This window comes from Bidens hawaiensis, unplaced genomic scaffold (assembly GCF_021521415.1).
Source record: "Bidens hawaiensis isolate Kalapana, Puna unplaced genomic scaffold, B.hawaiensis_p1.1 tig00041854_1, whole genome shotgun sequence".
In the NCBI taxonomy this organism is placed as follows: domain Eukaryota; kingdom Viridiplantae; phylum Streptophyta; class Magnoliopsida; order Asterales; family Asteraceae; genus Bidens; species Bidens hawaiensis.
This window is the reverse complement of record NW_027505748.1, coordinates 76,963-149,051: the sequence shown is the minus strand read 5'-3', so window position 1 is coordinate 149,051 and position 72,089 is coordinate 76,963.

Sequence of the window (72,089 nt, the reverse complement as noted above, 5' to 3'; positions counted from 1 at the left end):
CAAAGAATAGAGGTGAGGGTGTTGCTCAGTTGGAGTATTCAAGGATAATTGGCAGTCTTATGTATCTTATGTCTTTTACCCGGCCGGACTTAGCATATGCTGTAAACAGGCTAAGTAGATATACTAGTAATCCTAGCTCTGAACATTGGAAGAGTATGACAAGACTATTAAGATATTTAAGATACACAAGGAGTTATGGACTGCATTATTGCCAAGACCCAGCTGTTGTAGAAGGATACAGTGATGCTAACTGGATATCCGACATGAAAGATTCCAAATCCACTAGTGGTTATGTGTTTACCCTTGGAGGAGCTGCTATATCTTGGAAATCTTCCAAGAAAACGCTTATAGCTAGATCTACGATAGAATCTGAGTTCATTGCATTAGACAAAGCTGGTGAAGAGGCAGAGTGGTTACGCCAATTTTTGGAATATATTCCACGATGGCCAAAACCTGTTACGGCTATTTGCATACATTATGACTGCCAGTCGGCAATTGGAAGAGCTTAAAGTGCAATGTATAATGGCAAATCTAGACACATACGTCGTAGACATAATACTATACGACAACTTCTCTCAATGGGAGTTATCACTATTGACTACGCGAAGTCAAGGGATAACATTGCGGATCCACTTACAAAAGGCTTAAGCAGAGAGGTCGTATATAAGTCTTTGAGGGGAATGGGACTAAAGCCCATGGAGTAAGTTTCTACAAAGGAAAACCTATCCTAGAGGAGTGGAGATCCCATGATCTAGGTTCAATAGGACAACCTAACTGTACAAACTGAGGTCACTGTGGGGGAGTACCTCAACATATAAAAGGGAGTTGTATACTTCCTAGTCCATTCCAATAATGAATAGTGATATCAAAGGAGGTTAAGCATAATGCTTTTAATGATTGAGAAAAAAAAATCACCTATGTGAGAGAGAAGTGGGGTCGCTTCGAATGGATTTGTGGGGCGCGCAAATCCTAGAGCTCTCGCAGAACCAGGCTAGTGTTTCATGACCATAACGGACACGACAATGAGGGGTTAGCCAGACTAGGAAGAATGTTGTGTGAAATGTAATAACGTCTACGTCAAAAAGGGTTGGTTCAAGGACACCGCGTCCACTAATCGCTAGGAGACAAAGTATATTTCACAAAGGAAAGTTCAAAGGGAACACCTACTATTCCTGCAACACTCAACCGTTGTAATTATACTTGACACTAGAGTGTAAGGACCGATCTCCATTCATGTGGGGGATTGTTGGAAATTATGAAATAATAATTATATTTATCATTAATATAATTGTTATTTAATAATAAATTGTAGATGAATGAGAGATCAAATATTTAAGTTTGTGTGGTAAAACTTAAATGGTGTAGGAATAATCTAGAAGAGACTCTTGACTCTTAAGATTTCTACATGACAAAACCATTTACATGTTTGCAATTCAATTACATTAAATGAGAAATTCAATTATGTATTGAATTAGTCTAGACTCTTTACATGGCTTTGGAAACCTTATAAATAGAGGTTTGTGGTTTTGATAAACACAAGAAAAAAAAACCTTACGAACAATACACCACACACAACTCCAAAGGAATTTCTAGATTTCTCTGCTTTACGCACTCTTGTTTCAGGTGCTAGAATAATCCCAGCAGTACAATCTGCTTAGGCTGTTGTACCCTAGGAAACAGACGGGTTCACCTGGGTGACCCGAAAATCTGTTTTAAGGGAAACGTGTTTTACACGTGCCTCAGTCACCTTGTTGCTCGTTTTGCTATTTCTTTTTAGTCTTTTTGTAATCTAGTTTATGTATTGTATTTTTCTTTCGTGTGCTTGTATTGTAATTTGGATTATTGTTAATAAAGTTTCCTCTTTTAATTTATTTTTTTATGAACGGTTTCCTACATTAATTACATTTAATTGTTTAATTTATTTTAAATAAAAAAAACAATAATTTTTAGATTATTTATAGGTACATGATGCCAGTTCTTTTGTGACGTGTGGGTAACTAAAGATTAGAAAGAGGTGACTGTGCAGGATTAACCGGTTCAGGGTAGTACCCATGAGTCCCCCCTCCCTCCTCCCATTTTATAATGTACAAAGGGCTCTTATTGTACAAAGCGTGCGAGGCAACACATGTCCATGGGGAAAATGGTATCTCGGCTGCACCATAATTACGTACAAAGCTATACAATCACGCAACTCGCATGAAAATTGCACATGTATATAATTACGCACTGGCATAACTATATAACATATATAATAATTTACGCAACATATTTTCGTAGTTATGCATGTACATAATCATATAGGTTATATGCACAAACATCTGAGTTTTCGCAAAGTTGAATTTTTTTTAAGTATAAAAATAAGGTACTTAAATTAACTCAAAAAAATAAATATTTAATTTTACGGTGTAATTTAAAAAAATTGTTGTACAAAAACATTAAGAACATTTAAAGAAAATGAAGAACTTGAAAACAATTAAAAATGGTACTAAGCTATACCTATTTTACACGTCCAGCTCTTTTAACGTTTGAAAAAAATGCTGATGTGGCAATCTTTCACTTATCACTTGCATTATTGTTCAAAACAAGGTTTTTAACCCCGCCGTTGCTGGGACAGTCGATTTAAATAGTCAACAATAGTCAAAGACACCACAATTTCGATGGCGACCAAGGGTTTTCAAAGACTACTAATTGCTTGGGACTTGCATAGTGAAAATACAACTTACAATTAAAAGATGACATTTACATCAAGTTGGACCTCATTCAATAAGTCCTCTGAACAGTGAACAAACACATTACTGATAAAAAAATTATAAAATGTTCAGCAAATTAACAAAATGATTTGGCTCAGATCTTTACAATAGATCGAGATTTTTATAATAGACGATGATTGCTACAGCAGTGGGTTGCAAGTAAAGACCCTGCACTTGCCATCCACCAATCCTGACACGCCAACCAACGATCTTCAATTCAGTCATCACAGCCTCGTGTAATGTGAGCAATTTGTATATGTGAGTAATGCCAGCCAAAAACCTCCTACGGAATTGCATATGACCGTTTAACAAATGAAGTATGGTAGTTAGGAAATCTGTCACAATTTAAAAAGTTAACAAACCACCAATATTATAAAGTTTAGTTCTGTTGCATTTTATGAAGAATGTTTTAGTTTGAGAACTGAGTTGTGTCATTGTGCAGAATTATATAGTATAATTGAAAAAAATAATTTATAGGATAGACATATAATATTTGACATCTGCTTCATAATGCTTTCCAAACAACACTTTGTTCTCATATCTTAAAGGAGAGTCATTGATATCATTGTTGGCACTTGACAAACGATTCGATGATTGCATGAATAAAGAGTATAGTCCAACCAATAATTGCTTGTTTTGAAATCTCTGAATTCTACATAAAAGTCTCCATTTTTAATGGTGTCAGACGAGTTATAATAGCTCTCTCCTTTGATATGGTTTCTGCATTCTTAACATGTTAGAAATGTGGAGATTAACAATGAGACAAATAGTATATTACTAAAACGAATGTACCTGTCATTTTCCCGAAACACGGATGATTTACAGATAGAATTTTGAAGCTTCGTGGATACCAAACCGAACAAAATTTGGAAAAACATCGTAAGGGCCGGTCGAACTGAAAGAAAAGTTTGTAAAAGTTAATGTTGCGTACCAGTCACTTTTAATTTATTGGCTTGTACCGGAGAACTTTCAATTTGCAGGAAACTCAAAGCAACAAAATAGTGACAATTTATATAATATCAAAAGAAGATTTTGTGTTACTTAACAAAAACAATATTCATGAAATTGTGATTTCTTCGCATGACGCGTGTTTTTAACTTTCACTAAATTTGGCTAAGAGTAGTTTTATCATCAAAGCAGGAGGATTACACCACAACTGATGCAACGAAGGTTGCAAGTGGAGAAGTAAAGATACATCTCACATTTGCCGTCCTCCGATATTGCCTCATCAAGTTGTGGAGAATCGCATTCTTAACTCAATTCGCGTACAATCATCATAGCCTTCAATTCACGTTTTAAAAACATGAATAATCTCAAATCCAATTGTTAACATACATGAGGTTTCATATTTTTAAACCATAACACACCTTAATACTGCTAAAAAACACATATAATGAATCAAAATCATAAAATCAAACTTGTACATGTCCAAGAAAAAATCCAAACAAAACTAAGCATATAACAAATCAAAAATGAAACACACAAAAGCAGGATCTGGACAACCCCAATCAATTCATGTTTTTAAAAGCTCAATTACTAATTATCATATACCGCAACAACCGAATTAGGAGTTGTAATTTAAGAACCGTACCTAAAAAACAAGGGATTGATGCTCAACGTACCTGGTTCAGTGGTAGAGAGAGACTGCCACTGAACCACCAGACCACCACTGTCCAGCGCCACCAATTGAAACCTGGCAACCATAATAAGTTGATCTGATTTTGATATGTTACTAGAGAAACAAAGCATTTGTTCTTAAGAGACGAGATTTATGTCTTTGTTCAAAATAATCTTCTTCTTCCAACCTTCATGTTACACACGCACTTATATGTACGTACATATACATACACACACACACATATATATATGTATGTATATACATACATATATATATATATGTATATATATGTATGTATATACATACATACATATATATGCATACATATACATACATATATACATATTTACACACACAGATATATATATATATATGTGTGTGTGTGTGTGTGTGATATATGATGAAGAAATATTTAATGATTGATGAAGAACAAAATGCCCTATAAAATTATATGATATGGATGCACAAGGAAGGAAACACAAAAATCTCGTCTCCTAAGACCAAATGCCTCTGAAATGCGTCTCTCAAGACGAATTTTAAAAATCTATTTTTCCTAGAATTTGAAAATATGTATGGGCCAGGTAGGAAAAATAATAAAACAGTCCCGGGAGACTGTATTTTGAGAAGAAAAGTTTAGAAAAAATTTGAACTTTTCCTTCAATATTTCAAAATAATTTGGACTTTACCTTCAATAATATCCAAGATTTGGTTACCTCCCTACATTTCTTTAAATATTTGGCCTGCTCCCTCATAATATTTTATCTTTTCCAATGTGTCTCCCAAGTTCAAATTCTAGAAAATTATCAGGAAAAAATGGCTATTTTGAGACTTTTCTCTCAAAAAAGGGCTATTTTGGGAATTTTCCCTTTTAATATCTATCTATAATCTATAATATATATAAACGAAACATTTAAAAGCTCTCTGGTTGCTTCCCAAATTTTCTTAAGTCACTAGATTGCTTTATTTGTAAATGGGTGTTTCTCATACATTTGATCTGAATTCACGGATATGTGTCTCACCAAGCCCAGATAGCCTTTAAACGCGTTATATATCTCGTTAAATTAAAAATTAATTTTACCAAATATTTGATATGAAAATCCTATAAAATAGGATATACTAAAAATTAATATTCGAATTAAATAAAAAAGATATTATTTATAATCAATAAACAATTTTATAGTAAAAAAAATAAGTGGGTCATTGGTCTCACCAAATCCAGATAGTTTTAAACCGGGTTATAACATCATATTTATTTGTGTAACCCTTTCATCATCAACCTTAAGTATATTATTAACTTTCTTACAATACATAAAATTAAAATCCAAAAACATGTATAAATATTATAAACGAATAATTTATGATAACCCCCGTAATAGGGGAGATAAAAAGGGGTGAGATCAAATGAAAACTCCTCTTAAAAAGAAAACTTAAAAACTCTTAAAGAATTATTTTTAATTTTTTTTTAAAATATTATAGTTTCTTTTTTTTTTCATTTTTCTTATATGTTGTTATTGTTCCAAAAAAAAAATTTGTCAGTAACCTCGTCGGTGTAATGCACATGTTTAACAGTGTGCAATGCATATATACAAAAGTGTTGTATTGAATAGAATACAACACTATTGCATATATTTGATACACACTATTGTATGTATGTAATATAAGACTAATACGCACATCAAATACACATTAGTACGTATGTGTAATGATGGTTGGGCAAAAGTTAGTTACTATTATATATTAATTAGTTAGTTTTATATAAATAAACGAGTAAACATTGGTACTTCAAGCATTGTTATATGTTTTTAAGACATTGGAAGTTAAGGAGCTTATTAGGATGATTTACGTACTTGGAATGAAGGCTTAGAAGTGCGGGAATGGGAATGCATGCATTACAAGGCAGTTAAAGAAAAGAAAAATAATTTTGTTGAAATTTTTGTCCTCCGTGCGACGCGAAGGATTGAAGGGGAAACTTCACGCGACGCGAAGTTCTGAAAATCATGCCCGACTATTTTGTCCTTCGCGCGACACGAAGAATTGGCCAGAAAGGTTTCGCGCGATGCGAAACGCCTTAAAACCGAAAAATCTAGGAATCATTTTATAAACCCATTAACCTTACCATTCGTCATATCACGACTTACAGAGGCTGAAAAGGTTCCCAAGGACGACTTTTTGACCATCCTGAAGCTTCCGGTTCACCTTGGGATCACATGTTCATCAAGATAAGTACTTTAACAGATATGTCGATGCTCGGCTAAGTTCTCGTGTTCATTCTAGGCTAGGGTTTGTGTATTTTAACTTCTAATCAAATTCATTACGTTTTAAGGATTAAGAATTTGATTAAGTTTTGATCTTGCTTGATTATTGTTTTGATTATTCAAACAATTTGTGTTATTGATTATTAATTGTTGCATCACTTGTTTGGTTGTGTTCATCAACACTTAGGGTTAGGCTCTTGTGTCATTGAACTAGTATTCATCGGTTAGTGCTACTTAATTGGTTTTCATAACATAAATTGGTAATTGGGTAGCCTAAGTTCAGTTATGCCAACAATCCGGTTAAATTATCGTTTGTCATCATAATCAAACTAATAGGTCTAGCAATTATTGTGCAATCAAGATCACTTGAATCTGTGATTAAGTAGAATGTCACATTACCCGAACCTAGAGTGAATACTTTTCTTAAGTATTATTTACAAATCTTTAAAAGTAATCGTTTAGTTTTAATTAATCTTTTTCAAAAACTGCTTGACATTGTTTGTCCGCCTTTAGTTAAATAATTACTTTAGCAATATTAAATTAGCACTTTTCTTGAGTTCATGTGGAGACGACCTTACTTACTCGTACTTATTATAGGTATTTAAGTTTAATAAAATCAATTGTTTGAGTAGACCGCGACAACCTACGTCATGTAATACAACATTAACGCACATGTACACTACGTCGACTTTCATTTTATTATTATTATTATTTTATTTTTATTATTATTTTTTTTGCATATAATACCACACTACTACACATATACAATACACCAACACTGAATATATGCAATTAAACACTATTGAACATAAAAATACATAGGAATACACATGTGTAAAACAACGGTATCGTAGAGTAATACGTATGTGCATTACAACGTTTTTTTTTATTTATTTTATTTTTTTGAGTAAATGGTAACAAAATATAAGAATAATGGTAAAAATAGAAATTTAAAAATATTTTTTTTATTTTTAATTAAAAATAATTTTTTAGGGGTTTTTAAGTTTTCTCTCCAAATATAAATTTTCTCTTGATCCTTATATATATATATATATATATATATATATATATATATATATATATATATATATATATATAATGCATGAGTTAGGGACCTCTTAAATTTTAAGAGGTCCAAAATTTCATGCAAAAGATACAATCAACAATGCATACAATTTTGTAAATTTATGGGTAAAATGGTCTTTGAATCACATGTCTTAAACCATTTATTTCAAAAACATACTTACAATAAAGGTCCTTCAATTTCAATCATTTTTTGCTAATTTATACTATAGTTACACATTTGCCCCTTATTCTAAACCAACTACCCCCACGACTTTTTAACGGACAAAATTTTTTCACACAACAATATTTAAAAAAAAATTACACAGTAAAAACGAGCATTTTATTCTCTTTAATTTGAGTATGGTATTGCTATACTTTTTTAATTTGAAAAAACTAACATATTACGTGATTACAAGTTATGACTGACAACGAGTTGGATATAGTGGGCTCGGGTCATGCATAGGACTGGATTAGGTTCAGAGTGGATTGATACGAAAATAGTTAATTTGATTCAAGTCAGGTTGGTACGGGTTTATGGCAAAAGGGGTTGGGTAAGAACATATTCTTAGTTAGAACGGTGCCGGGTCAGAACGAGATTTGAGTTAAATTGGGTTTGATTTAAGAAAGTGATTTATTTAAAATTATTGTATATGTCAGTTTTGCTTCTTGATTTATGCCACCAGTTACATGATTTCAAGCATCAGTTATGCAGATGACATAGTGTGACGCACTTACTGACTCCGGTTACACGGTTACTGTTGCATTTGCGCTCGCACTCCACAGCATCGCAAGGACATCCACCAACTATATGTAACGCATGAGTGAAGTACCCCTTTAATTTTAAGAGGTACAATCACTATTACATAAATTACAATCACTAATGCATACAATTTTAAAATTTAAGGGGGAATATAGTATTTTGGACATCTTGAACGATTAAGAATATGTAGTTCAGAAAATAACTACAAATATGATCCTTTAACTTCAACAAGCTTTGTTAATTTATAAATTAACACATAAACCCATTACATTTACCCATTTATTTAACAGATTCATTTAAAAATTGTATTTCTTCTATACATTTTAATATATTATGTTTTAAAAAAAGATTGAACTTAACATTGCAACGTGCTTATTTTAGTCGACGTTTCAATGTAAATTTTATTTTTTTTTGAGGTGTTTATTACAATTTATACAAGTCAATTAAACATAAGAGTACAACTCAAATATGCAATTATAAACCTAAAATTTAATTACATGTTTAACACTTCAATTATACTCAACTTCTGTAAATTTAATTAATAATTATCCTTTCATCCACTTAAATTTACCCATGTATTCATCTATTTTCTTTTTTCTTTGTTTTTCTTTTATATCTATGAATATAATAAGTTTTAATAAATTTTAAACATATAATTACGACATGTTTATTTTGTCAATGTTGCGATGTAAATTTAATTTTTATCTGAGGTGTTTATTATAATGTACAGGTTAATTAAGCATAATAATGCAACTCAAATATGAATTATAAACCTAAAATATAATTACAACTTTAACCCTTCAATTACATTCAAATTTTGTAAATTTAATTAATAATTATCCTTCTATCCCCTTAAGTTTACCCATATATTTCATTTTTCTTTGTTTTTCTTTTATCTCTTTGTATTAAAAAAATTAAAACATAGAATCACGACATGTTTACTTTTGTCGACATTTCGATGATTATTTACTAAATACCGATTTACATGTTATAAGCAAAATGATTTCATGTCATTTAAAAAAGCATCAATTTTGATCCAAGTCAAAATTGCCAGCAAATGAGTTTAGATCATTTTTTTTCTAAAATATTTTGTTTTTTTGGGTCAACGATCGAGGACTTTGACATGTGAAAATGCGTTCGTGTTAAAACGGGCTGTCATCCAAATGGGTTTAGGTCATTATAAAAAAAAGTTTAAAATTTTGTTAAGGTAAAAATGGGTAATAAGTAAATCGAGTTCAGGTCATTTAAAAAAATTGATAATTTGGGTTCTTGTTAAAACATGCTCTGAGCATATCGAGTTCGATTCATCTTTAAAAAGAATTTGGTTTGTGCTTGCATCAAAATAGTTATATACAAAATGAATTCGAATCATTTAAAAAATCTCTCTTTTGTCTCTTGGTGGACATTAAATCTCTGGTCATTTATGAAAGTTTCAAAAGACTTCTCAAATAAGCGTGACTATCATAGTATTTTGTGTTATTGTGTATTTGATGTGGGCATTGAATCTTCATAAATAACCAAAGATTAGTGTAGCATAGGTATATGCACGTTATAGATAATATGTTTATTTTTAATATATTCTTTTTTACTAATTAGTAGCAAACATGCAGCTTTTATCAATCTCTGCATTGACTATGGTGCACATGCTAGACAATCTTTTTGTAAACACGAGTCTTGGGAAAGTTGATGCCAGGGGCGGATCTGGATCTACGGAGCACACGTTGGCTATGTTGTTTATTATATTATTGTATTTTATGCTCTCATTTAAAACGTTTGAGAGTTCAATATTTTATATTTATTGCCAGGGGCGGATCTAGATCTACGGTGCACATGTATTTTATGCTCTCATTTACAATGACTAAAGTCTCACTCAATTGGTATAGAAAACAATGTACATTTTGATTATATATTACAAAAAAAACATGTTTTTTTAATCAATTATTGATATTGGTTTGCTATTTGTCATCTTTTAATCTTATCATTACATTTGGTAACAGAACATGGTTTTGGAGTGCGATGACATCCAATTTTTCAAATCAATCGTATAACATTATCAACAAGAAATTTCTGGTTAAGAAAGGTAGATTTGTCATTATGGCATTAAACTACCGGGTCATGCGTATAAAACTAGGTTTTTAGGATTCGTATAATATTGTAACATATAAAAAGCAACATTCATTTATTTTGAAAAAATGTACGTACCGTATGTTTAAAAAGTTGTAAGCACTAAAAATATGTTTAAACATATTGTCGTCGTCGCAACATCGCGCGGGTTTACTACTAGTATATATATATAGGGGTGGGTTCTAGTGAAAACTCCTCTTAAAAATAAAACTTAAAAACTCCTAAAAACTTCTAAAAAACTATTTTTAACTTAAATTTTTTTTTGAAGTTTCTTTTTTTCCCCATTATTCTTATATGTTGTTATTGGTTCAAAAAAAAATAAAAAATAAAAAAACTGTCGATAATCTCGTCGGTATAGTGCGCATGTGTAATAGTGTGCATTACATATATGCAAAAGTGTTTGTATTGCATAGAATACAACACTATTGCACATATTTGATACACACTATTGTATATATGCAATATAAGACTAATACACACATCGAATACACATTAGTACGTATGTGTAATACAACAACATTAACGTACATGTGCACCACATCGACTTTTATTTTATTATTATTTTTTTCCATATAATACAACACCACTACACATATACAATACACAAATATTGAATATATGCAATAAAACACTATTAAACTCAAAAATACATAATAATATACATGTGTAATACAACGGTATCGCACAGTAAAGTAATTCTTTAGGAGTTTTTAGTTTTCTCTCTAAATGTGAATTTTCTTTTGATCCTCTCCCTATATATATATATATATATATATGAGCTTTCAAATGAGAACCTCTTTGAGTTTTAAGAACTCGAAAGAACTCAGTGTAACGATTTTTTTTACACATGCGTAATATATGTAAGTTACACACACGTAAAAAAATTACAGAATTTTTTACACACCGAGCCGACTTTTTACACATGTGTAACGGACGTAAAAGTTAGTGTAACCACTTACATCTTTATTTTCTCTCCTACTTTGACTTTTTTGCTAGATGTAATCTCAACCACATATTCCAATCCACCTAATTAAATATGTGGCCTAGAATAGAGTTCTTAAGTTCTTACAACTCAACATGGTTCTCAAAAGATTTCTCCCATATATATATATATAGGGTAAGTTTAAAATAAAAACCCACTTGAGTTGTGAAAACTCTGGAAACTCATTTTCAACAACATGTTTTTAATTAAAGTTTAAATTTTGTGGCCCACAACTAAAGTGAATAAAAAATGTAAATATAAATATAACATTTTATCTCTCCTGAAAACAGATATAAAAATTAGTAAAAAAATGTTAAAAAATAGCAAAACAATTTATTTTTTAGTTTCAATGTTCTGTATTAAATGTTATAACATATATTACATGTGTAACCAAAAAAAACAGTGTTACATAAGGTTTTTACAACTTAAGTGGGTTTATATTTAATACTTCCCTATATATATATATTAAAATACATATAGGAAGGATAAAAGAGTAATTTAACAAAAACTCTTAATTTTAAGAGTTTTACCGGTACAACTACACAATGTACAACCGTTGAAGCTGTTGGAGCATAAATCAATTTCAAATTTCAAAACTCAGTTTTCCGATCTTCGCAAAACCCTAAAATCCTCAGCCGCTCCTCACCCCAATTTCAAATTCTCTCTCTCTCTCTCTCTCTCTCTCTCTCCCCACCCCACCGCTTGCCTCTGTTCTATAATTCAGTTCTCGTTGGAACCACGACCACCGTCACCTGTTGAAAGCACTCGCTGCTGCAACCTTAATTGATCCGCCCGTGACCACCCTGCCAACGGAAACTGTCTTCGTCGAGTAATGGTATTGATACTGAAGCAAAAATTTGGTATTCATGTTTGGGTTAATCTATAAAATGATATAAAGCATAAACTTTACTCAAATTTACTTTCTCTAAGGGCCCGTTTGTTTCACGGACTTTTTTTTAAAGGATTTGGAATTGGAATTGGACTTGGAATGGAATGAAATGTTTGAGAATCCCTTTCATGTGTTTGGTTGGTTAATATGTATTGGAATTGGAATCTTCTTCACTCTTGGTGGTTTTTTTTTTATTGAAGAACGTGGACAAAGAAGGAAACGTTTTAGTTTTTTTACAATTTTCGTTTTTGATTTATATTTTGAGTTATGATTTTTTTATTAATTTTTTTGAATTTTTTTGTAAGGGTTTTTATTTTCCATAACAATCCTTTAAAATAGGTGGTATTTTGAAATCCCATGAAATGTGGGATTTGATGGGATTTAGTTTCCATTCCTAACAGAATCATCGTGTGTTATTATTTTGATTGCGATGACTAGATATTGTGTTTTTATACAGAATTGAGTTGTTGAAGGAGCATGCTAAAAAGCTACTAACGTGGATTCCGTCATCTCTACAGCTGCTGTAAGTATTATAACTTTGATTTTGCTATTAGTGTTGTTCATTTTGTGTTAAATTTGTAGATTCACTCGCCAATTTGAGATACAATTGTTCAGGTAGCTAAGGTTACTAGGTCCGTTTATGGTGAAATTGTTCAGAGCCAGCTTAAAGCAGGTAAGCATGTCCATCTGGTAAAGATTATTTTGAGATTTTATATTTTATGCTAAAGAATTTTCACTGTTACTAACTTCAAACTTGCTGGTGTCGATTTTTTCTAAGAACAAGATATAGGATGAAAAGTAAAATTATGTCTTCATATTTTTTTTCTCTGGAGTCAGTTTAGTCAAATTTAATCTTTTTTAAGAACACTCAAATAATTAGGAAAATAAATTTTTGTTTATTTTAAAATACTAAAATGTTAACGGGCCAACATGACCACAGCCCCTTTTCAAAATGGGTCAAGTTTTCCAACCAACTATGAAGTCAATTACCTAAAGGCTTTCGTTTGTAATGTTTATCTTTTTTGCAATATGAAATGTTGTACACACATTACTAACCATAAATAAAATTGATAATATATGTTTGCAGCATTCTTAACATTCTTTAAGCATATATTATAGAGTGCTGATGAATTAGTTACAGTTGATAGTCTTTATCAAAGGACCCTGATCTTTGTCAAGGATAAGGTGAGAAGACAATATATTGTGATTCTTTTATTTTGAAATGAAAATGGTTCTAATTAAATTATTACATGTGTTCTAGCTAAAATCCAAGATTTTGAAGCCATGAGAACAAATAGAAAGGTATATAACTGATTTGTCAACCCTGCCACTATACGCGTTGCCACAGGTGCATTATGGTTTGCTTTTATCATTGGTTCGTTTAGTTTTGATTTTGCATAAAGATACATAAATGTAAAAGCAAACGAATCACACTTTTGTTCTCTCAAAAGCATTCTTTGTTTAATGAAGATAAAGAGCAAACCATTCTGGATATTACTTGACTCTCTCTTATCTTTATTTGCTCACTTTGTTAAGTGTTGCAGGTGGATCACCCTAGCCAGGTTTGAAGGTGAATAAACTAAAATGGAACCAATCCAAAAAGGAAACTAAATCTTTTACCAAAAACCAAATAAACTGAAATGCAATTGAAACGAAGTCAAAACGAAAATAAAGAAAATCGAAACTGATTGATATTGTCAGGTTTAATATGGCAGATATACATGTGGTGTATTCAGAAATGTTATTTCATGAAAGTTAGAACATTATTATTATTATTATTATTGTTATTATTATTATAAATTTTATTTGCATTATTATTTGTTCATAGAATTGGAAAACGGGTGGGTTGGATAACCTTTTAAAATGGGTTCGGGTCAACTTTGCTAATTTAATATGGGTGGGAATGGGTTCGGAAATACCATACGAGAGTTTAGGCACTTCAATCTTTTCATCATTTTTTGTTATCAATACAATATTGGCTGATGGGTTTTTTAAACGTGTAGCTATTGAGCCTTTTGATGTATTTGAAGAAAGCCCTCAGAATTGTCGGTATCCGCAGATCCTTTGTTGCTTGCTCTCAGAAAGGAAAACTTATGGACTTTATGGTTCGTATGAGTGATTTTATTAACTTTTAGTATTTGTGCTTTGCTAATAATATACCTTTTGTAAATTTAAGGTCTTGGGAAAAAGAAGTGTTTGGATGACTTTAGAGTTGCCATACAGTTTATAGCACCAATGCGAGTGAACCACCAGGCAGTACTTCACCAATGTTTTGCTTAAGATCAATGCAATGGTGAGACTGTTAAATAATCAACTTTTTTATTTATAGTTGCTTTATCTTATTTTTCCGATGTTAACTGTTCAATGAAACGTGTACAATGACTTTTCATTAGTTATTTATTTTTGTTAGTTATTTATACATAATTAGTGTGAGCTTTATTTTCTACTATAATCATTGTTTACGTATGCAAGATGTGTTTGATTGATAAAGAAAGGTTCTATTCGGCTCGTTTGGCTAAAAAGGTTTATTCCGCTTGTTTAGCTAAAAAGTTTTATTTGGCTTGTTTTTGTTTAGGTAATAAGCGACACGAAGGCGTTGATGACAGGGAAAAGGTAGTTTTCTCTTGATTTTGTAATAATATGGTGATTATAATAGCGATTGTGATTGTTTATTGTTAAATTTTCAGCCTAAAAACAATTGAAACTGTTTTTGAAAGTGACAAGTTTAGTGTTTTATTTTTCAATTATAAGCCAAATCTTTTAATAAAACAATCGAGTTTCGGGCTGCTTCAGGTCGGGTTTTGGTATGTAAAGTGTTGTTTACTCAGGTTTTGGGTGGCTTCGGGTCGGGTTCAGTAAGCGAGTTCGTGTCGGGTTTAAACGGGCCATATTAAAAAACAATTATCTGGAAAATGAGTCAAATAAGTTCAAGATATTCTAAATTGTTATATTAAAAGATTTGGCTTATAATTGAAAAATAAAACACTAAACTTGTCACTTTCAAAAACAGTTTCAATTGTTTTTTTTCTGCAGCTGCCATGTCGATTTTACTTGCTAATGCTCGATATTTTTTTGGTTTGAGTGCTGCTGGTTTGATTATTTTGCAGGCTGCAATTCTATTTTGGGATTCCATTAAGTTGGTTAATTTAAACGGGCCAGTAAATAAGTGTGTTCGGGTTATTAGGCCTGTAAACAAACCAAACAAAAAAATGAATAGAGCATGCTCATGTTGTTCATGTATCTTTAACTCGTTACAAATTCGTTTTGCTTTTGAAAGTTTCAATGAAGAAGACTACGTAACTGAAAAATTCTTTCAGTTTATCGATACAGGTATATAATTTCTTTAATATTTGTATAGTATTCTATTTCTCTAATGTTAGTATTGATACAAAAAGGTTATTAGAATCTGAAATGATATTTGTTTTGTGGGTATGTGCAGGTTTCTCATCTGCTTCTTTGTGGTCAGTTGGTTTGATAGCGGTCGTTGCTGTCCCTTAAGACGTTTACAGGTTTGTTTGCCAAAACTTTGTTTCTCTTTAGATTATTCAATGATATAGTTTGGTAACTCCTATATTCATAAAGTCATCATTTTCCAATTTGTTTTAAAAAGATATACTCGATACCGATCATGAAGAGTTGACACAAATTTTATATTTTTTTGGAATAATAAATTATGATTTTAAAATTATTCTATTTAAAAAAAGTAATCCAACCCAATTGAAAAATTCGTTCAGATAGAACTCATTTTAAAAGGAGATGTCAAGTGGTAATTTTATTGAAAAAAAACAAGTCACCTGTTAATTAAAAACATGCAGGTTTGAATGGAATATTCCCAAATGTCTATTGCATCAAGCGGGTTCAACAAAAGGCTTTGAAAGACCGAGGAATACTGGAAATTGAAGAAATGAATTCCAATACTTTTGGCCTTTTGGACATGAATGGTATTCTTGTGCACCACCTGATATAAAGCCATATTTTTGTTGATAACACTCACTCGAATTGTTAAAAAATGACTTGAATCTAAGTTACCTATGTACTTCAATTTTGGTAGATATATATTTTCTTTTAGTCAGTAGTTGGTATTCAACATTGTTGGTATTAACGAGTAGTAGAACTACGGTTCATGTTTATGGGTCAAACATGACACGAAACTGAAAAGCATTTATGACACAAACATTAACACGACATGAGCTATTGCGGGGTGGTAAACTAACAGAAAAGGAGTATTGCGTTGAAAATGTTTGTTGCCGCCGCCGCATCGCGCGGGTTCTGTACTAGTATGTGTGTGTGTGTATATATATATAATACCATTCAACGGATTTTATACAAAAATATAAACTGAAAAGTAAAAAATCTATCTAAACGACGGTGTTGGCATCGTCTTTGCCGTCGATCCTCCGTCTGAGGCCCGATCTATCATTGCCTCTGTCGTCATCCTCAAGGCCACACCTGACACCTGATATGCTCGCCTCGTGGTCAAAACATGGCGGTGTGGTACTATGTACTCCATCAACCAGGCAATCTGACGCTGCATCTATAGCATGCCCTCCTCTGCCCTCCGTAATTGGACGTCGGTGGCCGCATCCAAACACACGACACGATATGTGCGCGGGACGTGCTGCGGTTTGCCCGGTGACATCAAGACGATATATAATGTTAATATTTAGACAAAAAAAAGAAATTTAAACGACAATAAAATGCACCTCAACTGGTTGCTCCGGATGCTCCTCCCCTGCATCCCTCAACTGCCTCGACATGGTGTTGGTCGATGTGCACCTCCGGTGCCCCCAATGGCCGAGGCTCGACTAGTGGCACCGAGATGTATGGTGGAGCATCCAACCTCGTAATAAGACGGTAGAGCGTCCCCCTTAGGTATCCATAAACCGTCAGATAATATGCATGCCCTGGGCGCGATAACAGTCTAGCGTGCGCTGGAAACCGTGGGATCTGTAGATCAACTAGTCACGGACCCAGGCCCAAATTTATCACAATCCGTGTCACGTACGTGCCGCCGAGCAAAGATCCTTGCGCCTGCGTGTGAGCATATGTGGAAAAGTAGTTGGTAAAAGCGCGAGCAAGGTTGAAGCGCATGTGCGTCAGCACGCACTGAAAAAAAACAAGTCTCGGAGGGTGCAATGGTCAGGACCTTGCCAACGACCCTGTATTGACGACGCTATCAGTATATGCAGGTACCTGTACAACGGAAAATAATCTTACTAATATATTAAGCAAGATGATTCTCTACACATGTCCTTATTCTAGCCTATCCAATAGGATTCCATGTAATCACATTTCCATATCAATAATTTCCACATATTCACAATTATTTTTAATCCACTAAATTAATATAAGCATTCCAATTTAATTCAATTAATTCGACAATTAAATCTATTTATTCAAATTAATGCAATTAACTCCATGATTAAGTCTATTTATTCTAATTAATAACCACCTTGTCAATGATTTAATTTACTCTTGAGGAAAGAAGAAGAGCCGGTGAATGGTGATCAAACCGAATGTTCTTTAAGTTTTATTTATTTATTTATTAAGAAATGACATGAAAAATGCTATAAAAATATAGATATCTCTGAAAATTATTTATAAAAAACACTCTAAAAGAAAAAAGAAAAAAACGTTCTTTAGAATAATTAGGAACATTTAAAAAAATTAAATAAAGCTGTTTAAAAAGAGATTTTCGGAAACTTAATGTGATACAGTTTAAAGCTGGTATGTATTTGTAAACTTACTTTTCAATTAATATTTCAAAATCTTTTACTAATATGTGTTTTTTATTTTTTTTCAGGTCTAATGGTTCATTTATGTTATGTTATTTCTTATTCATTGCATTGTTTATTTATAAAGTATTTTTTTTATGTTATAGATATAGTTTAACATCTTTTGTAACATCTAAGGATAAAAAACTTATGTCAAATATTTGTGTTGAATGAATGCGTAGTTTATATTTTATATTGTTTGTTGATATGTTTTCCACCTATGTGTAACACGGGTTATTATCCTAGTATAAAGTAAAATAATATAATATAATATAATATAAGGGTTCAATGAGGAACTTTAAAAAGCGGGAAACTTGAAACCATGACTTTTACATGTAAAACATATAATATAAAGAATGATTTCAAAAGTAAAAAATTAGTTTTAACGCAAACTTTTTCGGAGATTTTGCTTATAAACACATGAAAAAGATATTCCAATAAAAAAATTAATGTTGTAAAATATTTTTTTTTACGGTTTTTTAACTGACTTAAAATTTTTTTTTAATGAAAACTGCTTCTACATATGTTTATATGTAAAAGCTAAAAAAAAAGATTATGTAAAAATGTGTTTTTTACATGTAAAAATGTGTTTTTTATTATTTTTTTACATGTAAAAGATATGGTTCACTAGTTCCTCATTTATGTTTGTTCCCTTTTGAATCTGCACCTATAGTATAGTATAAGATAAGGTAACGTTATGTAACGTACTTGTGTAGCGGGTCAATGATGGACGACGCCTTGGCTTGGGTAGCCCTAACCACAAAAGCCCCATCAGAGGCGCAACTCTTCGTCTGGGGTCTCGTGGATAATCTTCGTGTAGATCGGCTGACGGACCTCCTCCTCCTCCTCCTCAGTGTACAAGTCGATCGCCACGGCGACTACTCCAAAGAAAAGTACCTATCGACCCCGAAGATGCGGAACTGAACTTTCGCCCGAGTCACATCCACCTCCGAACCCATCCGCACCTCTGGCGTGCCTGCTGCGTGTGGCCTGAAACAAAAATAAAAAAGTATTTGAATATTTGTAAATAATCGATCTGATTTTTGTTTGATACAGACTCTTCCCCTTTTGCCTTATATTCTTCCGTATGTGCCACCTGCATAGGTTTTTTGGTAGCACGGGGGAAGACTGTGTCACACGACTTCATCATGGCTAGGTCTCTATCCATGACTATCATGCGCAACTTAATGCAATCCTTAAGCACACCTTTGAGATGCTCAAGGGTCTACGTGAAGTCCTGTTCTCGATCCCCAGATATAACCGAGTGCGCGATATAGAACGAATTTGACGTCAACGTCACACCAACAAGCTGAACAAACTGTCACTTGTGCATTTTGGTGTTGCACGTCATGTCAATCAACAATACATGAGGGAGCACACGCCACATGGGGAAAACATCCTCCGTCCTATTGGTGGAAGGGTTATCCATGTGTCATACACGAACCCATTATTATGCAAGAAGTTTTCAAATACCTGCATCCGGTTTAATAGGACGTTAATGAATTTTTTTAAACATTTGTTTTAAGAAATCGAATTCAAAAAGTGAACCTGCATGGGTTATTGCCAACTTTATTTACATTTTTCAAGGTGTCTATAAAATTGTATATGTCCTGCTCAATGCAGTTGTTATCGGGATACCGTTGCCGTAAGAGTGACATGATTTTTTTTCAGCTTCACGCCCTGCATGTATAACGTCGCAACCATATCAACTTCTACGTCAGTCATTCTTCTGAAGATAGGCGTACCCCTCCTTAAATACCACTGAACCGTGATTGTGTGTCTCGTTTTATATCTTAAGCTTCTAATATTCACCTCCCCGGTTGTAGGTTCCCAGCCGGATCTACACGAGATATCGCGTACTACGCAGGTGCGGAATCCTTACGTAAGACGTTACGAGTATAGAAAACAATACGATTAACACACGATAATCAAACACGTTGTATACCAACCTTAAACACGTGATACGAAGATCACTTGATTACAGACTCTCTCTGACTCGAATACACGAAAACTGAATTAATTATTTTAAGCCGTAACAGATGGCTTATATAATCACGACAACTTCGCTGGCATGTTCAGGCGAAGTTGTCACTAACTTCGCTTGACTAACAAGTTCGCCCATATCAGCGAACTTGTTAGCAACTTCGCTTATACCAAACATAAAATATTACAAACGCGATTACAGACACTAGACACTGAACTACTGACATCATGCACCAACAGACTCCCCCTTGGCAGTAGCTTCATCTCTTTAGCTTCAAACACGTGTCTTGTAATCTTCAACCTTGTATCTTCACGCATGCACTCCTTCTCTAACACAAACCGACACAACTCTTTGATATTTCCTCGCTTCGTCTTTCCAAGCAGGAATATAAAAGATTTTCTTCTCATTGAGCACCTGCAGATCAGCTTGCGATAAGTTTACCAAATGCATCGGATCGTAAACTCTTAGTACCTCTTGCTCATCCTCGTCTTCCATCACCGCCTCAGCTGTCTCACAATCTACAAACCACCACTTTAGGTCTTTAAGCACATCCTTGGGCATAAGCTTCATCGGTACTTCTTTCAAACACCGGATCGGTTTATACTTCATGACAATCCAAGGCTTTCCATCAGCTCTCAAACCTCTATCCTTGTCTTCAACAAGTTTTCCCTTTTGTGGCTTCAACAGCTCAAACTTCTTCTCTTTTATACTCTCTTTCCATACAATTTTCCCAATGACTCTAGCCATATTATCATCACTTCGATTGACTAACCCCAATCTGGCTAAGTCTTTCACTTCACATTCCGGCAGTGTATTCAACGATCTTAACATTCTTTTAAAATACTGAACACCGTCATACCTTTTAATCACGAAGAGCCTCAACTGCTCATCATAGATCCAGCATATAATCCCTTTCTTCGCTTCAGCATAGCCTTTAATGTTGTAACTCTTCTTAAACATTGTAGGGACCGCCGGTTTCTTCGTTTTTGACGAACCACTGAGCATAGCCTTCCTTCTACCTAGGCTGCTCTTCCCATTCAGACTCATCGCTTCCAATCTGTTCACTCAAACATGCTTTCTCAACATCTGGTATCTCATGCTCCACATTCTCTTCTACTATCTCTCCCTCTTCTATCTCTGTATCAATCACAATATCTTCTCCAATCTTCTCTATCACATCACTTGGCAAAACATCATCCATCTCCTCTACGTCCACCACCACCACATTATCACCACCAGCTGCAGATGTCGACTCCCTCTGAGTTGTGGAAGTTCCAAGAGCTTGAGTAGTTCTTGGTAGCTCACCACCTGCATCTTTCGACGCATTGGGATCATCGTCTCTATCATTCCTTCTCTTGGTCCTCAACTCGTCGCCTTTACAGCTCGTCTCCCCCTGAGATGCCAAGAACTCCTTCAGAGGATCTATGATCTTTCCATGTTCTACCAGCAGGGACGACTGCATCTGATTCTCTGCAACTAGGCGTTGAATAGCCTGGGTCTGGATAAGATTCACCCTTGATTGTTCTGCCACGACCCGTTCAAGTGCTGCTATTCGTTCTGAGTCAGAGAGAGTCTGTAATCAAGTGATCTTCGTATCACGTGTTTAAGGTTGGTATACAACGTGTTTGATTATCGTGTGTTAATCGTATTGTTTTCTATACTCGTAACGTCTTACGTAGGGATTCCGCACCTGCGTAGTACGCGATATCTCGTGTAGATCCGGCTGGGAACCTACAATTGGTATCAGAGCTTTTGCTCGATTGTGTGGTTCGGGATTATCATGCGGGTATAGAAATCGTTCCGTTCGACTATTCGCGGGACGAGTTTTCTGAGTTTTTGTGTCATACTCATCTCCTACAAGCTTAAACAACCCATAACACCTTCACAAACCTCGAAAAACCCATAAATCTAATCTGCAGAAACTTCGTGTTCATCAGGCGAAGTTGCCGTCACTGTTACTAGGGTTTCTGCGAAGATATAAGGTTAAGCGAAGTTATCCACAACTTCGCCTATCTCTTCAAGTTCGCTTACCTCAAGCGAAGTTACCCTCAACTTCGCCTACCTCCCAAGTTCGCTCAACTTAAGCGAATTTAAGAAAGTGAGCGACGTTACAAATTCACGCGAAGTTAAGCTTTAAGCGAAGTTATCCACAACTTCGCCAACAGTGCTGTTTGAAAATAAAATTTTATTTTCGGATTTCTATGAGTTTAGAGAAAGATGTCTTCGATAAACATTACTGAACTAGTAAAGATGGAAGTAGAAGCAGGTTCAGCTACAAAGGCACCCAAGATGCTTAAGAAAACGGATTATGTAGCGTGGAAAGATCGTTTTGAACAATATGTCAAGTATCAAGATGCCAAGATGTGGGTGTGTATACAAGATGGTTACATTCCACCTACTACTGAGTATGAAGGTCGTGATCAGATCAAGAAGTACAAAGAGATGGAAGATGAAGAGAAGAAGATGTATGAGGCAGAAAGTAAAGCTCATGCAGCAATTACAATGGCTCTTCCACAAGAGATACTTCACACCTTCCGAAGGTATAAGACTGCTAGAGAGCTTTGGGAAGCTCTTGAAAACCGTTTTGAGGGCAATGTGGGAATTCGTGCTTCGAAGATTAAACTTCTAAAAACCCAATTCTCGGTCTTCAAGTATCTGAAGAATCACTTGATGATATCATCACCATATATTATCATCTGATGACTGAACTCAGCAACTATTCAATTGCATACAAAGAAGATGAGATTGTTGAGAAGCTTCTTGATGCTCTCCCACCAAAATGGATGATGTTTTGGTTGGTTATGATGATGTATTGCCAGTGATGTGATAGAGAAGATTGGAGAAGATATTGTGATTGATACAGAGATAGAAGAGGGAGAGATAGTAGAAGAGAATGTGGAGCATGAGATACCAGATGTTGAGAAAGCAGGTTTGAGTGAACAGATTGGAAGCGATGAGTCTGAATGGGAAGAGCAGCCTAGGTGGAAGGAAGGCTATGCTCAGTGGTTCATCAAAACGAAGAAACCGGTGGTCCCTACAATGTTTAAGAAGAGTTACAACATTAAAGGCTATGCTGAAGCGAAGAAAGGGATTATATGCTGGATCTATGATGAGCAGTTGAGGCTCTTCGTGATTAAAAGGTATGACGGTGTTCAGTATTTTAAAAGAATGTTAAGATCGTTGAATACACTGCCGGAATGTGAAGTGAAAGACTTAGCCAGATTGGGGTTAGTCAATCGAAGTGATGATAATATGGCTAGAGTCATTGGGAAAATTGTATGGAAAGAGAGTATAAAAGAGAAGAAGTTTGAGCTGTTGAAGCCACAAAAGGGAAAACTTGTTGAAGACAAGGATAGAGGTTTGAGAGCTGATGGAAAGCCTTGGATTGTCATGAAGTATAAACCGATCCGGTGTTTGAAAGAAGTACCGATGAAGCTTATGCCCAAGGATGTGCTTAAAGACCTAAAGTGGTGGTTTGTAGATTGTGAGACAGCTGAGGCGGTGATGGAAGACGAGGATGAGCAAGAGGTACTAAGAGTTTACGATCCGATGCATTTGGTAAACTTATCGCAAGCTGATCTGCAGGTGCTCAATGAGAAGAAAATCTTTTATATTCCTGCTTGGAAAGACGAAGCGAGGAAATATCAAAGAGTTGTGTCGGTTTGTGTTAGAGAAGGAGTGCATGCGTGAAGATACAAGGTTGAAGATTACAAGACACGTGTTTGAAGCTAAAGAGATGAAGCTACTGCCAAGGGGGAGTCTGTTGGTGCATGATGTCAGTAGTTCAGTGTCTAGTGTCTGTAATCGCGTTTGTAATATTTTATGTTTTGTATAAGCGAAGTTGCTAACAAGTTCGCTGATATGGGCGAACTTGTTAGTCAAGCGAAGTTAGTGACAACTTCGCCTGAACATGCCAGGCGAAGTTGTCGTGATTATATAAGCCATCTGTTACGGCTTAAAATAATTAATTCAGTTTTCGTGTATTCGAGTCAGAGAGAGTCTGTAATCAAGTGATCTTCGTATCACGTGTTTAAGGTTGGTATACAACGTGTTTGATTATCGTGTGTTAATCGTATTGTTTTCTATACTCGTAACGTCTTACGTAGGGATTCCGCACCTGCGTAGTACGCGATATCTCGTGTAGATCCGGCTGGGAACCTACACCGGTCGTACCTGCCTTTGCACTTAAAGGGACAGTCCTTCTTTATACTACCGGTACGCCTGACCGTGGCTTTGAGTTTGGGTTCGCCATCGTGATTGCATCCAAGGTCCACACCGTTTGTCCTAGATCGTTGAACCACAACAACACAACCATACTCCCGCCCTCTTTTCTTTACCCATTCCTCCAGCTCTTCACGAGAACTAAAATACTAAAACAGTTATAAGTCATATTTAAACAAAACGTATGGTTTCATACATTATCGGCTTTATACAACATCGTCGCCTCACGTATATAATCATCATTATCTTCGTTAACAGAAAAATTTACGGTATACTCGTTGTGAGCTGTCTCTTGAGCGGTATCACAAAAGTGGTCTGGTTCTGCTTGTGACCAATATATATATTATATATATATATAACATCCCTATATATATATATAACATCCAAGTAATAACATCAGGGTCGAGCAAACGTACAACCCAAACACGTAACATCTCATCCAACGTATGCAAACACAAAGTATGTATACGTAACATCCGTAGTCGATAACGACTACCAACATCGCCAAATATTGGCCATACAATAATACATACATACATACGATAATATCATCCCAAGGCCTCCCCTATACAAGTAAGCCCATCCAAAATAATTTTAAACAATTCATCAAGCAAAATCGCTTAGGTGTGCATGCTAGCCCAAAATCTTAAAAAGTAAAAGGGCATTATGAACTCACCTGACACAAGACACGTATTCACCACGAGCTAGAGAATCCCTACGTAGCCCCACAACTCAAACTCCTGTCGGTTTACATACAATCAATACTATTGACATCGAGATGACTCGTTTATCCTACGAGACGTTCTAACATGGTTCGAGTTACCTAAAGCCTCGACCTCATCAAACTCAATCACAACAGCCCCTGAGGCCTTACATTCACCAAAACGACCCTTAGATACTCCCGGGAATAAAGAATTCCTAATTTACTCCCGGAAGCACTAGGTGACACTAACACGCGCGTTTAAGAGTCGTTTAAGCCGTTAACATCCAACTCAGCCCCGTGTGGATCCAATATGATAAAATCACAGCCAAAAAGTCCACACGACGCTACACGAGTCAAATGGGTCGGTAGCTCGCAAGTACAACGCACCAACTATTGAACAAATACAATTGCGCGTTGTACCCGCCCGTTTGAGTAACCGACAACCAATTTAGTCCCATAACTTATAAAAATGATTTTTCAACAGCCCGTACATCAAACCAAGTTCCCCCGAGCTGAATTGGTCGTTAATCACTTCAACCCTCGCGTTAAACGCATCAAACTACAATTCTAGTCAACCGAACACTAACAATCAAACTACAACTAGTTGACCAATCTAACGAACACCAATGAACATGATTTTTAAGTATGTTATACTAGACATACCTAGGAAGATTTTGGTGCAAAAACCTCAACCAAAACAGTCCCGAAACTGCTCAATTGGACAGCCACCCGGTTAACCTAAAACAAGTTGTTTATCGATCAATACGCGTAATATAATGATCAATTAAGGTGTAAAAGACTTGGGGAATCGTTGAACTAACCTTCAATTGATGTTTTACGCTCACACCTTGGCTGGAAAGCAGAAAAATCATGAGGGGGGGGGGGGGGGCTGGAAGCTGCCGATCGGAACAAGAGGAATGGGATTAGGGTTAGGTTTGTGATATAGAAAATTTTCACATCTAGCCCTTCAAATTTTAAAGAATTAACATCTTGGTTGAAAAGTTAAATGTTCTAACGTACCGGGATGACGAGAAGGTTTCCGAGAAATGTCGGTTAAATCCCGAGAAATATACATACTTTACAAGCTTCGAATCCTTGAACCGAAAATTAACGAGTGTTACAAGTCCACCCCCCTTACAATTGGATTCGTCCCCGAATCCCGATGCGACAGGAACAACTACGGATAGAGTTTCCTCATCTCGTCTTCGGACTCCCAAGTAGCCTCGGAACCCCTACGGTGCCTCCACTGCACCTTTACTTCACTAACCACTTTATTTCTCAAACGCCTTTCCTGACGGTCAAGAATAGCGATAGGCTCTTCAACGTAGTTCATCTTACTATTAAGCTCAATATCATCAAGAGGCACATGGGCCTCCTCATCAGCTAAACATTTCCTCAAATGGGACACGTGGAAAGTAGGATGAATCCCAGCGAGCTCATCGGGCAATTCCAATCTATACGCCACCTTACCTACATGGGACAATATACGAAACGGACCAATGAACCTCGGACTAAGCTTCCCCCTCTTACGAAAATGAATAATACCCTTCCAAGGAGAAAATTTCAACATAACCCGATCCCCAGCCTCAAACACAATAGGTCTTCGCCTTTTATCCGCATTGGACTTTTGACGATCCTGAGCGGCCTTCATAAAATTGTTAATCTTATCGAGCTTCTCAGTCGTAGCCTCAACCACCTCCAAACTACCCAACTGTTTCTGACCAATGGAACCCCAATAAACTGGAGTCCTACACCTCCTACCATACAACATCTCAAACGGTGGCATTCCAATCGTGGCGTGATAACTGTTATTATACGAGAACTCGACTAACGGTAAGTGACGATCCCAACTACCACCAAAATCGATAACACAAGCCCGCAACATATCCTCAAGAGTCTGTATGGTCCACTCGGACTGACCATCCGTCTGCGGGTGATAAGCGGTACAGATGAGGAGTTTGGTACCCATCTCCTCATGAAACTTCTTCCAAAACCTGGAGGTAAAACGCGTATCCCTATTTGAAACAATAAATACCGGCACCCTGTGCGTGGAAACGATCTCACATAAACACATCGGCCAGTTGCTCAGAATTAAATGTTTCTCGAATCGGCAAGAAATGAGCACTCTTGGTCAATCTATCAACGATTACCCAAATGGTGTCATAACTACCCCTAGTAGTATGAGGTAGTTTAGTCACAAAATCCATCATAAGATGCTCCCACTTCCACTCAGGTATTTCCAAGAGCCGAAGTTTCCCGAAAGGCTTCTGGTACTCGGCCTTAACTTGCAGACACGTCAAACACTTACTCACGTACTTAGCCACCTCATACTTCATCGTAGGCCACCAATAATTTTTCTTCAGGTCTTGGTACATCTTGGTCGCGCCCGGATGAATGGAATAACGCGACTTGTGTGCTTCATCCAAAATTTTACCTCTGAATCCCCCATACCTCGGTACCCATAAACGCCCATCCTTATACTTCACCCCATCACCGACGTCCTCCAACAGTTTTTATTGACCCCAAATACGCTCTAACATAACCCATTCCACCTGTAAAGCTTCGTTCTGGATGTTGGCTATCTGTCTCAAAATATCGGGTTTAAGAATAAGCTGATAAGATTTCACACGAATTGGTTTCGGTCTTTCCTTCCGGCTCAACGCGTCGGCTACCACGTTAGCCTTACCGGGTTGGTACATAATCTCCAGATCATAGTCCTTAATCAACTCCAACTATCGACGCTGTCGCATATTCAGTTCCTTTTGTTCTAAGAAATACTTTAAGCTCTTATGATCGGTATAGATAACGCAAGGAACACCGTACAAATAGTGCCTCCACAACTTAAGCGCAAACACAACCGCCGCCAGCTCCAAATCGTGAGTAGGATAATTCGCCTCATGAGGCTTTAACTGCTGTGAGGCATACGCGATGACTCAGCCTCGCTACATCAGAACACACCCAAGCCCCTGGGTAAGAGGCATCAGAATAAACCACTAGATCATCAGTGCCATCGGGTAAAGCTAGAATCGGGGCATGCGTCAACCTGTTCTTCAACTCGAGAAAAGCCTCCTCCTGCTCAGTACCCCAAACAAACTTAACGCTTTTCTTAGTCAACTTGGTCAATGATGAATCAATTTTCAAAAAGTCGGGAATGAAGCGGCGGTAATACCCCGCCAAGCCCAGAAAAATACGAATTTTGGATGGAGACTTAGGAGATCCCCATTCGTTTACGGCTTCCACCTTTGGAGGGTCAACCAAAATACCACTCGGGTTAATAATATGACCCAAGAACTGAACCTCGTGTAACCAAAAGGAACACTTAGAAAATTTCGCATACAATTTGTTCTTTCGCAGAGCTTCCAAAACTTCCGTGAGATGGACGGGTGATCGGATTCGCTTTTGGAATACACAAGAATGTCGTCGATGAACACAATAACCGAACGATCGAGCATCGGCCTGCACACCCGGTTCATAAGATCCATGAATGCAGCCGGTGCGTTGGTCAAACCGAAAGACATAACGAGGAATTCATAATGCCCATAACGAGTGCGGAAGGCAGTCTTAGGAATATCTTTCTCCCGAATTTTCAACTGATGTTACCCGGACCTAAGGTCGATCTTCAAGAACCAACTAGCTCCTTGGAGCTGATCAAATAAGTCGTTGATCCTTGGGAGAGGGTACCGATTTTTAACAGTGAGTTTATTCAATTTACGGTAATCAATGCACATCCGCATGCTACCGTCCTTCTTCTTAACGAATAGGACCGGGGCACCCCTAGGTGAGATGTTCGGTCGAATGAAGCCCTTGTCGAGCAAGTCTTCCAATTAAGCCATAAGTTCTTTCATTTTATTCGGTGCTAGACGGTAAGGGGCTCGAGCAACGGGTTTGGCGCCCGGTACATGGTCTATCTGGAACTCGACCTCGCGATCCGGCGGCACATCTGACAAATCATCTGGAAATACATCCGGGAAATCTCAAACAATTGGAACATCACCGACGGTAGCCACCTCGGTATTAACGTTTATAGCAAACGCCAGATACGCCCCGCACCCCCGCTGCATAAACTTTCCCGCTTAAGCATGTATATGATATGTGGTGTCGCACCATCCAGATCACCGAAGACCGTAATTTGGGTCCCATCCGGGGCCCTTAGACGTACACGTTTCTAACCACAAACGATCTGAGCATCAACACTTGTGAGCCAATCCATCCCAAGCACCACATCGAAACAGCCAAGCGACATCAAGTACAACCGCACCGGAAATCTATACCCAGACAACAATGGAACAACCCTGATAGCCCTAGACACGGAAACGGACTTTCCTACGGCGACCTCAACCTCAAACACATAGACTACGCGCTTGGGTGATCTATTCAACGAGGAACAGAAAGCGGTAGACACAAAACTTCTACTGGCACCCGAATCAAATAAAACCGATGCCTGCAATTCATCAAGTAAAAAGGTACTTGGGATAACATTAAACTACTACTTAGTTACACGATCAAACATACGATCCCGAAAGAATGAGAAATTGTAAGGTAAGAATATAAGAATAGATAAGGAGAAAGTACCTGAAACAACATCCGCATCATCTTTCGCCTCTCTCTTGGAGATGTTGAAGGCCCTCGCCCTGGCCTTCGGCTTCTCCTCCACCTTCCCCCTCGAGGAAGTCCCCTCACCGGACCCCCCCGCCTTGGTAGAAGGACAGTTCGATGCCAAGTGGTCGGCACCCTTATAGCGGAAACAAGTCAACGTCGGACACTTGAAATGGGGGTGTCCAACCTTATCACATCGGAAACAAGAACCAGATCCACTCTTACATTCCCCCTTGTGCGGTCTCCCGCACTTCTTGCAATTTCCAAATGCCGCATCCCTCTTAACATCCGAAGTCTCAGTCTTTACCCTCTTCTCAGACGAATTAAAATTGCTTCCCCCGGGCCGCTTACCGTACGAATTTGTGTTCCACGTCTTCCTAGTCTTGGTCGGCGGTAACTTCTCCCTCTGATCATACAATGTACCTGCTAGGGTAACCACCGAGTGAAAAGATTTCATGTCGGTGGTCACCACACCCCTACGAATATCTGCCGGAAGCTCCTTCACATACTTTTTAATCCTCTTGGCTTCGTGAGTAACCAAATCGGGACATAAACGGGCCATCTGGTTAAACTTTGTGGTATACTCCTGATGCGTCAAACTACCAGCCTCCAAGGTCAAGAATTCCTGTTCCATCTTATCCAATTCATGCGGAGGACAAAACTGATCAAGAACCAATTTCTTCAACTCATCCCATGTCATCCTCCTAATCGAACGATCACCCATAGCCTGCGCCAAGTTATTCAACCAACACAGTGCCTCGAAACGAAAAGAGGCAGTAGCATAAGTCACCATGTCATCCCCCTCACATTTACTAACCCTCAGAACAGCCTCCATCTCCCTCACCCACTGATGTGCTGCCAACGCATCCTTGGTACCATCGAAAGAAGGAGAATCACATTTCTTAAAATCACCATAAGAACAACTCTGATTATATACACTAACAGTCCACACTTCGTCTTCATCTCCACTCGGCACATACACCTCTTCCTCCTCTTCGACCTACGTCTCCTTACCCTTCCTTCCCTTATCCGAACTCTTACCAACCAATGACTCCTCCATGGCCCTGACGGCCTCGGCAACGATCTCGGGAATGGCGCTATGGAGCACCTGGTAAACCTCATCCATGATAATCGCGCGCATAGCAGGATCTAAGGCGGGGTTATCCCCCTCCTCATGAATCGGGGCTTCCTGTTGTGAAGTAGGAATCTCATGCTCAGCTTCGGCACGCGGCTTACGACCACGGCCATGAACACTTATCCGAACTCTTACCAACCAATGACTCCTCCATGGCCCCGACGGCCTCAGCAACGATCTCAGGAATGGCGCTATGGAGCACCTGGTAAACCTCATCCGTGATAGCCGCGCGCATAGCAGGAGCTAAGGCGGGGTTATCCCCCTCCTCATGAATCGGGGCTTTCAGTTGTGAAGTAGGAATCTCATGCTCAACTTCGGCACGCGGCTTACGACCACGGCCATGAACACTAGGACCACCTCTCTTAGCTGCTCGAGTATTAACCATGACTTATCCCTACAAAGAAAGAATTTTAACACAGTCAAGTACAAGTGGCATTTAGAACATGTAAGATAAGGGTAAACTGCTAATGACATTGATCAAGTGTAATTAGTCGTTTACTTTACCCGCCCGTCCTAATCACCCCTACCCCTAATCCCATTAGCATTCTATCTATCATTTAAATAATTAATAACATACTGGAAAATTTAAAATTCAAAGGAATGACTAAACAATTAAAAGTTACCTCTTGGCGTGCAGCTACTCGCGGTGGGCATACTAGTTTTTCTCTTATAGTTCTAGTCCAAGCATTCGGGGATGCTCGGATCCCTCGAACCATGACTCTGATTGTAAGACCCCGAATCCTGAGAATCCTACAGTTGGTATTCATCCATAACACTTATAAAAATACTTAAACTTGTAAACAGTTCATTTCATTAAAACAACCAATTTAGAGAATAATTCAGCGGAAAACCATAATTAATAAAATAAGTTCCCAAATCCCGTGAATTATGCGCAAATCCAATTTAAATATATTCGATAAAACTTTTAAAATAAATGTTTAATATTTAAATCTTCCATCCACGTATGCCCTTCATCGTCCAAGTAGCTTCGTGCACGTCCAAGCGATAAGGCATCCTCCTCCTAACCTGAAACTCACACTAACATGCACACAAAGTCAGCTTAAGCTGTGTGAGTTCAAGTTTTAATAAATAACATCAATAATAATAATAATCATAATAGTCATTCTAGGGATTTTAAAATATAAAAGGGATACATCAGTTAAACCATCATCATAAATAAATAATCATCCTTATATATATATATATATATATATATATATAACATCCAAGTAATAACATTAGGGTCGAACAAACGTACAACCCAAACGCGTAACATCTCATCCAACGTATGCAAACACAAAGTAGGCATACGTAACATCCGTAGTCGATAACGACTACTAACATCGCCAAATATTGGCCATACAATAATACATACATACATGCGATAATATCATCCCAAGGCCTACCTATACAAGTAAGCCCATCCAAAATAATTTTAAACAATTCATCAAGCAAAATCGCTTAGGTGTGCATGCGAGCCCAAAATCTTGAAAAGTAAAAAGGGGGCATCATGAACTCACCTGACACAAGACACGTATTCACCACGAGCTAGATTATCCCTACGTAGCCCCATAACTCAAACTCCTGTCGGTTTACATACAATCAATACTATTGACATCGAGATGACTCGTTTATCCTACGAGACGTTCTAACATGGTTCGAGTTACCTAAAGCCTCGACCTCATCAAACTCAATCACAACAGCCCCCGAGGCCTTACATTCACCAAAACGACCCTTAGATACTCCTGGGAATAAAGAATTCCTAATTTACTCCCGGAAGCACTAGGTGACACTAACACGCGTGTTTAAGAGTCGTTTAGGCCGTTAACATCCAACTCAGCCCTGTGTGGATCCAATATGATAAAATCACAGCCAAAAATTCCACACGACGCTACACGAGTCAAATGGGTCGGTAACTCGCAAGTACAACGCACCAACTATTGAACAAATGCAATTACGCGTTGTACCCGCCCGTTTGAGTAACCGACAACCAATTCAGTCCCATAACTTATAAAAATGATTTTTCAACAGCCCGTACATCAAACCAAGTTCCCCCGAGCTGAATTGGTCGTTAATCACTTCAACCCTCGTGTTAAACGCATCAAACTACAATTCTAGTCAACCGAACACTAACAATCAAACTACAACTAGTTGACCAATCTAACGAACACCAATGAACATGATTTTTAAGTATGTTATACTAGACATACCTAGGAAGATTTTGGTGCAAAAACCTCAACCAAAACAGTCCTGAAACTGCTCAATTGGACAGCCACCCGGTTAACCTAAAACAAGTCGTTTATCGATCAATACGCGTAATATAAAGATCAATTAAAGTGTAAATGACTTGGGGAATCGTAGAACTAACCTTCAATTGATGTTTTACGCTCACACCTTGGCTGGAAGGAAGAAAAATCACAGGGGGGGGGGGCTGGAAGCTGCCGATCGGAACAAGAGGAATGGGATTAGGGTTAGGTTTATGATATAAAAAATTTTCACATCTAGCCCGTCAAATTTTAGAGAATTAACATCTTGGTTGAAAAGTTAAATTTTCTAACATACCGGGATGACGAGAAGGTTTCCGAGAAATGCCGGTTAAATCCCGAGAAATATACATACTTTACAAGCTTCGAATCCTTGAACTGAAAATTAACGGGCGTTACATAGGGTACGAGTTGACATTTGATTTTTAGCCGTAAGTTATCGTGTATCAAATTGGCTCCGGATTGGTCTATGCGTGACCTATCTGTGGCCGATTGTGTCAAAAACAGCCTAAGGGTATCAAATCAATGTCACCTCGTACCTTATCCGGCACGAATAGGTCTATCCAAGACGGTTTAGTTGGTGTTGGGTGTCTATAGTAGGTCGCGGTCGGAGCCCCGGTTTCCTCCCACTGCTTGGGAGCTTACGGTTTCATGTTCTATTTCACTCCCCGATGGGGGTTCTTTTCACCCTTCCCTCACGGTAATACTTCGCTATCGGTCACCCAGGAGTATTTAGCCTTGCAAGGTGGTCCTTGCTGATTCACACGGGATTCCACGTGCCCCATGCTACTCGGGTCAGAGCATAAGCTAGTGATGCTTTTGGTTACTGGACTTTCGCCATCTAGGGTGCAGCATTCTACTGCTTCGCCTAGAAGCACGACGCTTGTATTGCTCTCCCACAACCCCGTTTTCACGGTTTAGGCTGCTCCCATTTTGCTCGCCTCTACTACAGGAATCGCTTTTGCTTTCTTTTCCTCTGGCTACTAAGATGTTTCAGTTCGCCAGGTTGTCTCTTGCCTGCACATGGATTCAGCAGCAGTCTGAAAGGTTAACCTATTTGGGAATCTCCGGATCTTTGCTTATTTTCAACTCCCTGAAGCATTTCGTCGCTTACTACGCCCTTCTTCGTCTCTGGGTGCCTAGGTAGCCCACTAAATGTCAGGAATTGATTTCCATCTGTGTAATAAATTTCTACAACTTACTGTTTTAAAATTTTGAATATCTGGGACCAATTTACCCCTAAACACATAGTATAAATACAATGCATGTTTTAAATGATTAAACCTACTTAAATTCTCTAAGTTTAAACTTTCATTTTTCTATGTTTCTAACCTTCAAGCTATGTAATCACGATGGCCAACCACGATGATATAGTTATGATAACCGAAACCAATGAGCCCCAGCGATCTGAAGCACTACGATTTGTGTTTGATGTCGGACAACACCGAATACGCGCGTTGCAAGTTTTGCAATGTGTTACTCAAATTCGTCTCCTATTCGACTTCGAAAACCATACTGAGAGTACTTGACCAGCGAAAACGGATAAAAATGAAGGAGAATCCTCCGGATCCGAATCGATCACGAATCATTCATCATCATTTGGCTATCCAAATTCATTCATCATTTGATTTCGATTAATGTTCTTTTACCTAGCAAAACGGCCGGCTCTTGAGGTTTGTGCGTTGAGGTGTGCGAGCCGTACCCTTGGCCGAGGTATGTTTCTTGAAGGCCAAAAATTTTAAATATATATACTTAAAAAAAATAAACCTTATATAATATAATTGGATTTGTTCATCTTAAAATTATTGTGGTCAAAAATTTTTTCTATTCATAATCCATTTGGTAAAGTATAAGTTATTGGGCTCAACCAAAATTCATTTGGTAAAAAATGTTAGAAGAGCTTCACGAATCATCAGTTAGCCATTAGATATTAATATTGATTTTTATTACTATATGTTTGCTATATTTATTATAATAGCGTTAGTGTCGTTTAAAAAAATTAATTTAAATATTTCTTTACTTGTTAGGGCTTACAGGCCTCTTTACTTCGGCTCGGTCAACGTATCAGAGACGGGCCTGCTGGACACATTTCTATTCATTTTTCTTTTAGCTTAATTTATACAACAGGAGCCTAGTATATACTTTTTAAATCTAGTCGGTAAAGGTTTGCTTTTAATATCGTCGTATTAGTGATAAAAGTTTATCGATGTAACTATATAGGTTTATATCTAGGGGTCCATTTTTTCTACTTAACAGGGTTCACTATAGTACTCAAATTCTTAGGAGTTGAGGGCCTTGTGCATCGTCGTGGTTGGCCGTTATAAATTGAAAGTTGAAGCATGGGGAATTTTTAAGTTGTTGTAATTAATTATAACATGCATGATATACTTATATTTTATTTTTAAGGGTAAATTGGTTTCAAAATTCAAGTTTTCAAAAGGGTAAGTTTTGGCCATTTACTAAACAGATGAAAACCGGTTCCTGACATTATATACTAGCCTTTGAACCCGTGTATTACACGGGTTTTGTCAAATGATAAAGAAAAATAAGGTTTGTTATTTCAGTTGTGATTCTCAAAATACTTGTGAATTAATTTAATATAGACTTGATGGAAAAAACATGCAAGGTTAACGAAAAGTACTAAATAACATTATTTTGGAAACACCAGGTGTTGATTTGCAAGAAATTTAAAAAAGGTACTAAAGCTATGTAGTTGGTCAAACCTTAGGTATGAAAATGACACTTGATTCGATAATGAATATAATCCACACTATGTTATAACCCATTTGACAAAATGGTTTTGACTCATGACCCATAAATAGCTAGAATGAATGAGATGAGAGAATAGGAATTAGGTGAAATGTGGGCTTCGCACATAAGCTTCAACATTTTATTTTATTAGTATAGTAAGATTGTAAGATACAATAGTATCATTAGACATATGTAATTATCTGTTAACCCTAAACCCTAAACCCTAAACCCTTTATTTCAAAATAACGAGGACTTTTTCTAGTTTGGTTTGATTTACGTGTTTTTTCTTTGTATTCTTTTTTTATGCATTAATATTATAAGTTTCTATTGTGGGGTTTCAATGGTAATCAGTTAAAATTTTGTTTATTAAAACCGGTTCAATAAATGTTGTTAATCATAATTAATCTTATTAATTGTAGTTATACACAATGGAATATATATATTTAATCAGCACCGAAAACTAAACCCGACAGGATCCGGTTACAAACAATACGAGTACGAGTCAAAAAAACATTAAATATATAATTATAAACTAACAATATGTATTTAAGTTTTCCTCGGTTAATAATTAACCGGTTGAGACACCGAAGGCTAACGAACCGAGCTAGGTGACACAACGAGATCAACGACCAACGGTGGCGGTGCACGACGGCAACGGCAGCGATGGTGTAGTGCGGACAGCGGCTGTAGGCCGTGGTCGGCATCAATCGACGGCGGCAGGGGGTGATGGCTGGTGGCAGGGGGCGACGACAGGCGGTAGCGGTGGCTGGACAGCGCCGGTGGTTGGGCAGCGGCGGTGATGTAGGTTGGCCGGCGGCTGGATGGAGGAAGGATAAGATGGACTTGTTAGAATTGGCTTAGGGTTAAGGTTATGTCAACAACATCGTGTATTTATAATTTATATAACCTTTAATGAGGTATAACTAATCTAATTAGTTAAAAACCTAATGGGCCAATAAGTTCACCTCTTGCTCCAAAGCTCGTTCCATGTAATTATATCTCGTTAAAGTATCTAACCCGGTTAACTAACTTAAGCGGGTTAATGGTTCGTTACCTCACGATGTAACTCTCACGGTTCATAACCTCGTTGGCCGTATTGACTTACCCGAACCAGTCCATAATTCCAACAGTCTCTCACTTGGACGATTTATGTAAGTTACTCAATACTGACAGCCAGCGGTGCTCTAGCTACACATGGCTACCCCCAACAGGTTATAAAATTTTAAATTCATTAACCAAAATAATCTTGGAATACACTATTGCAAGATAACGAATTTATGGTAATCGTTGTCATCTATCCTTTCTGTATAAGACACCAATTGAACAATGAGACATGGATCAAGTTCAATCTCATATGGAGTTTAATCATTACAGTTCTCGATCAAGAATCAAAGTGGTCCAATCAAACACACAGTTATTTTGGGTGAGGCCTCACTTTACCAGTTTGAATCAACGAGGGCTGATATAATGCTAAATATATATAAATCCCTTGTATATTTTATATAATATTTTATTAGTTTTTGTTCGATTTTTATTACAATTGAACCGGACCGCATCATAATTGAACTGGACCAGTCTGACCGGCCCCTCCCACTTTGCCAGAGCGCTGTGCGGCCACAAAAGGCTTCCCCGTCGTGCGGCACTGCGGCGATCAGAGTCCAGAAACTTTGATTTTTACCTGTTTTGGGTCCTGGAAAACCTATATAAACACCTTCAAACTTAACCTTAAACATAACCTGAATACCCTGGTTGTTTTGGACGAATTTGGGAGCTCAAGAGAGGATATTTCCAAGGGTTTGAAGGCCACGAATCAGCCGGCAAAGTACTTATCATCCAAGAACAAAGACCAAGGGTTTTATAGCCTTTAATCTCTCGTTCTTATTTATTTTCGCCATGATTTCCTTTATTATCGTTTTGTTTGCTTTTATGATGTTAGGCTAAACTTTATAGACTACCTAGGCTTATGATGAACCTTTGTTGACGTTCGATTTTGACTTGGGATTTATTTATTGTCACACCCCGTTAAGCGAATTGCGGAAGCGTAAAACGGAAATGCAACAGATACAACTGGTATCAAATACATTGTTCATAAAGAAATATTACTAACTAATTTACAATATATTATATCGTTCTAACATCTTTTACAAACTAGGTGATACAATCAAACCGGTTCTTCAATTACTTTACTTCTAACTCAAATGCCCATGACATCAATCACCAATCAGACATGTAACACACAGGAAATTACTTCTCATATCTGATTACCTGAAAAGCATGTTAAAACAGGTCAACTACGAATAGTTGGTGAGTTTCATAAGTTTAACGAAATCAGTTCTGCGTACCACACAGTCATAGTTTGTATGTACGCGTGTATGTAAAAATATGTATTTACGTTTGTATAAATATGTACAACCATATCCTTGTGTGTGCATATGCACACATGTAAGTTTATAATATAAATTCAAAATTTCGGTAAAATCGTGATTGTTTGTTCGTACTACCTGTTTCCAATTTCCGTGTTTAACCAACCACTGTGGACCCCCTTCCTCCCACAACGGTTTCACATAAACTCAACCACTGTGGCCCCCCTTCCACCCACAATGATTCCACGTAAACTCAAACATTATATAGTGTACACGCAAATAATTAGTATATTCTAAACATAGTATTTCCTATGGCTAATCACATAGCATGTATATAGACACATATACACATATAGTATTTATCACGTATCACCAAATACTGTGGCTCCCCATCCGCCCACAATACACATAGCACATTATTTTCATAACGTTCATGTCATAATCAAGTTAGTTCGTTTAATAAGTTGTAGCAGAACTTGGCTCATAGGCCATACTCAACTTTAGTTTAATAAGTTGCAGCAGAACTTGGCTCATAGGCCATACTCAACTTTAGTTTATAAGTTGCAGCAGAACTTGGCTCATAGGCCATACTCAACTTTAGTTTAATAAGTTGCAGCAGAACTTGGCTCATAGGCCATACTCAACTTTAGTTTATAAGTTGCAGCAGAACTTGGCTCATAGGCCATACTCAACTTTAGTTTAGTACTATTGTGGCCCCCCCTTCTGCCCACAATAGCCCCATGGTCATTACAGACCACGTTATTTCCTCAACCTATTGTGTTTGGCATTATATAGCGTATTTGTATAAACAGGTTGTCACGTATGATTTCATTATGTTTTGGCATTCGTAGTGTTTTCATTTAATATATCAATCACGATAATAATCACCTTTCCTCAGCACGTAGTTTATCATTATGTTTGTAGGATTTTTTCATATATGAAGGTTCAAGTATTTTTCGTTCTGAAACATTTTCAGATAGATAATGCATATGAACATGCTTTTCACCCCAAAAGTTTGTAAACAGTTTGAAAAGAGGGGTCATGAAACTCACAGTTTTGTAGGCACTTAGTGCGAGGTCAGCTCGGGGTTCGTTTCCCTTGCTATCACTTAGTCCCTATAGTCCATATTATAATAATATTAATATAATCTCAGTACTAAACTGGGCTGTATAACTAATCTGGGTATACCTGGAACACCCAGAAAGTGGCAATAGGCTTAGGTTGTGATGTTGTTCAATGTCTAATACTTAAAACCGAACTTGGCTCAGATTCCCGTTTTCCCAGCTGGGCCAAGTTGTTTGTTTACGCGTTCAGAAAACAGTTATGGGAAAATAAGCTTGGGTAAATGTATTGGTTAATAAAATGATTAAGTTATAAAGAAGGATCACATACTGGGGTACCGGATTAGCCTCGGGGCCCGTTTCCGTTTATTCAGTTTGATTTAAGAAGAAACGCGCACAATCTATCCGGATTATCCAGGTTTTTCATAGAAAAGTTCTTTTTTACTTAATTAGTCCAAAAATATGATTTTTGATCAATCTTGGTGTTTTGATATTCCCGCAGGTTCGTTAGTCGCGAACTTGCCGGTTTTTATAAAAACTGAATTTGTTTAATCTTTAAATTAGCATAATTAATTAACCGTTAATCATTGAATTATGAAAATTTAGCCACTTATCAATTAAAATATTTAGATTTTTATAAAAATATTTCTGGAATTATTTACTGATTTAATAATTTATAAAAATTCATTTTATCAGCTATATTTCGCTTGAAAATCGTCTGTTTATCCCAAAAAATTTCCAAAAATTCCACAAAATTTCCTGAATACTCAAATCATGTCCCAAACTAACCTGTATCAATTCCAGAATGTAAAAAGCTTGTTCAATATTCTTTTCGGCCAAAATTCGGCTATAAAAATTCGCATAAACGCATATGTACAAAATACCTTTAGACTTCTCCAAATGATCTCAAAATTTATATGTGATTAAAATACATCAAATCTGAGTTCCCAGAAAAAATTTCATAATTTTTGAAGTATTTTACCTTTTTTTCCCAAATAAATGTCCCAATTCGGTAATAAATTCGCCAAATATTCTCGGATGGTCAAAAAATTACCAAATTTAAACAGGGACTTATTGACATGGTCCCTGATGTTTCTGAAAAATTTCAAGGCCTAACAATATGCACATCACAACCTTAACCTAAACAGCCCGTAATCGAGTAAATCGGTATTACCTTTGCGGTTTTGGTTCGTTTTCGCTCTCTTAATCCGATTTTCGGGTTCTTGTGCTTCTATATAAGCTAGGTACAGGTCCTATATCACAAACCAAGCAATTTTTCATCAACATAACAGTCCTTAACTTAGGGTTTCGGCTAGTGCACAAAAACGAACTTTTGAACCGTAGAAACGCCGTTTCAACCCTTTAATTCGTGTTTATGGCCAAAAAAACTATCAAACCAGGTTCCTCACCATGTATATGTTCAAAACATGTTTATGGACCATTTTTAGGGTTTTTACATGGTTAGGAATGATTTTTGGCAATCAAGACATGTTTATATGTTGTTAAACGAGTTTAAACAAGCCGAAAATCGATTATTTAAGACCTCTTTACCTTGTTTCTTGCTGGTTTTGGCAGGGGAAGAAGAGTTCCAGAAGTTGAATGTGGAAAATTGTGTGAAAATATCTAAAATCTAGTTTATATGTGAAAGGAAAATAAAGGGGAAAAGTCTTCTTTGGCGGGCTGGGCTCGTTGGGTCCCCTTTTGGGCCCATTTGGCCCACTTTTCTTGATTTACGTACTTGAATGTGAAATTCCAAGTCCAAATTTATTTTGGGTTCGGTTTTTGGTACGAAAAATATATCGGGTACGACAAACAGTGCGAAAACGAGTGTTTTTCGGCTATTTTTGTGTAAATTTATAAAAACATACTATACTTTTGTAAAAATCAAAAATATTTTCACGGATCGCTTAAAACATTTCAATTAAGTATTTGGTAAGTATTTTTCGGCTTAACGGATGATACAATGCTTGGTTTGTGACTATCTTTCGCGTTTAAATCTATATCGGGTAGTTAAACAAGCATGTTTTCGTTTAACTTGTTTGCTATTGAACTAAGGACATATTACTAATATTTTAGCTTGCATAGATCGTATATCACTTATAGATGGCACCCCCGGATATCCGGACCATAACCAGACCCGCTTGGTTATTCGTTTGTTCGTTACGCAATAAGCGGTTAAACGCTTATTCGAGTTTGTAAGTACTAAGGTGTACTCGGTTTTGCCACAGATGTCACATTTATCGTTATGGTTTTTATGAACTAGTTAAAAGGATTAATTATATTAAATTGATGCATATGTGTGCTTAGGGTTGTTTAATTAAGTTTTATTATTTCATAGTTTCCTTGATTATTATTTGTCATTATGATTTGGTTTCTATTAGGTCATTTACTTTATGTTTTTGACTATTTTATGATTGATTTCGCGATAAGATCATAGGAATAATATTAGTTAATCAAATAAACCTAAGTGTGCTAACCTAAATAGCTGTAAGGTGCTAGGTTATTGATAGGTCTTTGTTGATTAGGATTGCTAGATTTAGTTCTTCGTAAGGAGTCCGTCTAGGTTTTATTGATTAACTTTGTCTATCGAGTCAATTTAATACATTAGACTGCCTTTGATTTTCGCGCTGTAAGGTTGTATTTCTTATAAAGGAACTAGTTTATAATTAATTAGGTGGCCGTAAGTAAACTTGATTTTTAATACCGGTGTGCGTTAAAACTTATTAGAAATCCATAGGTTTCTCTTGAGAAGGGTCAGGGGTCATGTTCGGATTTTCTCTTAAGTCTCTATTTTACGATCCTTGTTCCGTAACTAAATAGTCTTCTGGTTAATTGATAACTGAAACTTAGGGGATTTTAGCCTAGGTGGTTGTTCAACATCTTCTGAATTAAGTCTAAGTTATAAGTTTAGTCGTCTTTAGTTTTCTTAATTAGTTAAAATTAGTTTATTTGTAAAACCCCCCCTTAGGAAAATAATAAATAAATAGTCGTGTCTTTAGTTGAGTCTAATTTAGCTGGTTTACGTAATTTAAAGAGTCTCATGGGTTCGATATCCGAACCTACTTAGCTGTACTAGAGTCGATCGGTTCACTTGCCGGTTAGTAGTTTAGTTAAGTTTAAGAGTATAGAATTTATTACTTAGTGTCTAGATTAACGTTTATTTAGTTCATAAATTAATAATTACTTTTAGCACATCAAGTTTTTGGCGCCGTTGCGGGGGACTCTTGGCGATTGCGTTATTAGCTTTGATTAGATTTACTTGCTACATACGTGCTACTTGTTTTGTTTTGTCTTTTGAGTCGTAGGAGTATAATTAATTTTGTCTAATTTTAAGTTCAGTTTATTTATTCTTAGTTTTATTTTAGCATTTAAATAGAGTCTATTGAGTTGGTCTTGTGTGGTTTTTAGGTTTATGCCACATCTTTGATCGCAAGGACCAATTCCGTAAGCCAGTTCGTCATCACAGATCATCATAGATTCTCCACCGAAGTCATCACCACACAGTTCACCGCTGTTGAGTCCCAGAACCATTCCCGATTTTCAAATGGCCTACAACCGAACCGTTTACCAACAAGCCTTCGGGGGTTTCAACAGAGATCACTCTCCCATCATCACGCCCGCTATCAATAACCCAAATTCATGGCAGATTCTTTCCTATGTCATAACCAATCTCACCCAGAGTAATCTATTCCATGGCTATGACGATGAAGATGCACCAGCGCACATTAACCGTCTCACCCGTGTGCTCAGAACGTACAATTTACAAGGTGCTAATGAAGATACCCTTTTCCTTCACTTATTCCCGTTTTCACTTACGGGTCGTGCCGCCACTTGGCTCGATTCACAACCTGCTGGACTATTCACTACTTGGGAGGCGTTGCATACCGCTTTCTTGAAGAAATACCTCCCGCCTGCCAAAGCATCTCGTCTTCGAGATCAGATTCATTCTTTCCATATGGAGCCGGACGAGTCGTACTATCAAGCTTGTGGGCGTTTTCAGGGATTAATGGCCCGTTGTTCACAGCATGGTCTTACTTCGTTGGCCCTTGTTGAGAAGTTTTACAATGGGCTGACAAATGAGACTCAGGCTCGTTTCGAAACTGCTGCTGGAGGTAACTTAATGGAAAAGAAAAGTGTAGTTGAGTGTAATGAATTGTTTGAAAGTTTTGCCCAGTCCGAGTCTGCTAAAAAGCCACGTCACGGGAATTAAAATCCCGTCACTAGTACACCCTCATCCGTCCGAGGTATGCACCAGGTCAATCTAGATACTAGTGTGGCTGCTGCCTTAGAGAGCCTAACCCGTGAGATTGGAGAACTAAAGGTTAAGATAGACAAGTATAAGTTGTGTAAAGGGGGCATGGGACTTTAGATTGTCCTTTGATGAGTCAGGAGCAGGTAGAGTTCATAGGAGGGCAAAATAGGGTTCTTAATACATTTAATGGTAATAATAATTCAAACTAGAACAACTATAAAAATAATAACTATAATTCTAATTGGCGTTCTTCTGGTACACCCCCGAGTTTCCAATTAAATTCAATCTTAACTGGGGGCAGGATCAATCGTTTAGTGGGGATCAAAGTAGTCAAGGTGGGAGTAATGGGCAGGATTTGAGTAGTGGTAATGGTAGGTTAGAGGAGATGATTAAGCATATACTAGTTAGATGTGACAATCGTCAATTTCAGGTTAACTCCGTTAACTCAACTCCGTCAATTCAAACTTAAGATCACTGGATCTATAACGCACACTTCATTACATTTAAACTAGGGTTTAAATGACGCTTAACACTTACTACATGTGTAGTCTTTCGGGAATTGCACCGAAACGCAAACGAGTTGACGCAAATGATTGGTGAATAAACGAAAAACGTCAAAACAATAATTATGTGATAATTATGTGTTAGACTTATGTGTTATGTGATAACATTGTTATAAACGTTAACTCAATGTACTAGAACTAGTTAATTAAGCTAGAAAAACAACAATTGAAAGTTGAGGGACTTGAATGTAACATATTATTATTATAAATATTACTAAACCTAAACCCTAACTTAATTTTCTTTTCCTTTTCCTCTACCCCCGATCGCGGCAGCCCCTTCACCCTCCATCTTTGCGATCGTCAGCTCACACACACCCACATATCACCTCGTTTTGATATTGTTCGTCATAATCGGAGCATCCTACACTCGTTTATAAGCACCCCTCACGTTTCCCTTGGTTTATTTCTGCGTTTTAAGGTATAAATATGAAACCCTAACTATTGAATGTCATATTAAGTGTTCTTATGATTGATTATGTATTGGTTGTTGATATTGAGGATCATATGTGATTTTGAACGGTGAAAGATTGATGAATCGTTGATTGTTTGTAAACCCTAGAGGTTTGCTACTGATTTTCTATGATTAATTATGTGTATTACATGTTTTGGGTTATGCCGTATGCTTAGGATGCATGTTAGATGATTGTTTAGGCTTGCTGAGTTTTTGACAGCAGTGATTGTTAAGATTGAATGATGTGTAACTTGTTGAATATAAAAGCAAACTGAACAAATTATGAGTCTACAAGGTAGTACTCTGAGTCTAGTTTTCAGAAAGTCCAACCACGCCAAATTTGGAGGTGTTTTGGTTGGTCAAACGATTTAATTGTGATTAAAGGTCAAAACTGGTACTGGACAGATTGTGAGTTATGTTTAGACGACTGTAAATAAATGTTAATGTGGAAATTGGTTGAGGTTGTTAACACTACAGGGTACTTTGTTGAGTCTAGTTTTCATAAAGTCCAAACTTGTAATTTTTGGACGTGTAAAAGTTAACTTTTATGATTTTACAAACACGTTGTGCAAAGCTGAGTTGTTAGACCTGCTGTTAGGTTGTTTTGTAAATATTATATCTCATGAACTACGAGACCAATTGGGTTGGTTCCACTTCTGGAAGTTGACTTATTGAGTTAGGAACCTAACCCAAGTGGTCTTGCATTTATTGGATTTTTCGTTTAAGAGGAATTTCAAATAACATTCTGTTGCGCATGAATTTGACTGTTATGAGTTTGCTGTAATGATTTGATGATTGTGAGAAACCTATGTGAAATAAAAATATAATAAAATATGTTCTGGAAACCTAAGACATATATGCCTTTGTGATGATTTTGGTAAATTAATTGTGATGCTATGATCGGTGAGATAGTACAATCTTTCAAGTAGAATTTCTGGTCTCGGTGAAGCTAGCTGCTGAATGTTGTAAAAATACATGAAACTTGATACTTTGCTATATAATTGTTATGTTTTGAACCAAATTGCCCTTGCGGGGAATAATTGCTATTTGATTGTCATAATTTGACCAAATTGCCCTCGTGGGGAATAATGGCTAGTTAATTGTTATGTGTTGACCAAATTGCCCTTACGGGGAGTAATTGCTAGTGATGTACTTTATTAATACATGACACGTATATAATTGCTTACACATGTACGTATCACAAATACCTTTGTTAAAGTCACACACGATTCACAAACGAAAACACGAAACATGTTATGTGCATAGGTATTATGTGCTGGGTCTAGAGACTCTATAATATTCCGACACTTAGAAAAAAAATCTCTTTGTTGTTTTAGAACGCTAGAGAGAGTTTTTCTGTGACGCGCATCTTGGTGAATTATTTTGGGAATACTTCGCAAAACAGTGAGTTTCACTTTCCCCTTTTAAACTTTTTAAACGCTTTTCACTTGGGGAGATAACATACTCCGAAACGCATTTAAGATTTTGTTAATATAGATTATATATCACTTGTAAAGACTAAGTGGCAAACGCGTTAACTAAAGTCCTTCATTCACATCGAACCGTTTAATATTGGATAATAGCGAGTCATTGTTGAGTAGTACTACTGGGTTTGACAAACCCCACCCAACGCTAAACTCGACTGGAGGTCGAGTGGGTGTAATCTTGGCTAAACACATACCATGGTCTGGATGACCTGGTGGCAAGGCAAATGATAAACAGTCAGCTTCGGTGTCGAACACTTAGTAATACTTGTTTCATAGGCTAGCTACCTATAGATATATAATTGACATAACACTATCTGTAACGCAAAACGCTGTAACGCAAAACGCTGAACGCAAACGCTAAACGCTTTATTTTTATATAAACTTGTGAACTCACCCAACCTTGTGTTGACACTTTTAGTATGTTATTCTCAGGTAGCCGAGGCGGGCGCGCGGTTTAGGAACATGCATTGCTTGAAAACACTTTTAATTATGCATACTTATTTTAAACTGTTATCACTGGGTTTTAAGTCGTCATGCGTTTGGTTTCTATGGTTTTACGCTTCCGCATTTGATTACTCGTAAACGTTTTCATGGTTTTGAAACTTTGTTTTATGGTTTGATTATAACTAATGATTCCGATCCTGTTAGTTCACACCCTTTGACGGTAAAACTCCGTTAGTGGATTTTGAGGGTGTGACATTAGAGATCAGGAAACTTAGAAAAATTTGCCGATCATGATTTGCTTTTGAGGAATCACCAGTCCATACTCTTAGATCTTCAGAGAACCATAGGTGTTATAGCCCTGATGTTTAGATGAGAGACCCCCAGGTCAGTTTTCAAGTTCCACTAAGCAAAATCCGGCAGCTCAGTTAAATGCCATTTCTACTCGTAGTGGTAGGGTTTTAGGCTCGGAGAGAGAGAGATTAAGGTAGAGGAGAGAGATGAGTTAGTGGATGAGGAGATAGTGATGTGGACTCTTGGGAGGGTGCAATCTAGGCTAGACCCAGCAAGTACCGCACCAAACCAGTGAGCCTATAGTTAGAGGGAGTGAAGAGAAGAAACCGAGAGATATTAGGCTTTCACCGCTCATAGATCATGCTCGTGTCCCGTATCCAGGCCGTCTTAAGAATCAGAAATTTAGTAGAGAGTATGGGAACTTCTTAGATATGTTTAGGCAGCTTAGGATTAACCTTCCATTTATCGAGGCCCTCCAGCATATGCCGAAATATGCCAAGTTTTTGAAAGATCTCTTGAATGAAAGGAAAGTCTGGAAGAGCTTTCGACCGTTCCACTGAACTGAGAGTGTTCGGCAGTAGTTCTCAATAAGGTACCACGAAAAAGTTACCCGATCCCGGTGTTTTTACTGTTCCATGTTTGTTTGGTAGGGATACCTTGTGTCAAGCATTAGCGGACCTAGGAGCTAGCATAAACTTAATGCCATATTCGTTGTTTGAGAAGCTAGGCCTAGGAGAACTCACCCCTACTCGTATGTTGTTTTCTTTAGCTGACCGTTCAGTGAAGTACCCTAGGGGGATCATAGAAAACTTGCTCGTGAAGGTTGATAACTTAGTTTTCCCCATAGATTTTATGGTTTTAGATATGGAGGCCGATGAGAGAGTTCCTATTATTTTAGGTCGTCCATTCTTGCGCACTGTTAGGGTACTTGTTGATGTATTTGAAGGTAAGATCCCTCTTAGAGCCGGCGACGATAGTGTCACTTATATTGTTAAATCCATGAGAGACCCGAGTGGTCAAGACGGTCTCATTGATCCTTTCATCCCGTTTATGCGATTGAGTCTTTTGTTTCAGGCATGGATCCATGTCTTGAGCACCCCCATTCCGTCAGAGTTTGTTTGGAGAAGGAGAGAGAGGTCACGAGTTCTCGAGAGTCAATGGAGTTTGATAGAGAGAGAGGTGGTTGTCTGCAAAAGTTTGTGGAGTTTGGGAAAGTTGGAGATAAGAGGAATAAGATTGAAGATGAATGGTCGTATCGTGATACAGTTTCTTGGAGGACCATGGAGTTTGACCGAGGTGGAGGAAGCTCTACTTGGACAACCGAGTAGTTTACACAGTAGAGTGTCTTGAGTGAAAACTTAAGTGTAGAGTTTGTATAGTTATTCCATTTTTATTTTTGAGTCTTGTCGTGTAACTAACATAGGTTTTTGTAGTTCTTCTTTGTTTTTGTTTTTAAGTTTTTGCTGGATTGAGAGAGCTAGAAAAATGACCCCCATGAAGTATAATGCAAAATTCAAGTGTGCGGATGGAGCAGCCGAACTGTATACATTTTATTATTTGCTGCTATTTTTTCATGTTTACATATATTGGGTGGGTTGGTTGGTCTGGTAAAATACTTAAATGCTTACATCTATCGAATTGATAAGATATTTTTAGATATTGTTTGTTGTTTTTGCCGCTTCCGTTCTTGTTTGAGTAAAGGAGATACCGTTTTTATGAGCATGTTCGGAGTTGGAGGGCATTCATGGAAGAAGACTTTGGCATTATATCGTCATTCGCATATTACCAGCTAAGTCTTTTCCATTATTTATCTTGCTTGTTTATTTTTATTTTTATTTTTATTTTTGTTTTTATTTTTTGGTTTTTAGTTTTTTGTATTCCGATTTTCTTTTTATTTTTCGTTCTTATTCTTGCATTGAGGACAATGCACAATTTAAGTGTGGGGATATGACATTTGAGTCGTAGTTAAATTTTTAATTAAAAAAAATTGAAAAAATTTTTAATGTCTCTTGATTTTGTCTCGTTTTGCACTTAAATGGGATATGAGGATATTTATCGGGAATCGGGTTTTTCAAACTACTAATAATAGGAGATAATATAAAAAGAAGGCGTACTTAACTTGGGATGTGTCAGTAGGCCCAACTAGTCTTGAAAGGTTTTCCATTGAATATTCTTAATAAACGTAATTAATCTTAGATTTTGTAGGCTCTCATCCTAGGGGGGACAGTGAAGCTAAAATTCGATAAGGTATAGAGAGTATTACCATAAGCTGAGTACCTTAAGGTGGTGAGAATTGAATGCACTTTAAAATTAGCACTCCACTCCGTTTTATGAAAATAAATAAAGAGTGGTGGCGTCCCGCAAATGTCCAATTTTATAGGAGCTTTAGTCTTTAGTTATATATTTTTAGGTAAAAGATGCCTAAATGCACAATAAAAATAAATAAAATACATAAATAAATAAGTATTCCAAAAGTCGATCCTAAAAGAAAAAGTGAGAAAAGTTATGTAATGAAAAATGCCAAATAAGCATTCTCAAAAATAGAAAAAGAGGCCAAAGTGCACATACTAGACGAGACTGAGAGTTTACGTGTTACCAAGGGGATGGCGACTCTGAGGATACACTATTGGGACTCGAAGTTTTTAGTCAATAAATATTTTCTTAGGGCATATATAGGACAATGTCCAATAATATTTAGGGCATGCTCGTACGACCTCACTTGACCTATCATCCATAATTCCATCTAAGTGCATTTTCGTCTTACCATTAAGGGGTTGTTATCTTACGGTGATATGTTGAACCAGTTTGCTTCAACTCGATTATTTTTAATTGTCTTTACTATGCTTGAGATGGGGTAGGTTAATCTTAACTCCAAAGGTGTGAGACCCATAGATTTTTGATATCACATGAACTTAAATGCTTAATGTGCGTGGGGGCTTGATAGGCTGGTGGCTGGGTTTAAGTGGACAACAATATCGGCAATAGCGGTTTTTACGTTTATCTGAGCTTTAAGATAACCTAATATGTTTTTAAGATCGTATTTCTCCGATTCTGATCCCATTGCAATTAGACTTTTTTAGGGATGAAAAAGAGATAAGTGTGGGGATATTTGATATAATGCTAAATATATATAAATCACTTGTATATTTTATATAATATTTTATTATTTTTTATTTGATTTTTATTAGAATTTGTATGTTACTAACATATTTAAATAATGTAGGTTCCGGAGGTTTATCGTGGTTAAAAAGAGCGAAAAATGGGCTAAAACACGCCAAACCGGTGATCCGGAGCATCAGAATTGAAACGGACCGTATCAGAATTGAACCGGACCGGTCAGACCGGCCCCTATCACTTTGCCGGAGCACTGTGTGGCCACAAAAAGCTTCCCCGTCGCGCGGCGCGGCGGCGATCAGAGTCCAGAAACTTCGATTTTTACCTGATTTGGGCCTAAAAAACCTATTTAAACACCTCCAAACTTAACCTTAAACATAACATGAATACCCTGGTCGTTTTGGACGAATTTGGGAGCTCAAGAGAGAATATTTCCGAGGGTTTGAAGGCCACGAATCAGCCGGCGAAGTGCTTCTCATCCAAGAACGAAGACAACAGGTTTTATCGCCTTTAATCTTCTGTTCTTATTTATTTTCGCCATGATTTCCTTTATTATCGTTTTGTTTGCTTTTATGATGTTAGGCTAAACTTTATATACTGCCTAGGCTTATGATGAACCTTTGTTGACGTTTGATTTTGACTTGGGATTTATTTATTGTTATGGTTTTTATGAACTAGTTAAAAGGATTGATTGTATTAAATTGATGCATATGTGTGCTTAGGGTTGTTTACTTAAGTTTTATTATTCCATAGTTGCCTTGATTATTATTTGTCATTATGATAGGTTTCTATTAGGTCATTTACTTTGTGTTTTTGACTATTTTATTATTGATTTTGCGATAAGATCATAGGAATAATATTAGTTAATCAAATAAACCTAAGTGTGCTGCTAACCTAAATAGCTGTAAGGTGCTAGGTTATTGATAGGTCTTTGTTGATCAGGATTGCTAGATTTAGTTCTTCGTAAGGAGTCCGTCTAGGTTTTATTGATAAACTTTGTCTATCGAGTCAATTATATATATTAGACTGCCTTTGATTTCCGTGCTGTAAGGTAGGATTTCGTATAAAGGAACTAGTTTATAGTTAATTAGCGACCGTAAGTAAACTTGATTTTTCATACCGGTGTGCGTTAAAACTTATTAGAAATCCATAGGTTTCTCTTGAGAAGGTTCAGGGGTCCTGTTCGGGTTTTCTCTTAAGCGTCTATTTTGCGATCCTAGTTCCTTAACTAAATAGTCTCCCGGTTAATTGATAACTGAAACTTAGGGGATTCTAGCCTAGGTGGTTGTTCATCATCATCTGAATTAAGTCTAAGTTATAAGTTTAGTCGTCTTTAGTTTTCTTAATTAGTCAAAATTAGTTTATTATTAAAACCCCCCTTAGGCAAATAATAAATAAATAGTCGTGTCTGTAGTTGAGTCTAATTTAGATGGTTTACGTAATTTAAAGAGACTCGTGGGTTCGATATCCGGACTTACTTAGCTGTACTAGAGTCGATCGGTTCACTTGCCGGTTAGTAGTTTAGTTAAGTTTAAGAGTATAGAATTTATTACTTAGTGTCTAGATTAGTGTTTATTTAGTTAATAAATTAATAACTACTTTTAGCACATCAAGGGCGCCAAGATGTCTAACTATTACATATCATGTAAGAGTACAGAATCCGATCTTGATTACATACAACTCCCACTGAACTTCAGATCATTCCCAACCAATGCCTTTATAGCTGGCAGTTACGCGACAGCGGTTGACACTGATCAAAGAATAACATTTAGTAAACGAAAGTTCTAATATGTATCTCAGGTCTGAGTATACTAAATGAGTATACCAGTATCAAAACATCTTATGACTAAGATCCATGTTGATGATTAGATGCGAGTTACATCCAACGTCATTCATAATGAGATCTGTGAGTTTGGAAGTCAACTCCTTGAGTCTAAAGTCAGAATAGTCTTAATTCAGAGTCGTTCACACGAGTCTGAACGACTACGGATAATTTAGAATACAACATTCATGGATTAAACGTATTAAAATCAAACACAGTTATATTATTCAACATTTGCATTTAACCATTAAATCAAAAGAGAACCTGAAAGTATAACTGTATAAACGTTCACACATCCAAATACTAAATCAAAACAAACTACTAGCTAATCTAAGACCGATAGCATCTCTGTGATGATCATGCTTGTCCTGAGTCATCGGTTTAGTGAACGGGTCAGCTAGGTTTTGATATGTGTCTACTTTGCTTATTATGATGTCTCCTCGTTCCATTATTTCCCGAATGAGATGGAACTTCCTTAGAATGTGCTTGGCTCTGTGATGAGACCTGGGCTCTTTGGCCTGAGCAATAGCACCTGTGTTATCATAGAACACCTTGATTGGTTTATGAATACTCGGAACCATATCGAGATCAGGGATGAACTTCTTCATCCAAGCAGACTCTTTAGCAGCATATGATGCAGCTATGTATTCTGATTCGGTGGTAGAATCCGCCACCACACTCTGCTTGGAGCTTTTCCAGTAAACAACTCCTCCATTGAGAGTGAATACATATGCTGATTGTGAGCGAGAATCATCTCGGTTAGTTTGGAAGCTAGCATCAGTGTAACACCTTACAGTGAGTTCTTCTTCCACTCATCCAAACACTAAGAACATGTCGTTCGTCCTATTCAGGTACCTTAAATGTTCTTCATGGCAGTCCAGTGGGCAATACCAGGGCGTTCTGCTGAAAACGACTAGTCATGCTCAGCGCATACGAGACGTCAGGTCTAGTACATAACATAGCATACATGATAGAACCAATCGCTGAGGCATATGGAATCGCTTGCATGTGCTTAGTTTCAAAGTCCGTTGCCAGAGATTGCGATTTGTTCAACAAAGTTCCTTTAGCCATGGGGAGAGCTCCTTTCATGGAGTTATCCATAGAGAAGCGTGCCACTACTTTGTCTATGTATGTACTTTGACTCAGCCCTAGAAGCCGCTTAGACCTATGTCAGTATATATTAATTCCTAGATATAAGCAGCTTCACCAAGATCTTTCATTGCGAAACAAGAGCCCAACCAGTTCATAACTTCCTTAAGCATAGGGATGTTGTTTCCAATGATCAGTATATCATCCACATACAGGATGAGGAATGATATAGTGCTCCCACTAGTCTTTCTGTAAACAAAAGGCTCATCTTCATTTTTGATAAAACCAAACTCTCTGATTTTCTCATCACAATGAACATTCTAGCTACGAGATTCCTGTTTAAGTCCATAAATGGACTTATTCAGTTTGCACACCCTGTTAGGATATTTAGGATCGGCAAAACCTTCAGGCTGAACCATATAGACATCTTCAGAAAGATGTCCATTAAGAATAGCAGTTTTGACATCCATTTGTCATATCTCGTAGTCATAGTACGCGGCTATGGCAAGTAATATCCTTATCGACGTAGTCATAGAAACGGGCGAGAAGGTTTCATCATAGTCAATATCCTGAGTTTTAGTAAAACCTTTCGTGAATAGCCGTGCTTTATAAGTCTGCACATTTCCATGCATATCGGTTTTCTTCTTGAAAATCCACTTGCTTCCTACTGCCCGACACTCGGGGGTAGCTCAACCAAGTTCCAACTTGATTGTCACGCATATATTGCATCTCAGCGTTCATGGCATCTTGCCATTTCTCATATTCCAGATCTAAGATAGCAGATTTGTAATTAGTAGGTTCGTCGCTTGACTCGGCTACTAAGAGGACCTTAGGACCATCTAGATGCCATAGGTATTTAGATTTTCGTACGCGAGTCCTATTCCTACTGTGAACGCTTGTGTTCATGTCTGATGTATCAGCAACAACAACTTGTTGATCAGACGTTCCAACTTCCTGTTGATACATGTTTTGTCCGTCTCGGTCTTTATTGACTGATAATGTAATAGGGGTTATTAATGTAAATTTGCCTAAATGTAAGGCACATTCGTTACTCCGTAAGGAATGTGTCACATTTGTATTAATGTAAGTCCCATTCGTTATTAAGATTAACGAATGGAACATAACGAATGTGGGCTATTTGCTATCATTAAAGTATTAACGAATAAGCTTGTTTATTCGTTAAGTAAGTGTAACGAATGACTCATTCGTTAAGGTCGTCTCCTATAAATACCCCCTGTAAGTTATTCTAATGTAACAGTTCTTATTATTCCGTCATTCATCTCGTTACTCTGCCCAATTGTTCTCTCAACACACATACTGCACACACTAACATAATCCTTGCCTAATCGTATACATAATCAACAATAACATCGATGTCATCATAGATCTAGATCCGTGAATGCTCTCTCAAGTGGTATCAGAGCCATAAGATTAGATCTTCGATGTTATTCGTTAATGAATTGTTCAAATTTATCAAGGATTGTATCAATTACATCATGAATTGATATAATTCATTGATTTGGTAAAACAGAATGTCTGGTTTTCATTGAATTTGGAACTGTTCTTAATGTAATTAGGAGTATTAATCAATTAATTGAATGGTAATGGAGGTTTGAGGTTGTTTTGAGATTAAATTGAGGTTTAATTGAGCTACGGATAGTCTGGTTTGAGATTGAAATGGTTTGGTGACTATAGAGTGTAATTGATAGGTTTGGTAGTGGTTTGAGATTACGGACGAGCATTGTAAGGATTCGGAATTGATATGCGAGTTGATTGATAGATAATTCAGGGATTTCGGACTAGTTTAGACAGAGATCTGGATTTTTGAAAAGTTTGAAGATATGAGTTCTTATTCGTTAACTGATGAATTCTCATTCGTTAACTGATGAGTTCTGAATCGTTAATCATGAACTGCTCACTCGTTAATTCATTCGTTAAAAGTTAATTGCTCATTCCTTAATTCACTCCTTTTGTTAAAACTACATTCGTTATAAAACCATATTCGTTACATCAACCACATTCGCTTAAAGCTCATTTGCTATTCATTCTCCATTCGTGATACTTACTCGCTTTATAGTTCATTCGTTAAACCCATTCGTCTTAACATTATTCTCGTTAACGAATATCCTTTATTCGTGTCACATTTGTTACTGTTCCTCCATTCGTGTGAACAGTAATCATAAGTTTTCAGTTTTTACAAGTTTAGTCCTCTAAGTTTCAACAAGTGTTATCATGTCTTCTCAGAATGCCTCGTTCTATGCTTTAGCTTCCCAAAATGCTCTAATGCAGCAAATGCTTACCATGGACAATGAAATTGGGAGCCACAACAAGTGTCCAAAATTGCTTAAATTATCCGATTTTGCTCGATGGGAACCGAGGTTTCGTGCTCACTTGGGATCCGTTCATCCAAGTAGTGTACGTTATCTTGATGTTGTGTATGCTGCACCGTTGGTTGGAAGTGACAATCTCGGCTGGACTCCTAAGGAATTCAAGAATTATGAAACTCAAGAGTTGAAAGATTTTGAGAGTGAGATTAAAGCTTATTCAACTCTCACTATGGCATTACCTGAAGAAATCTTTCATCAATACAGCACCATAAAGATTTGTGCATCATTATTCGATACCCTGAAAAGAAGAAGCCTGGGTAATACACTAGAAAGCAAGAAAACGCTTGTGAAGTTTCAATTCAGAAACTTTATCTTGATGAAGAATGAAACGGTTGAAGAAATGATAAATCATTTTAGTCATCTAGTAGTTGAAATGGCCAACGTTAACATTGAGCCAACTGAGACTGACAAGATCGATATATTGAAGAATGCATTGCCTTCGTCATATTCGACTTTTCTCTTTGTGTTGAAAGAAAACGGTTTCTTTCGTAACCCAGAACTTACTACAGTGTAGTTTATCAACAAAATTGAGGAAACGGAATTTGAGTTAAAGTGTCAAACGTCATTGAAGGACAATCAAAACCATAATCCTTCAATTTATGGTGGAGCAATGCCAGCAAACATTTCTTCAAGTCAAAGTTCTGTCCCAATCACTGCTTTCTTCACTCAAGCTCAAGATAAGACTCCTAATGTAAACAACTCACGTAATGTATGCTTTATGGCATCAAGTGTAAAATCTGAGTCTACCGCCAATGCTTCAAGTTCATTACCAAAAGTAAACCTTCAAGAAGCCGAACAACAGTTTGCTTTTGTATGTGCTTTCATGACATCATACGAAAAATTAGTGGGTAGAAAAATTGCTACTAGTGAGTTAACCGATGAAGATTATGATCAAATTGATCCTGATGATCTTGAATTGATGGATCTCAAATGGAATATGGCTATGATTGTTAGAAAGGTCAAGAAGTTCATGCAAAGAACAGGAAAAGACCTTCCCACTCTGAATAAACGAGTTGGTTTTGATAAATTGAAGATTAAATGCTACAACTACGGGGACTTTAGGCATTTTGCCAAAGAATGTGACAAGCCAACAAAAGATTATTCCGGTCCACGCAATGCTGAGAGATCATAAGGAAAGAATTCATCGGGTAATGATCAAAACAAAAGGAGTTCTTCTGAAGGAGAAAAGAATAAGTTAAACAACAATCAAGCTCTTGTCGCTAACGAAGGGGTTGATTGGTCGCAAGGTTGTTGGGGAATCAGGCCAATCTTGCGGTATTTAAACCAGTTGATCAATTTGAAGATGCAAGTAGTGATCAAGTATCTGAAGAGAGCGATACATCAGACTCTGAAACTAATTCTTATGAGAGTTCGTCTGATAACTCATCTGTGCAAGTCAAATCTGACACTTCAAATCCTGATCACATTGAATCGTATGCTTGCATGGCTAAGATTGAGGAGGTATGTCCTAAACCTCAAGATAATGTAACTGAATCCTCAACTATTGTGTTAGAGTTTACTGAATGTGCTGAAATCAAATCCAAACTCGAAACAGCCTTAACTCAGAACACCTCTCTCACAAAAGAGCTTTTTATGATCAATTAGTGCTATCGACAGAAATCTAAATTGCTGGAACAATCGACTTTAAAAATCCAAAATCTGTCTGAAAGCAATCATGATCTAAAAGTTGAGGTTTAGTGTAAGATTATTGTGGTTGAACAACATTTTCAGGAGATTCTCAGACTCCGAACCTACATTTCTAAACTGGAAAATGAAATTCTGAAATTGAAAAATAAACTTGAAAAATTTCGAGATTCCTCGTTTTTGTTAAATGAAATAATTGAAGTAAACAATTCCCACAAAAAAAATGGGAAAGCAGGTTTAGGGTTTATTGAGATTCCTCCTCCCTTTAAAGGATATTACTATAGCATTCCAGATGTTAAACAATGTTCTGATATGCTTACAGTTGAACCTGAAATTGTTGATCAAAACAAATCAACTCAAGAACCGATTCACATCAAAAGTAAATCCGTTTTTACCAAAAATGAATTAGATGGTTTCGTTGAGGAGTTAGTTGAACAAGATGAGATTGTCAAAAACAAGAATATTCCTGCTGACAATCACATCTTGTGTGAACCTGAATGATTTGAACAGGTAGTCTATGGTTCAAAATCTTTGGGTGATACTTCTAAAACTCCTAAGGTATCACCTAATGTATCTCAATGAGATAAACCTTCGGTGCCTGATGAGGAGTTGATGAGGTTCATATATCCTCAACCAAAATCTTCAAGCGGGAAGATATTTAAATTAAAAGGTCTTTCAAAGGTTTTTTCGGATAAGGAAGTTCCTCTGAATCTTCTTAATCCAGAATTAATTGATAGTGTCTTTCAAGATGACACTTAAGATGTCACTAAACTTGAACAACAATTTAACAAATCTAAATTCAAAAATGTTCAAGAAAAGGCAAAGAACACCATATTTAAACCCATAAAATTTGTCAAATCATCTGGGATGGAGAATTCATCTAATTCTACCAACCTAGAATTTTTCCAAAATAAAAAGGGATTTAAATCTGCTGGTACAAAGGAAGTGTCTTTTGAAGAATCCAAAACTAAGGCTCAACCTCTACATGAAAGTCAATCAAGTGGTTCACTACATAAGTCTTTAGATTCACGCTTATGTTTTAAATGTGGTGAACCAGGACATGTGTCTAAAAAATGTAGAGCAAAGGTTGATGAGATCAAAGTGTCATCAAATTGTAAGACTGAACTGAATGTAAAACCAAAAGAAAAACAAGTTGATGAGAGTGTTATAATGTATTCTGATGTCAATCCAAGAAAAGTTGTTAGGATTGAATCTTTTAATGCAACAAACAAATGTGTTGACGCTCAACCAATTTGTTCAAACACTGATTCGGGAATTATACGTGACGGGTACTAAAAGAAGAAAAACAAGAAACCGGTCACCTATTCTCAAGTACCGAATACTAGTGTTAAGTTATCCTTTTCTCCGAAAGTATCAAAGGGAGAGCCCAAGACTGAGGCTTGGGCTGCCTTTTTGAACTAATCATTTACTTGTTTGTGCAAAGTTCATCCAGGTCCGGGTCTACTCACAAATGGATTTTGGATAGTGGATGTTCTAGGCATATTACTGGCAACCTAGATCTTCTGTATAATGTTAAAGATATTCAAGGAGGTTATGTTGCGTTTGCTGGTAACAATGGGGGAATGATTACAAAGGAGGGAGAAGTTTCAAATGGAAAGTGACGTTTGAAAAAGTAAATTATTATGAGAAGGTGGATCATAATTTGCTGAGTGTATCTCAGATTTGTGATAAAAAGTTTACCACTGTTTTCACAAACAAGGAATGTGTTATCCTTCAACCGGGATACACGATTCCTGAAGATATGGTTGTCATGAGATCTCCTCGATCGAATGATATTTATGTACTGGATATGAGTTATGATGTAAATGTTTCACCCTCAGGTACATGTTTCGTGTCGAAAGCTACCGAAAAGGAGCTATCCTTTGGCATTGCCGCATGGGACACATTCACATACGCAAGATGAATTTTCTTATTTCAAATGAATTGGTGGATGGTGTATCCCTTAAGAATTTCAAGATCAATGATCATTGCATTGCGTGCAAGAAGGGGAAACAAAAGAAGAAATCACATCCAAGCAAGTCACTCAACACGATTGTTACACCACTGGAACGACTTCAGATGGATCTCTTCGGTCCAGTGAGTCGTGCTAGTATTGCTGGAGACTTGTACTGCTTGGTGGTGACGGATGATTTCTCACGTTACTCATGGGTGTTATTTATGGGATCGAAAGATCAGACATCTATCTTATTTCAGAATCTGATTACGAAGATCGAATCACTTACAAACTGAAAGTGAGACTGTAAGGCCCCGAAACCCCGGGAACCCCACAGTTGGTAATCATTCAAACACTCGTAAAATTTAATAAACTTAAAAAACGTTTCTTCCATTAAAACAAACGTATCAGAGTATAAATTTTGCGGAAAACATGAAAAATGAAATAAGTTCCCGAAACCCGGGAATTTTGCCCAAGAACCAAAATCAGTATAACTTTTATAAGTTTCCTTGAAATAAAATATTCATAAACAATTCTTCCTTCCAGTATGCCCTTCACCATCCAAGTAGCTCCGTGCACGTCCAAGCGATAAGGCATCCTCTTCCAAATCCTGAAACTTACACTAACATGCACACAAAGTCAGCCTGAGCTGAGTGAGTTCAAGTTTTAAGTAAATAATATCAGTAGTAATAGTTATGATAGTCATACCAAAAGTTTTTAGAAGTAAAAGGGTGCATCCATCAAATCATCATTACCGAAAACTAAACATCCTCATACATACTTATACAAAATGTATATGTAAACATCCTTTCAATTACAACCCTATATATATAACAGTATATATATATAACATACACATATAACATCAGGGTTAAGCAAACGTACAACCCAAACACGTAACATCAGTGCATGCAAACACAAAGTAGGCATACACAACATCAGTAGTCGAAACGACTACAACATTGCCAAATATAGGCCAAGCAATAATGTATACACACACACACACACACACACACACAAACACACACACACACACACACACACATATATATATATATATATATATATATATATATATATAACATCCCAAGGCCTACCATATGCTAGCAAGCCTATATAAATTCGTTTAAAAACATTCAAGAGTTTAGATATCAAAACGGGATTATAAAACATTCCAAGAGTTTAAATATAAAAACGAGATTATAAAACATTCCAAGAGTTTAAATATAAAAACGGTATTATAAAACATTCTAAGAGTTTAAATATAAAAATGGGATTATAAAACATTCCCAGAGTTTAAATATAAAAACGGGACTATAAAACATTCCAAGAGTTTAAATATAAAAACGGGATTATAAAACATTCCCAGAGTTTAAATATAAAAACGGGATTATAAAACATTCTAAGAGTTTAAATATAAAAATGGGGTTATAAAACATTCCCAGAGTTTAAATATAAAAACGGGACTATTAAACATTCCAAGAGTTTAAAATATAATACGGGATACGAACAGTTAGGCCATCATCAACACTAAGTATTCGTACTTAGACATCTATATACATCCATATATTTATATCACTATAAATACTTTACTACCACAAGTCCCTACCTCCAATACCCGCTTCAGAACTACACACGCCCTGCCGAAGGGGTTTATATATAGGGTGTACCAGCGGCGTACCCACCACTCCTTCGACATTCTTTGAGTAGCCCTTACTCCACGAATATTGGGCTCAGGACTCACAGTACCATGATGGAACATCTGCATACGTACGCACCTGTGACTTAACAATTATATTCCGGACTATAATCGTTATTTCACCTTGCATCGTCCTTGCAACTGTCACTCCATCGCGTAAGTGCTTAAGGGAAAACTCTACACATAATCACATAACCAGGCAATCACATAAGCGGCAGCAGTATAATGCGTAAAAAGTTCGATCGGTCGTGAAGCACGTTTGCTCGTTGGTCATAGTGTGAGGGATACGAGAGCATTGCGTTTGTGCGTGGTTCGTGTAATAGTGCTTAGTGTACAAAGTGTAGTAGTGATAATAGTGGAAAGTGTGTTGATCATAAGTGGTGTTGTCAAGAATTTGAGTTAAACTAGTTGTGCGGGCGTGTAGGGGTCAAAGGCGAGCAGCTCCGGCAAGGGTTAAAGTCGTAAGAAGAGAGCAAGGAGAAAAGGGTTAGAATCGTGTCGAAAGGAAAGGAAGAGAACATACCTGGAGCGGCGTCTTGATCTTGCTGGGCTGCGGCGGCTCCGATCCTGTAAACGCGTCCTCTTGCAGGAGGAATCTCGACGGTGATGCGGGGGCAGCGATTCCTGAGGTGATCGGTGGCTCCACACTCGTAACAGGCTCTCGCGTTGGAGGCGGCGTTGTTGGCGGCGGCAGGTGCAGATCTGCAGGTATTAGCTAGGTGGCCGAGTCGTCCACAATTTGTGCATCTGTAGCATTGGACTCCCTGGGGGTGATGACGTTGGCACGTGTGGCATTTGGGATGGGCACCGGCGTATCCCGCTCGGGGTCTGTTGTAGGCATCAGGAGCAACTGTGTTCTGGGGAACAGCTTGAGTGACAGTAGTGGTGGCGGCAAGGACCTTCTGCTTCTTGCGATTCGGTTCGTCAGATAGTTGGCCGGCTTTGATTAGGCTCTGGGCCACAAGAGCGGTGAGGTGAACAGCGGCTTGGACCGTCTGGGGATCAGCTGCGATGAGGATGGCGCGCATGCAATCGGGAAGGCCACGGATGTAAGCTTCAACAGCACGTTCTGCGGGAGTAACCATATGTGGTACCAAAAGGGCGAGCTCGTGGTAACGTTCGGTGTATCCTTGGTAGTCAGCCCCTTCCATCTTATGTTCCCAAAACTCTGCTTCTAGCTTCTGTTGCTCGCTACGGGGTACGAACTCTCGGGTGACGACTTCCTTGAATTCGGTCCAGGGCAAAGCGTTGGCAGCTTCACGGCCACGAGTTCTGACTTCGTTGTTCCACCAGTTTAGAGCGCGCTTGAGGAACATACTTGCAGCATAGCGGACTCTCAGATTTTCCGGGCAAGCAACGATATCGAACGTAACTTCCATCTTTTCGAACCATTGTAGAAGACCAGCAGCGCCTTCAGATCCTTCGAAGTTCGTCGGTCGGGCACTTTGGAAGGCCTTGTAGTGTCGATCGGTTGTATTAGCGTTCGGGTTCTGGTCTTGGTTTGCAGCGGGTTGAACTCCCTCTTGCATGGTCTGGGCGATTTGGGTCACCATTCCAGGAAGGACAGCAGCTATCTGCTGTGCGATAATGTTGGCCAGCTCGGCAGGGTCAGTGTTATCAGCGCGTCGGGGAGGCATTCTGGGAATAGACAAAATGAGAGACAAGTGCAAAAGAGATACATCGAGGATATAGCAATAGAGTAAGGCGATCACAAGATAAGCAAACAATGTGTAGATGTGATACAAGTGGCGATATAGTGATGTGTGGCATCATGCTCGAACATAGATCAGAGTGGAGAGACAAGCGATTAAACAGATAAACATGTAAGCAAGTAGCAAGTAAATAGTTGGCAAGTAAGCAAGTGTGATATGTGCAAGTGATGCATGAAACTATCCAGAGTATGGTCCCTAAGTTATAGTCTAGGTCATACCTAATTCTCTATAACCTTGGGCTCTGATACCAATCTGTCACACCCCCGGCCAAAGGCGGAAAGCCAAGGGCGTGGACGAAGTCGCAGATTGAATAAGCCATAACACAGGTTAAGAGTCTAAATGAAATGCATACATAAATATTCAAGTTACATTGTTCAAAAGATACAAATAACACCACAATTGTCCAACAGATACTAAATCTAGTACTACGCCTTCGGTCTTCTCCTAAGGCCATCTAGAAATCCCTGTTCTTCATCTATCAGCATTACCTGAAAATATGCAGGAAAACGTCAACTACAAAAATAGTTGAGTGAGAACATAAGTTTGTGGTAAAAAGAAAAAGGGATTTCATACACAAGCATGCTAGACCAAGTTGTAGGGGTTTATATATAGGGTGTACCAGCGGCTAACCCACCACTCCTACAACTTGTTCTACCATGTTTGAGTATGATCCCGGTTTTTAGGAAAAATAGTTAGAAAAAGAACAAGCGCACCAAAATAGGTTGTAGGGGTTTATATATAGGGTGTACCAGCGGCTAACCCACCACTCCTACAGCATATTTTGTTGTGCTTTTTGGTTTATAAATCCAAAGTGAGAAGACAGATCATAAGTAAAAGCGTAGTGCGGGTACATGGATCATTACAGTTCATAATAGTGCGCGAAAAGCGTGCACGTGGGTCATTGAGTGGAGAGGAGAGTCCAGAGTTACGATGTGTGTGAGGCAACGCAATAGTTCATAATACTCGAGATAATTGCACATAACAGATAGACCAAAAGAGCAAGTAATAACACATAATACACATAAGAGGCCACGCGAGGAATACGAGACTTACATGGATTCACACAGAATCCAAGGCCGTCGAGTCAGTGTTGGTTAGATGAGCCTTACATGGGTCCCGCAGGATACCCAAAGCAGTCGAGATAGTGGCCGTAGTTCATAGAGCGACAGTGTAGGGAGCATATAGTTCATAGTACAATAACGTGTAGAGCAAACGTGTATAGTGCAACAGTTCATAAAGTAACAGTTCATAGGGCAGCAGTTCATAGTGAAGTTACAATTTATAGAGTAAGTAAAATAATTGTGATAGTGCTTACATTACATTAAGTTATAAGTGAAAGCGTGTAAAAGCAGAGAAAACAGTGTGTAAAGGTTTTGAAGTAAAGTGTTTTTGCATATTTCCACCCCGTGGTTTGATAAAGCAATACAGTTAAAAAGGGGTTATGAACTCACCTTGATCTCGGGTTAGGATGGTGCTACAATAGATCTCCTTAGCCTAGAATTGGACATATATATAAGGTTAACAACGCGTTATAAGTCTAAGAAAACGAGCTTACGCGACCTCGAGCAAAAACTAGGTTTTAAAGACGAAAACAGCTTGGTTCTGGCTTGATTCGGTCGAATAGGCACACATTCGGTCGAATAGGCACACATTCGGTCGAACTAGACACACACTCGGTCGAACCAGCTGGGAAAACTCGTTCGGTCGAACATGGCACTTGTTCGGTCGAATAGACACTCGTTCGGTCGAATACGAAGCTCATTCGGTCGAATGAGGTGGAGACCATTCGGTTGCTTCCCAATTCGGTCGAATGGACTGGTTCGGTCGACTGGTTCGACCGAATGAGTCTTGAGTCGACGCCTTCAAGCCGGGCGACGGAGAAACCTACGGGATTTCGCGATTTTCATGATTTTTCACCCAAAATCGAAGTTTTTGACATGGAAATGCTCGGGATTGAAAGAACTAATGATTCCTAGTGTTTTTATACACAAAGACCTGCATTTTGACACCAAAACAAGACGGTTTTTGACCCGAAAACTCTAGAAACGAAAATGGGTGTTTTTGCTCGATTTGAGGCCGAAAATGGTTATGAAAACGGATGATTTTCGAGAGGGACTTACCAAAAACGAATTGCTACAAGATTCCGGGCTCGGATTTGCGTTTTGAACACTTTCTCTCTCTAGCTTCTCTCTCTAGAATGAGAGCGTTTGGGTGTGGGAGTGGGAGAGAAGAAGAGAAAATGGGGGAGTTGTCTTGAACTTACGTTTATATACTCGGTTTCTTGGGTTCGGGTTTTGGCTCGGGTTGGTTTTTTTTTTTTTTTTTTTTTTTTTTTTTTTTCCTACGGGTCAAGACGGGTCGAGTTCATAAAATTTATAAAACGAAACATTTTTCTAAAAAAAACTTTTATAAAATAACTTTAAATAAAATATCTGGAATCTTTTAAAATAATAAAAAAATATCATTTATTTACGAAAAATAGATTTTGGTCAGAGGGTTAAATTTCGGGATGTTACAGTCTCCCCAACTTTAGGGAATTTCGTCCCGAAATTCAAGCACACGGTCCAACTTATGAAATAGATTCTACCAAATCAATACAGGTCATTCTTTTGATGTGCACTTTCAGGGATTCGCAAATTAACGAGGAGGGGGCTTATATATAGGGTGTACCATCAGCTAACCCACCACTCCCTCATCGTAATTTGAGAATTTCTCCTTTCCATGCATAACGTCCAAATGGCCTATATTAACTTTTAAATATCATGAAATTTGAGCATGAGATAACTTGGTTCGAGATAGAGTAATCAATCCAAGAGAGAAAATAAATTGCGCATAGTGGTTCAAATAGTGAGTTCATGAGCATAAATAGTCCATTCGCGATCCTAGTGATTAGAGCAACTTAGTTCATCCAAACACAAAACTATGAGCATTCACCCAAGACTTGCTTCGGGCGCATCCACGTACTGCTGAAGGGGTTTATGTATAGGGTGTACCATCGGCTAACCCACCACCCCTTCAACTTTACCCGAATGTTCCTTTCCGCTGATCATGGACTAGGACTCACAGTGACACTCCTACTCCCCTCACAAGCCCTAAATTTCCAATTTTCATATTCGATCATATTCAATTCCAGTTGTAGGAGTTTATATATAGGGTGTACCAGCGGCGTACCCACCACTCCTACAACATTCCTTGAATACACTCTCAACTGCCATTGGGTTCAAGACTTGCGACACACTTTACTACCACAAGTCCCTACCTCCAATACCCGCTTCAGAACTACACACGCCCTGCCGAAGGGGTTTATATATAGGGTGTACCAGCGGCGTACCCACCACTCCTTCGACATTCTTTGAGTAGCCCTTACTCCACGAATATTGGGCTCAGGACTCACAGTACCATGATGGAACATCTGCATACGTACGCACCTGTGACTTAACAATTATATTCCGGACTATAATCGTTATTTCACCTTGCATCGTCCTTGCAACTGTCACTCCATCGCGTAAGTGCTTAAGGGAAAACTCTACACATAATCACATAACCAGGCAATCACATAAGCGGCAGCAGTATAATGCGTAAATAGTTCGATCGGTCGTGAAGCACGTTTGCTCGTTGGTCATAGTGTGAGGGATACGAGAGCATTGCGTTTGTGCGTGGTTCGTGTAATAGTGCTTAGTGTACAAAGTGTAGTAGTGATAATAGTGGAAAGTGTGTTGATCATAAGTGGTGTTGTCAAGAATTTGAGTTAAACTAGTTGTGCGGGCGTGTAGGGGTCAAAGGCGAGCAGCTCCGGCAAGGGTTAAAGTCGTAAGAAGAGAGCAAGGAGAAAAGGGTTAGAATCGTGTCGAAAGGAAAGGAAGAGAACATACCTGGAGCGGCGTCTTGATCTTGCTGGGCTGCGGCGGCTCCGATCCTGTAAACGCGTCCTCTTGCAGGAGGAATCTCGACGGTGATGCGGGGGCAGCGATTCCTGAGGTGATCGGTGGCTCCACACTCGTAACAGGCTCTCGCGTTGGAGGCGGCGTTGTTGGCGGCGGCAGGTGCAGATCTGCAGGTATTAGCTAGGTGGCCGAGTCGTCCACAATTTGTGCATCTGTAGCATTGGACTCCCTGGGGGTGATGACGTTGGCACGTGTGGCATTTGGGATGGGCACCGGCGTATCCCGCTCGGGGTCTGTTGTAGGCATCAGGAGCAACTGTGTTCTGGGGAACAGCTTGAGTGACAGTAGTGGTGGCGGCAAGGACCTTCTGCTTCTTGCGATTCGGTTCGTCAGATAGTTGGCCGGCTTTGATTAGGCTCTGGGCCACAAGAGCGGTGAGGTGAACAGCGGCTTGGACCGTCTGGGGATCAGCTGCGATGAGGATGGCGCGCATGCAATCGGGAAGGCCACGGATGTAAGCTTCAACAGCACGTTCTGCGGGAGTAACCATATGTGGTACCAAAAGGGCGAGCTCGTGGTAACGTTCGGTGTATCCTTGGTAGTCAGCCCCTTCCATCTTATGTTCCCAAAACTCTGCTTCTAGCTTCTGTTGCTCGCTACGGGGTACGAACTCTCGGGTGACGACTTCCTTGAATTCGGTCCAGGGCAAAGCGTTGGCAGCTTCACGGCCACGAGTTCTGACTTCGTTGTTCCACCAGTTTAGAGCGCGCTTGAGGAACATACTTGCAGCATAGCGGACTCTCAGATTTTCCGGGCAAGCAACGATATCGAACGTAACTTCCATCTTTTCGAACCATTGTAGAAGACCAGCAGCGCCTTCAGATCCTTCGAAGTTCGTCGGTCGGGCACTTTGGAAGGCCTTGTAGTGTCGATCGGTTGTATTAGCGTTCGGGTTCTGGTCTTGGTTTGCAGCGGGTTGAACTCCCTCTTGCATGGTCTGGGCGATTTGGGTCACCATTCCAGGAAGGACAGCAGCTATCTGCTGTGCGATAATGTTGGCCAGCTCGGCAGGGTCAGTGTTATCAGCGCGTCGGGGAGGCATTCTGGGAATAGACAAAATGAGAGACAAGTGCAAAAGAGATACATCGAGGATATAGCAATAGAGTAAGGCGATCACAAGATAAGCAAACAATGTGTAGATGTGATACAAGTGGCGATATAGTGATGTGTGGCATCATGCTCGAACATAGATCAGAGTGGAGAGACAAGCGATTAAACAGATAAACATGTAAGCAAGTAGCAAGTAAATAGTTGGCAAGTAAGCAAGTGTGATATGTGCAAGTGATGCATGAAACTATCCAGAGTATGGTCCCTAAGTTATAGTCTAGGTCATACCTAATTCTCTATAACCTTGGGCTCTGATACCAATCTGTCACACCCCCGGCCAAAGGCGGAAAGCCAAGGGCGTGGACGAAGTCGCAGATTGAATAAGCCATAACACAGGTTAAGAGTCTAAATGAAATGCATACATAAATATTCAAGTTACATTGTTCAAAAGATACAAATAACACCACAATTGTCCAACAGATACTAAATCTAGTACTACGCCTTCGGTCTTCTCCTAAGGCCATCTAGAAATCCCTGTTCTTCATCTATCAGCATTACCTGAAAATATGCAGGAAAACGTCAACTACAAAAATAGTTGAGTGAGAACATAAGTTTGTGGTAAAAAGAAAAAGGGATTTCATACACAAGCATGCTAGACCAAGTTGTAGGGGTTTATATATAGGGTGTACCAGCGGCTAACCCACCACTCCTACAACTTGTTCTACCATGTTTGAGTATGATCCCGGTTTTTAGGAAAAATAGTTAGAAAAAGAACAAGCGCACCAAAATAGGTTGTAGGGGTTTATATATAGGGTGTACCAGCGGCTAACCCACCACTCCTACAGCATATTTTGTTGTGCTTTTTGGTTTATAAATCCAAAGTGAGAAGACAGATCATAAGTAAAAGCGTAGTGCGGGTACATGGATCATTACAGTTCATAATAGTGCGCGAAAAGCATGCACGTGGGTCATTGAGTGGAGAGGAGAGTCCAGAGTTACGATGTGTGTGAGGCAACGCAATAGTTCATAATACTCGAGATAATTGCACATAACAGATAGACCAAAAGAGCAAGTAATAACACATAATACACATAAGAGGCCACGCGAGGAATACGAGACTTACATGGATTCACACAGAATCCAAGGCCGTCGAGTCAGTGTTGGTTAGATGAGCCTTACATGGGTCCCGCAGGATACCCAAAGCAGTCGAGATAGTGGCCGTAGTTCATAGAGCGACAATGTAGGGAGCATATAGTTCATAGTACAATAACGTGTAGAGCAAACGTGTATAGTGCAACAGTTCATAAAGTAACAGTTCATAGGGCAGCAGTTCATAGTGAAGTTACAATTTATAGAGTAAGTAAAATAATTGTGATAGTGCTTACATTACATTAAGTTATAAGTGAAAGCGTGTAAAAGCAGAGAAAACAGTGTGTAAAGGTTTTGAAGTAAAGTGTTTTTGCATATTTCCACCCCGTGGTTTGATAAAGCAATACAGTTAAAAAGGGGTTATGAACTCACCTTGATCTCGGGTTAGGATGGTGCTACAATAGATCTCCTTAGCCTAGAATTGGACATATATATAAGGTTAACAACGCGTTATAAGTCTAAGAAAACGAGCTTACGCGACCTCGAGCAAAAACTAGGTTTTAAAGACGAAAACAGCTTGGTTCTGGCTTGATTCGGTCGAATAGGCACACATTCGGTCGAATAGGCACACATTCGGTCGAACTAGACACACACTCGGTCGAACCAGCTGGGAAAACTCGTTCGGTCGAACATGGCACTTGTTCGGTCGAATAGACACTCGTTCGGTCGAATACGAAGCTCATTCGGTCGAATGAGGTGGAGACCATTCGGTTGCTTCCCAATTCGGTCGAATGGACTGGTTCGGTCGACTGGTTCGACCGAATGAGTCTTGAGTCGACGCCTTCAAGCCGGGCGACGGAGAAACCTACGGGATTTCACGATTTTCATGATTTTTCACCCAAAATCGAAGTTTTTGACATGGAAATGCTCGGGATTGAAAGAACTAATGATTCCTAGTGTTTTTATACACAAAGACCTGCATTTTGACACCAAAACAAGACGGTTTTTGACCCGAAAACTCTAGAAACGAAAATGGGTGTTTTTGCTCGATTTGAGGCCGAAAATGGTTATGAAAACGGATGATTTTCGAGAGGGACTTACCAAAAACGAATTGCTACAAGATTCCGGGCTCGGATTTGCGTTTTGAACACTTTCTCTCTCTAGCTTCTCTCTCTAGAATGAGAGCGTTTGGGTGTGGGAGTGGGAGAGAAGAAGAGAAAATGGGGGAGTTGTCTTGAACTTACGTTTATATACTCGGTTTCTTGGGTTCGGGTTTTGGCTCGGGTTGGTTTTTTTTTTTTTTTTTTTTTTTTTTTTTCCTACGGGTCAAGACGGATCGAGTTCATAAAATTTATAAAACGAAACATTTTTCTAAAAAAAACTTTTATAAAATAACTTTAAATTAAATATCTGGAATCTTTTAAAATAATAAAAAAATATCATTTATTTACGAAAAATAGATTTTGGTCAGAGGGTTAAATTTCGGGATGTTACACCCGTGCATCAAAAATATAATTTTCCCACAGTCCTTAAACCCCCCTAGGGCTGTACAAACTGATTTGGTCGGTCATCCGATCGTTTAACGCATCAAACTCAACAATTGCCAATCCTACACTCGATAAACCCTAGTTTTCGAACTAAAATCGATTGACCGACCTAAACACCTCCATTGGCCATGAAATTTTAGTATGTTGTAAGTGACATACCTAAGAATATGACGGAGTATGAACTTCAATTATAACAGCCCTGAAAGAAGCGAGAAAGGGCAGCCACCGGTTAAGCCTAAAACGAACTTATCGATCAATACGAATATAACATGCAGATTTTAGCATGCAAAGATGCATTTTATTATATAGAAAAACCATGGAATTAAATTATTAAATTTTTATCAGTGTTGCATAAATATCTTAAGTTTATAAAAATATTTTTATTATATTTTTCTAGTGGACACAAAAATCATAAAAATTCTTCCAACACAAAAAGGTATGTGCAGCTATTTCAGCTGCGCAACAAAATGGTTTTATTTTTATAAAATTCATTACCCAGCCAAATTAAACGATTCCAATTGGGTTTGGTTCCTAACTCAAAATATTAACTTCCAGAAGTGGAACCAACCAATTTAGACTTGTCAAAAAAAAAGGTTATGATGTCTGGAAGACAGACCAGAATCTGACATCCCGCATGAGCTTTGACAGTCGATTTTATAAAATCATAAAAACTATTCAAATCTCATCCAAAAATTACGTATTATACTTTTCTGGAAACTAGACTCAATGTAGAACATCATGGAATCAAGAATCGATCAAAAATAGTGGATTAACATCACGTTACAGACCCTACAATAAAAGTATATGAATCTGTCAGCATGCTGTTATCATCAAAACTCAATCTTAACGACCAATAAGCGCGCCATAATGATGAATTAGGGTGAAAAGGAGTTGTATACGTATAATACCGACCTGGAATTGAAGTTTGGACACAAAATGAGGTGGAAAGGGGGTGGGTTTCTGCTGCCGATCAGACATCACCATAGGGTTAGGGTTTTGGGTTTTTGGTTATAATATAAAATGTTACGTTCTAGCCCTTCCAAATTGAAAGTTGCGACACTTGAATGAAACTTAAGTAATTCAACTTATGGGCTCGTCTAGGAGCCCCCCCGAAGATTCAAGACGAGTCCCGGATTCTAAACAAACATTTATAAACAATCAAGCCGATTAACGAAATTTACGGGCGTTACAGAGACGAATTCGTAGTGATAATGGAACTGAATTTACGAATAATGTATTGGATTTCTTCTGCATACAGAAAGGAATTCATCGGGAATTCAGTGCGCCTTATGTTCCTCAATAGAATGGTGTATCTGAAAGAAAGAATCGTACGTTGATTGAAGCTGCGAGAACGATGCTTGCTGATTCAAAGCTACCTAATCAATTCTGGAATGAAGCTGTGAACACAGCATGTTATACTCTGAATCGCTAACTAACAGTAAAGAGGTTCAAGAAGACGAGTTACGAGCTTTTGAACAATCGTAAACCGAAGTTAAAGTATTTGAAACCGTTCGGGTGTCCGTGTACTGTTTTGAAGAGAGATGCTGGAAAGTTTGATGAAAAAGCGTTTGAGGGTTATTTTTTGGGATACAATTCTCCTAAGAAACGAATCTTCAATATCTCTTTGGGTTGTGTGGAAGAATGGTATCATGTTGATTGCCAAAGTTACACTACTTCGCCAACTGGTATAGGTCCCGACTGGATGTTCGATTACGACGGCATATTTAATTCGTATACGTCAGTGGTTGAAGAAGTACGTGAAGATCTCATTAGATCTTATTTGGAAGAACAATGTCTTCCGATTCCAAGGTCTTCTTCGGTTGATGTAAATGACTCTCCTAATGTATCGGAAACGTCGAATGAAGTTTCTGAATCTTCCGATGATGCTGATTTTGTGGATTCATCGTCAGTTCTTTTGGATGAAGCTCCAGAGACAATCGAGCCAATTCTAATTGTTGATGAATCACCGACTGTCTCTTTAGACACAGTAGAGGAAAATATCAACAATTTGGGTGATAACGTATCTGTCCCTGCCAATCCTTCCTTACGGATTCATTCGAATCATCAGCAGGAATAGATAATTGGTAATGTGAATGATGGGGTTCGTACAAGACACCAATTAGCTAATATTTGTGATGATCAAGTTGCAAGTAACGTATCTCCTACTGAGGATTCGATAGTTTGTGCTTATGCGGATTTGCACTCTTCGGGTATCCTCAGTATTGCACAATATACCTGCTTCCTATCATAGATAGAAC